The sequence below is a fragment of the Rattus norvegicus genome, chromosome 19, assembly GCF_036323735.1.
Source record: "Rattus norvegicus strain BN/NHsdMcwi chromosome 19, GRCr8, whole genome shotgun sequence".
NCBI classification, from domain to species: domain Eukaryota; kingdom Metazoa; phylum Chordata; class Mammalia; order Rodentia; family Muridae; genus Rattus; species Rattus norvegicus.
In genome coordinates, this window is record NC_086037.1 from 21,562,990 (window position 1) to 21,635,078 (window position 72,089).

Genomic DNA, 72,089 nt, shown 5'->3' on the forward strand with positions numbered 1-72,089 from the left:
AAGAGTCAAGAGTTACAAATCAATTTTTATTCATAAGGAATACAATTTACAAAAAACAGGCATAAAATGAACAACTAAAATGGTATAAAAAATGAAAAACAGTAACAAGAATATATAACTATGAAATAACAAAAAGAAAACTTCAATGAAAATCATAACCAAAAATATTTCTTAACAGCATTTTCTTAATGAACATTTAGAAACACAGTTGTAGTGCTGTTTCTCCTCTAGGGAGATGTCAAGGCAGTCCCCTCAGATGCCTCTCAAATGGTGTTGTCGGTATGAGAGAGGAGAAAGACCTCAATGAGACAGGCTGGCATACGGATACATAAATTTAGGGTCTCTATACAATGAGGAAATTACCTGAGAAGAAGAATATTCTCCCCAAAAAAGTCTTTGACTGTTGAGGATTGTCGTCAGCAGGGAACTCCTGACAGAGAAACTCACTCTTCAGGGGGCTGTCTTCTTGGGATCTGTCCTATTCCATGTCTCCTGCAGTTCCTGAGACCTGGGAGGAGAAGGCAGCTATTAAGACACTGATTTAGTGGGGACAGGCATACCAGGTGTCAAGTTGCTGCCTTCTGTCCCTTCAGCTGCATTGGACAGACAGCACTGATCTTTTCACTGAAATCATTGCTGATATCTCTGCAGCCTGGGGAAAGTCACCAACAACCCTCACAGTACTGTGGGAGAACAAGCTGCTCCTCAAACTTCTACCAGTGAAAACCAAGAACGGGGAAAGGAGAAGAGACCTAACTGGGTTGCAGGAAGAAAGTAGAAGGCCACATGATACTGAGATCAAAGCCAATGACCAGGACTCATTTGCCATTTGCACTTGGTTCTTATCCCTACAAGGTGCGTCCAACCATCACATGACCCCTGTATGACCTTTGTCACACGACCAAGAACTCGTTCAAAACTCTTCATAGCATCCAATCTATGACAGGGAGATGCAGTCATGTGATATGTTATTCCTCTGTCACCATTTCTGGACTGCAGTTTCAAAAAGGGCAGAGAAGTGTACTTGCCCATAATTCAGTTTCTGAAAAGTGGTTAACATCCCAGAATACTTGTGCATAGACAGAGCAATGAATAACTCTATCACATGAGGTGGGTGACTGATTGGGTGTGGGGAGATTAGAAAGATGATAGGGGAAGCAAAGATGTATCCAATAGGCAAATGGTATCAGACATTGTTAATCTGACTCAGCTGCTTGTTCCTACCAAATTTTGCTGGGTCTGGAGGTTGCTGGTCTTCTCCTGTTCGTCTTCAGCATTCGGGTTCAACTCAAACAAATATCGCTCTAACTCCTTGCTCTCCTGCTTCAATGTGACCAACTTCTTCTTCATACATGCCTGGTCCATCAGGAGCCGGCTGTGCAGGTTGCTGGAAACACACTCTGCATAGTAAGATCCTGAAGCCTCTTCCTCCCATTCCAACTGCCAAATCCCACAAACTCCACCAGGACCCAGATACCCATAAAGACTTCATAGAATACATCTCCATACATGTAAGGCTGCTCCACAAACAGCAAACGGCCAATCCAGGGAAGAATAAATTGTTTCTGTGACCCAAGCACCTAACAGTCCATGTCTCTCCAAAAGAACAAGGAATCTACAACTATCCATGAAAGCCCAATGCATCTGGGCAACATCAATTAGTAGGCAGTAAACAACCACAAGAGGACAGTAGAACCAAGGGAGGTCATGCTAACCATGTGGTCCCCACATTGAGCTTTGTTAAACCTGGTACGACCCCAGAGGCCCAGGTCGGCCTAATAACACTCTGATGCCTGAATCAGTATAGTTCTATCCAGAGCCTTCTAAAGATGCATAGACACTGTGCTGAGAAGTCACAGTCTCTTATGGAACTGAAACTGAGTCCAAAAGACCCACGGCACAGTGATATTTAAACAGCAGAAGACATGGACCCAGAGCTGCAGGCTCTCCAGTCCAGAACAAAGAGAGGCAGCAATGGATATTCCACAAGTGATGGGCCCTTCTGACAAGTACTTACCGATAGAAGTTAATCTCCTTCTTGAGCTCCTGAAATTTCTCACGATGTTCAATGTTCTTTGTGTCTAAGTTGTGCAGTAATGACATGACCTCTTTCTCCTTTATCTTCAAGTTTTCATAAAATGGATTTGGCCTGAAGTAGGGGCTGGCCCCAGGAAGATAGAACCCAATGAACATCAAGGTTTAGGATTATATGAACTCAGGCTATGTCTTGTATTACCCCAGCCCTGGAAGGACACTTTCTGAATTCTACATATTTGGATCTTCTTCAGCTTCAGAAACTTGGAATTGTGTGCCCAGGACAACAGAAGCTAAGCACCCAGATAAAGGGTTCCCTGGCTCACTTTTTTCAATCAGGAGGGCTGGATCTGCATTCAAACCTGTTATGCTGTCAAGAGCCTAGGCCACAGAGCTTACCCAACCACACACACACACACACACACACACACACACACACACACACACACACACACATCCAGAAACCTCTGATTTCATTTTTCCTGTTTTGACAAGTGGAATGCTACAAGCCGAATAACTAATATTCTAGAGGCAGACAGTACACATAATTCTGGAGATGAGACCAGATATTGCCACAAACTTATAATCTGCCCAAGGCATACAAATGTATAGACAAATGTGACTACACAGGCAAAGAACTGTGCTGTTGAAAGTGGGGCTTCCAAAATAAAGCACTTACACCTCCATGAAACTATTATAAAGGTAAATCCTGAGGTCAAAAAACAGACCCCTAAATTCCAAAGGTGGAGGGATAGAGAAACATATAAAGGTTGTGCACATGCATGCAGAGCTGTGCACACACAGACACACAAGCTGGGGCACACCCACAAGAAAAGAAAAGTAAGGTCTCCAGCTCCGAAAAAAAGAACCAAAAAAAAAAAAAAAAAAGAAAAAGAAAAGAAAAGTAAACAGACTCAGAGAATGAGAAAGAGAGACAAATATGGAAAGAGTACAATGAGAATCAGTAGAAATGCATGCACCATTACTGTCTCAGAGTGTAAGGCACAGAGACAAGAAGGAGCAGGCCAGAGCCTCAGGCCTTCTACTTAAGCATTGATATGAACACTGTGGGACCTGTCACCTAAGGCTGCTGCCAGGAGATGATAGCGTTCAGTCACCTTCCTAGCAAGCACAAACACTCTCCACAAACTCACAGCACCCAGAACCTTGCAAAACTACCACCTGTCAAGGGCTTTCCAATTGTACACTGGGAACTCATGCTCCAGTGACTTTATCCCTGAAATCTTCACTCAGATTGCAAGTTCAGATTTTCAACAGGCAGAATCAGAGAGTCCATTTTCAATCTCACTCCTCAGTAAGGGTCAGGTTCTGAATCTCCTATCTATGGGAGATGAGGTTTAGAACAAGGTCCTTTGTTTGGAGCAATGCATACCTCTTGCTCATGGATCCACCTGTCACATAAAGGAGGCGATCTGTCAGCTCATTTCTCTCCTTGGTAGTTAGCTCCAGTTCTCTATTCAGCCTCTCCTCTTCCTCGTTGGCCTGCACCTTGTTTAGGACATTTTCAGGGGATGACGTCTGTCTGCAGGCCGCTGTAGGTAGAAGAACACAAGTGAACCCGCATGGGGTGAATGCATAGAGCATACACAGACCACAGTGAGGTCCAAACAGGAGAACATGCTTGGAAGCCAGTGTCACTGCAAGGAGTTTGGTCTATGTGTAAGAGGCATCCTAAGTGGATCACAGTTCCCCCACTACTATATAGAGACCAAGAGATGTAAGCAGCCAGGTGTTCCCTATGCCCGCCCACACAGGCTTACAAGTACCAGAGAGATGCCTTCTCCAGGATTATTATCAGGTACGCAGGCTACAACCTGGTTTCAGGACCCTCACCCCTCTGGTTTCAGAAGTCAGATCATCAATTCAGCATCCACAATGAATTGATTGATCAGGGATACTCAGATATCCTACACTGTTACTATAGTCCAATAACTTTGCATTAAAAAGTCATGTAGGGGGAGGACATGGTCAACAGATTTATTAATTCCCCCTACTGAAATGACAAATGCCCCAGAAGTGCCAATAGGTTACAGGCTCTTTCTCTACCTGCTCCATATAGTTTGGCTACTGTAGAAAAATATCTGCCACACAGAACCTCTAATATATGAAGGTAAGATTGGCCCAGTCAGCCAGAGGTAGTCACAGGAGTTCTAAGAATATAAGGTCATGGCCAGGAGCACAATTCTCTCCCTCTTACTACTGTCAGATAGTCACTGAATTTAAAGAAGCAATGAAAGTGAAGTACACTGATGCCCTGTTTAATTCAGAAAAGTTATACCCTCCATGACTACTTATGGTGTTATTATATCAATTTAACATACCGAATGCACTGTAAAAGTAAAGACTAGAAGTTCACCCAATAATAGCATAGGCATTGCCATATCCTCCATGTGGTTATGGAGAAACTAATGATGTGAAAACCTTGACTTTCAAATTGTGATAATCATGGAATTCAATATCTGTGGAGATGTTCCAGTGGTTGTGGCCCATTGCTATAAAGGCCAGCTGAAGGCCCCCACACTCACCCCTGAGAGGAAGCTCAACATACACTGCCCAGAACTTACTCCACATTCCCCATGTCCTGTGTCCATCATTACCTTTAGGTTTCGTTTGCTTCACTCTAGACTCTTCTCTATCAACATCAACTCTCCCAAAGCGCCTACAAAGACGGGCAAACATGTCTGTGGATATATCCTTTGGACACTAAAAGAAAAAGTAGGGAATTGGTTGTCACAACGATACTGGTGACATCTAGGGATTCCAAGAAGTCTCTAGGAGACAATAGAATGTCCACGAAGGGACGGCTGATGTCACGGAGAACAGACTTTGCCTCCCTGCTAATGTTCTCCCTGTACTGAGCAAAAGCTGATGTGCCCTTTTCAGGAGACTTCCCTGTGGCATAGCCACTGAGCACCACATGCTTCCAAAGCCAAATTTGGCTCTAGGCTTGATTGGAAAAACCTAAGTCATTGCTATATATCTAAATGAGTGCTTCCTCCCCAATCCCTGCACAGAAATGTTTCATCCTACCTCAAATTCTCCTCAGTCAGCAATATTACCCATTAAAGATTACTGAGAAATCACACCAGTTCCTATAAGTAGCCAAAGAGGTCTCCTGTCTCATCATGTGCAGGTGCATGAAATCACACCCAGAAATAGCCTGTAGGGTAGGTTGCGATGTGGGTGTGTATTATAGGTACAACCTGAAGCTTTGTGCTTAACATTTAACAGTTGCCACCGGATTCCTTAGGAGAAAGAATTGCATTCATTATGGTCCTGGCAACAATGTGGTGATCTGTTAGCAGAGGAAACTGAAATATTGGATCCACCAGTGAATGCACCCTCAGGCTGAGTGTGGGGCTCTCCTCTCTGCACCTAAGTTACAAAAGCAGTATTGCTTACAGGCCTCTCTAAGCTATAACGTCTGATTTCATCTGAAAAATAAAATAGTCAGCAATGTGTGTGTGTGTGTGGGGGGGTACAGCCAAAGGAGTTGGACAAGCCTAGAGACATAACTCAGTGGACAGAGTAAAAAACAAGCATCTTCACTCCTGTTTCATGGATCACCCCACAAAACACAAACGCATCTATCCTACTAAAAAAAAAACAAGTTATTTTATTGAATGCATACACTAATACTGTTTACAGTATTGGTAGCAAAGCTCAGATTTTGGGGGCAGATCCATGACTTGAACTATCTTCCTGACAACATATAAAACAATAAATAAATAAATAAATAAATAAATAAATAAATAAGAAAAAACAGAAAAATAAAAAAACACAAAAAGCACAAGCCTTTCATGTGAAGTTACAGAAGAATGATCCAGTGGTCACTTCTGACCAGGCCATTTTAGCTATGACAGTGCATAGTGAACCTTAATTTGATGGGTCCTATATAAAGCTTTGTGCAATATTGTCATTTTAACCAACCTCATCTAGAACATACATAACAACACAGGATATGATCACAATGTCCTTGCTGTGTATCAAGTTATTTTTCTATGTCCTTGATTGTCAGGCATATTACAGCAACAATCTGAGATGGCTGGTAGACTTGGAAGAAAGTGGATATGAAAGATCCCCGTTTGATATCAGTACAGCCATTTCTTACGAATGAGAATCTTTTAAGCTGGCCCTCGCTTAGCCCCTACACATTAGACAATAGACCAGAAAGTACAGAAAGCACATTCCCACCCACTCTCTAGGAAGCTGCCGGACCATAAGAACAGAGGGTACAGAACATATTTACTGCAGGGCAATTAGAAGACAGGAAACATCTCTGGGAAGCTGACTGACCACTATAGAAGTGAGATATCCTTGGTACTGAATGCAGCTGTGCTATAGGCTGACATAGCTATAGCCTTGTCCTGGGAACTCCAGAAGAGAAACACCTGCCAAGACAGATATCCTTGGTCCTTGTCCTGGGAACCCCAGGATAAGAAAACATATATCAAGTCAGACGTCCTTCATACTGAAATAGCTGCATTGATGTGGTTACGGCCTTATCCCAGGAATTCCAGGACGAGAAACATCTGCCTAGTTATCCTTGGCACGAAATAGCTGAGCTAAGGAAACTGTGTAATCTTAACTGACATTTTAAGCTGTATATTTCTGTTGTTTGAGGTTCCTCACATCCCTCCTGCGTGAGGACCGTGTCGAGCCCCAGTGCATTGGTATCCCAAAGTAAACTTCTTGTTTTTACATCAAGACTGAGTCCTGTGTGTTCATGGGGTGGTGATTGTCCTCAGGACTGGAGCGAGAGTCTCCTCTGTCTGAGGGTCTTTCAGATAAAGCTATAGTTGTGGGTTACACACCTCAGCTCTCATTGGCTAATGCTGTCCTCACAGTCCTTGGAGGCCCCTTTGTAAGACTACCTGTTGGAAAGTGGAAGCAGCTTTATTTGAGCTCAAAGTGAACCTGACGAGCAACGTAGAGAACAAGATGGGGTAATTGAGAACCTGTCTAAAACCAGCACTGAAACCCACCCTCCATTCAAAGCATCATCTACCAATTCTTGAATTTTTACCATTCTCTGCCAACCAGTCTTTCATTCAGGAAAGGTAGAAAAGAACTGGAAATGATCTTTGTAATCTAAGGACCTCGATCTGTCTTTCCTTAGGTCCACGTTAAGAACAAATGAAATGGGTATCACCATCTGAATAACTTAATATTACCTACTCAGCATTTCTAGCCTAATACTGTGCCTATGGCAATCTCAAGCTTCCCTGAGTGTTGCTGCCCCAGCAAGAAGAATGAAGTTCTATGGTCAATCCCCAGTGAACCTTTCAAGGGGTTAGAAGAAAGCCATCAGAGATACTGCACTTCTTTGTCCTTCGATTAAATCAAGATGATACAACGTGAATCTAGTGTGCTATTCCACCACACATCTTCCTCACAACCCCACCTATCTGAGGTCATTGCTTGGCAGAATTCATGCCCCACCATCCGAGATATTTCTTGATTCATTGTTGCCAAGGGCCAGGTTTCCTGAGTTTTGTTTTTTATAGAATTGGGTGTAGTCAATCATAGTTGCCCTCTGCAAGAAATGACAAATATCTATAATAACTGAATATTCTGAAGGTTTTTATACTGGTTTTATTATACATATAACTGTGAAATGGAAAACATACATATTTCATCAATGAAATGAGTAAGATTGATTTAATGAACAGAAAAATGGATGGTACTTCAAAACTTCCATGATTACATATTATCTATTTAATTCCCTCCACAATAGCAAGAAACGGACATTATTATTTACTTAAACCGAGAAAATATTAATTGTTTGGCCTGCTTTTCTGAGCTTCCTTAAGGTATAGTTAATTGACAGAGCTGTGGTTTAAAATTAGGGTCCATATTCTTCTGTTTTAAATGTGTGCCTTTTCTTTCTATTTTTTTCGCCATCTTTATTAAATTGGGTATATCTTATTTACATTTCAATTGTTATTACCTTTCTGGGTTTCCAGGCAAACATCCCCCTAACACCTCCCCCTCCCCTTCTATATGGGTGTTCCCCTCCTCATCCTCCCACCATTACCACCCTCCCCCCCCAACAAGCCCTTCACTGGGGGTTCACTCTTGGCAGGACCAAGGGCTTCCCTTTTATTTCTAGTGGGTGCTGCTCTCCCTGCTCCGTGGGAAGTGGATGGGGGGAAGGCCCGGGCCTGAGGTGAGTTGGAACTGGGGTAGAAAGGCATAGGGCCTCCTAGGTGAGAATGCCAAACCACCACTGCTGCTGCAGCAACCATGGAGAAGCCTTTGTTCCTGCTGCAGGGAGGAGAGTCTGGTGCCCACAAGATGGCTGAAGGGGAGCTGAGAGTGGACAGCTTCATCACCCGCCTGCTGGAGGTATGAGGATATCGTCCGGGAAAAATTGTGCAGATGACTGGAGCAGAAGTCCGAGGGCTGTGTATCACGTCTCGTGAAATCTTTCTTAGCCAGCCAACAGCTGTGAACACAGGTTTCTTTTGGAGAGCAGGCCTGTGCAGGCCCAGAACCTAGGTGGGACAGTTCAAGCTACCCTTTTTCCATGGCCAATCTCAGATCATATTCAGAAAGTATTTCTTGGGCTAAAGAGATGGCTTAGTGGTTAAGAGCACTGACAGCTCTTCCAGAGGTCCTAAGTTCAAATCCCAGCAACCACATGGTGGCTCACAACCATCTGTAATGAGATCTGATGCCCTCTTCTGGTGTGTCTGAAGACAGTCACGGTGTACTTGTATATGATAAATAAATAAATAAATCTTTAAAAAAAAGAGTATTTCTTCCAGGTGATGGATTTTCAATTTATGGAATTGAACTAACTTACTGATGGTGGAAGTGACACAGAGAGTTAAAGTACAGAAGGAATAATCCAGAATGTCCACCAAAAGTTGCTGTCACACCAGGGCTTTTAAAAGCTCAGCTGCTAGAGAAGCAATGTAGTCTTTGGTTATTCTCAAGCTTAGGTCTTCTAGTCATTATAAGCTGACCATGACACAAAAAGAGTCATCTATATCAAAATAGAGAAGAGTAACTAGATTCACACCACACTATCACATTACTACTGTATTTGAGGTTCTCAGTTAATATCTAAGAACCTGGAAGAGGCCTGGGTCTTGCTACACAAACTCATGATTTATGTCCCCATTGTCAGCTGAGATTCTTCATGCAGCCTGGGGTCAAGGAGGTCATCCCACAAAGCACAAAACACCCATCTCAGATAAACATGTATGGTTTACTGAATCCAAAACATCCATGAATTTCAGGATACAATTAAATGTTGAAACCTAAGGATAATAGATAGAGAAGAGAATTAAGATTTCTAGTTCATAGATCCAGTAAACACCTTCAACAAATCATAGCAGCAAACTTTCATAAGGTAAAGAAAGAAAAGGCAATAAAGGTACAACAAGCCTACAGAACATCAAACTAATTGTACCAGAAAAATTCCTCCATTCACATAATAATTAAAACGCTAAATGCACAGATCAAGAAAGAACATTAAAAGGGGTAAGGTATAAATATCTAGTAACAAATAAATTCAGACGTATCTGAATTACACCAGACTTCTCAACAGAGATTCTAAAAGTCAGAAAATCTTGGGCAGATGTAATACAGACACAGGCTCCTATATCCAGCATAATCATCAATCACCATAAAAGGAGGAACCAGGATATTTCATGACAAAACCAAATTTAAAGAATTCTTTTCTATAAGAAAGCACAACAGAGGCTAATAGGAGGAAAACTCCAAGACAATGAACTAAACTATACCCAAGAAAAACCAAGAAATTAATCTTCTCTCAATAATTTAAAATAAGAGAAGCACACAAACATAATTTCACCTATAACCAGAAAAAGAAGAGAATGCAGCAAACATTGGCTTTAATATCTGAACAGATCTTCTTTCCCTAATCCCCAAGCTCCCAGGGGCCAAACTGCCAGCCAAACTGTATGCAAGGATGCTCTATGGTTCAAGGTGAGGCCTGTAGCCCCACCAAAGGCAGATCCTAGAGGTGTGAGGTGGGGATGGATATGTGTGGGTGCAGGAGCACTGTCACATAGGCAAAGCTGAGCAGAAACGGGATGTAAGGTTTGATGAGGGGAGTCTGGAAAGCAGGACAACAGTTGAAATGTAAATAAATAAAATAACCGATTAATAAAAAATAGCCAAAAATAAAATAACAAGTAAAAAGGTAAATGAAAATTAAACCAAACCAACCAAACAAACAAACAAAAATCCCTGTAGTGGATTGGCCTAATTCTGCTTGTATTTTAATGCTAATTTGTGGAACTCAGGACTGGTTAACCCCAAATAACTGACCCTGTTCCCAGTTAACTGTGATTATAAAGAAGCCAACAGCCAACAGCTGCACAGCAGAGAGATGGGGGAGGGGAGCTTTGAGGGCTTTGCTAGAGAGGATCATGAGGAGGGAAGAAGGAAGAAGAAGCTGCCAGAGAATAAAGGAAGAACATGTGTGATGGAGAGAAGAGAGGAAGAGGACAGCAGCCATGGTTAAGGGAGAGGAGAGCCTGGTCCTGAGGGCTGTCCAAGTGGAACAAAAACAGTCAAGATGCTACACAGCCTGTAAGAGTTGAGCGTTATTGTTTGGAAAGTAGATCTGATACCATGGAGGGCAGGCAGCTGCCCAGCTACTGTGCTGACGAATGCATACTAAAAATAAATTTAACAAAATATGAGTAACCAGTAAGACAGCTCTGTAGAGGATCCTAAAAGGAATACTTTAGTTTGAAGGGAAGGACAAAATACCAGAGAACACAGGGGATAAATTAATAAAACTAGGAAAGTTAATCAAAGAAGACTGGGAAAACCACAAAAATTAACAAAATGACAAAATTTAATACAAAGGTTTAAATAATAATTACATATCACAAAACTCAATATCTAGGGTGGTGGGGCATGAATTCTGCCATGGTCTGAACTCAGAAAGGTGGGGTTGGGAGAAACATGTCTGGTTAAATAGTCCACCCACATTGTGTCAATGTGATTTAATCTAAGGACAAAGAAGTGGAGCATCTCTCAGGGCTTTCTTCTAACCCCTTGAAAGGATCACTGGGGTGTGGCCTCAGTACTTCATACTTCTTGCTAGTTCAGCGAAACTCAAGGAAGCTTGAGATTGTCACAGCACAGTATTAGGCTAGATATACTGAGTAGATGATACTAAGTTGTTCAGATGGTGATATCCATTTGCATGTGTTCTTAATGTGGACCTAAGGAAAGAGAGATCAAGGTCCTTAGAATAGAAGGAACATTCCCAGTCCTTTTCTACCATTCCAGACTGAAAGGCTGGTAGGGAGAAAGTGGTAAATAATAAAGAATTAATAGATGATGCTTTGAATGAAGGGTTGGTTTTTGTGCTGGTTTTAGACAGGGTCTCAAGTATCCCATGTTGCCCTCTCCCTGGCTGGCCCGGTTCACTTTGAACTCAGATAAACCTGCTTCCAATTTCCAATAGATAGTCTTACAAGAGGGGCCTCCGAGGTCTCTGAGGACAGCATTAGCCTTTGACAGTTGAGGTGTGTAACCCACAACTATAGTTTTAGCCACTTTGTTCCATGTCTACCAGCTATTTCAGATTGTTGCTGTTCTATGCCTGACAATCAAGGACACATAAAAATAACCTGATAGAGAGCAAGGACATGGTGATCACATCCTTGCCTCTGCTGTATGTTCTGGATGAGGTTTGTTAAAATTCCAATATTGCAAAAAGCTTTATATAGGGCCCATCACATTAAGGGTCACTATGCAGTGTTTCATCTAAAATGGCCTAATCAGAACTGACCGCCAGACAACACTTCCTGCGAAGTTCCTATGAGAAGCTTAAGTTTTTTGTGTTTTTTCTTCTTCCTTCCTTCCTTTCTTTCTTTCTTTCTTTCTTTCTTTCTTTCTTTCTTTCTTTCTTTCTTTCTTTCTTTCGCTTCATAGGTTTAGAAGAATGTATTTTGGGCCACGGATCTGCCCCTAGTATCTTAGCTATGGATGTGATCAATCAGTGTTAGTGTGTGCATTCAATAAAATGTCCATTTTTGACTAAGGTAGATGCTTCTGTGTTTTGTGGGGTGACCCATTGTCAATGTGTAGTGAGTTGGGGCCCTGGGTATGGTCGCATACCCCCAGGACACAGGGGGTGCAGAGCAAAGGCATAAGAAACTGCACGCAGTTGTAAGCTTTATTAATCCTTATTAAGCTAAGAATATGCATTACTACAATTTTCATTGTGTCAAGAGAACATAAGATCATTATTCCCAGGATACCAGGAACAATGAGGGAAGATTAAACAAAGAAAGACGAATAAACGAAAGCTTCTTCTAAAAATATTCATATAACAAATAACCTCTCTTATTATAATCAAAATATACTCACCATTACCAAGAGAGCGTTAGAACCACTTCCACAAAACGGGACACAGCAGAACATAATTTAAGGCCAAGTGAGAAAAACATTTTCTTCTCCAGGGCGGCATTCCAGCCCCTACTTGAATCTGGCACCAGGCCTTTCTTGACCCTGCCTGGGAGCTGCATCTCTATGTCTTAACAATTCCTTCTTTTTTCTTTTGTTTTAAAGTAACACTTTACATAACATAGCTAAAGGTCCTTGTAGGGGTTTAGTCATGTAAAAATAATGCAACATAATACATAATGTACATAAGATTATGGCAAAACTAGCTCCTCCCATGCTATGGAAAATCCTTTGAAGCCAAGCCTTGGGATCTAATCCTGTCAATTGATCAGCCAATAATTTCGCTATTCCATATCTTCTAGCTGTTTACCAAAAGACATTCGAACATCATATTTCAAGGCATTAATTACTTTTGAAGCACTTTCATTACCCTCTAAATAGGCTTGAATTAACTTCCAATCATGTTCTGTGTCATTATCCATATATTTACTAACAGAAAAGTAGTAGGATTTCATCATGATAAGCAATATAAGCCCGATAACTGGCATTGTCCGCAGCAGAAGAAACCATGAGTAAAACACAAATTGCTAAGAATAAGTGCTCAGCCGTAAAGGACTTTCCTGAAGGAGACAAAATTATTCCTTTCAGTGCTTAATCGCTTCACCTGACCCCACATAGGTAATAGGGTTGTCACTACACGGATCCTTATCCATTGTTGTTTGTGGACACTAAGAGAAGCCAGGGCCTCAGTAATGGAGGACACCTCCTCGTCTCCTGAGAACATCCATCAGGAGAAAATGTAGCTGGTTTAACTGGATTCCTTTGAGGGTAGGGAGCAGTTCTTATTATTCTGTGCTTGGATCCATCTCCCGGGTAACCAGAATAGTCTCCCATCCTGTAATGAGACAAAACCCTCTCCCCTATATACAATGATGTCCTTTCCTGCCATTCAGCATCCCGGGCAATTTTTATCCATACTGTCTTTTCCATGCCTTCTTGGGGGAAGTTCAACAAAGTGTCTATTGGCTCTTGATATAACTTCACCTTGTGGTAAATTAAGAAAATTAATAACATATAATGCTTGTGCCAATATAGCCCTGGGACTGGTCTGCAAACTCCATTCAGGTTGCATAAGGCCATCTCTTTTCCCCCTTTTTAATTTTATAATTTGTCATTTCAGGGTATGGTGAATTCTTTCAACAAAAGCTTGTCCTTGTGTATTGTGTTCTGTACCAGTAATATGTACAATATGATATCGTTGACAAAATTGTTTATATTGATAAGAAATATATGTTGGTCCATTATCAATTTTAATTTTAGAAGGCAGTCCCATAACAGCAAAAGTTTCCAATAGATGCTGTATAACATGAGCAGTGCGTACTCCTGGCAATGGTGTAGCCCACACAAATTTTGAAAAATTATCTATGCTTACATCTATATGTGAAAGGCGACCAAACTCAGAAATATGGGTTATATCGATCTGACACGATGTATTAAGTTGCATCCTTCTGGGATTAATTTGAGATGGAATACATTTTATACGTGAAGACTGACACATAGGCAATTAGCAATAATTTGTTTGGCTTGAGAATAAGGAATCTTATATTTAATATGTAAATATCCTGTATTGGCATGATTATGACTGTGTTCTTCTGGGGTAGCAAATGCCACTAATTGATCTACCATATGATTGCCAAGTGTTAAAGATTCTGGAAATTTTGAATGTGATCTAGTATGTGTAATGAATATTCTAGAGTTTCATAATAACAATAGTCCTTTAATATGTGAGAATAACATTTAATATAGGCTTAGATGTAGAAACAACAGCAGTCGCAATATTCTGTACTACTCCTACAACATAAGCGGACTCAGCTATAATATTTTTACATCATGAGTAAAATCCTGGAATACATTAATTACCGCTAATAATTCATTTTGTTGTACTGACCCAAAAGAAGATTCTTGTCCCCAAAATTAATCTTTGGTCCAATAAGCCATCTTGGTCTTAGAGCCATCTGTAAACACAGTAAGGGCTGATGGTAATGGATCAACAGAAATTAGTGTATTTATCAAATTTTTTTTGTTTTTTAAAGCAATCCCACAATTTACTATGGAGAGGATGAAATTCAACATTTCCAGTGTAAGAAATCATGGCTAATTGAAAAACCTCAGACATCTGCATTAAATATTCCCCTTTATCTTTGCTTAATGGGAAAACAATAGCAGCACAATCATATCCCCACAGAGTAACAGGTCTTTGTATGCCTTGCTGAATAATTAAAGAAATTTGTTCCTCATTAATTGTTAATGTTTGGTTAAAGTTTTATTTAATATAAACCCATTCTAAAGGCAACTCATCCTGAGCGAAAGTGCCTGTAGGATATTCAAGAGTATTTAAACATATAATTTAATAACTCTATCTGGATCAATACGTGCCAAATATGCATCTTTCCATTTTCAGAAAAGATACCCTTGCATGCCTTCATATAAGCATTAATATCCCCAGCCTCCTTTATAGGTAATAATGCTCTCCTGTACTCTTCATTAGCATTTTCAAAAGCAAGCATTTGCAGCAGTTGTCCTCCAGCTCCCTCTCCTACCATTGTTCTTTCCAATGTTAATTTTAATATACATAAAAACTTAATATATGGTTCATAGAAAGCTACTACCTTTTTCAACCAACCAGTATCATCCTTTATAATAAGTCAGTTGGGCCACACCTTGAATCGATGCTGGCCTAATTATAGGAAAAGAAAAAGCAGGTGAATTCGTCATTATCATCTTGTGAATCTAATGGTCAACATGCCATCCTCGGGAAAAGACTTAGAAAAACCTGCTTCAGGCAGTGGTGCAGAGGGCAAAACTTTTACTTTCGTTTTGTCTTAATGAAGCTCTAGCTTCTTGTTCTGTATTCGTTATTACCCTGTCTGCATTCATGGCCTTGAACACAGTAAAAATTACAGCCCAAAGAGACCAGAAATTGGAATCTTTTTGCCCTGCCTGACAGCCTTTTTCTCCTTAACTTTCACTTTGACCCAGATATCAGAATCCCTGGAACCCTCGTAAGGGAACCATGGAGTGTACTCTTGCTGTCTCTAAACACTTTTCTAAACCAGACTGATAGACATGAATTCCCTGCACTCTTAAAGATGCTTAAGCATAGCGAGATGAAGAGAAGATTTATCTTGTCCCATTTCCTTGTAATAAATTGTACTTACCTTATCTGACTGTCCAGACTTACCTTCAGGGACCCTGTTCCAGTGCCATAGGTCGACGTCTAGGGTGTTGGGAGCCCTGCGTCCGGTCGCATTCCTTTCTGTGTTTCCGGATGCTCAGTGGCCATGCCACTCCAGCATGCTTTGAAATGAACCAGTCCGCCGACACCACCACCACCATCACCACCACCACCACCACCACCACCACCACTACCACCAATTTGGTTTTGTAAATAAAGTTTTATTGACATCGCCATACTCAGCATTTACATCCTGTTCAGTGCTGCTTCTGGCTGCAGCTGCAGGGCTTAGGAGCCACAGAGCCCTTTAGGCTCCCAGAGCTGAGAGCATTGACCTTTGCCTTGTTTGTGAAAGAGGTGACTGACCCCTGTGCTCAAGGTGGCCTTTCCGTGCCCTTTAACCCATAGCATAGGTCTCTGTGCCATCCTCTCCCTTTGCTGTGGTGTGCACTTCCTGGTACATTTCCGTTAGCTCTTGACATTTCCAGAGCATTGGGTCTTGCAAATTGAATTTGCATGGCACCAGGAATAGACCTGATGGCAGGGTGTAGGACACTCCCTATGGGGACCCTGCCCAGGGGCATAAGCTTACTTTTCCAGTCAACTCCCTGAACAGTGAGCCTTTGTGGGGCAAGGTACTTCACGACATGACTTGACCTCTCTGCAGTGCACCCAATCCCTGCTTGGCTCAGATGTCCCCCAGAGAGGTTGTGTGAGTGTCCCCAGTAGAGGCAGCACTCTGTGTGGTGGCATTGACATGGCATCCAGGAAAGTCAAAACCAGAGGGACATGTCGGGCAGTTGGAAGCAGATGTCTGCGTCCATGGAGAGAAGGATGGGCTAGACACTCCTACAGGGGGTGAGCTGAGAAGCACTTCCTTGGCTTTTTCACAGCCGTGTAGGCTGCATGCCATGCTGTGTACCCATGCTGTGCTGAAGCCCCAGACTTTGAGTCTCCCACAGCTGCTGTGTCCTGGGGCCAGGGTAGGATTAAGCAGACTTCAGCAGGAGAAAGGTGAAAACCCTGGTTGCGGGGTTGGGATGGCACAGTCATAAAACTCCTGCACATGAGGCCCCTGACTTAGAGCCGTATAGCAGCTGTGACAAGCCAGCTCTGGTGACACTCATCTGCAATGCCAGGCCATGGGGGGTAGAGGCAGTAGGATCAGTTGTTTAATTATCCTTGGCTACACGGCAAGTTCGACGCCAGCCTGGGCAACTTTGTCTATGAAAATAAGACAAAACTAGGTCTTGACTCTGAGCAACACTGCCTGTACCTGGCACGGTTGCCCCACCCCAGGTAAGAAACCCCTCTGTCCAGAGGCCATAACTGCAGGAGACCCCTGGCCAAGTGTCTATACCGCGCCTTGTTTGACTGGACTGTGCTGAGGACCAACCACACTCTCAACAGGAAGGACATGGGAGAGGCTGTTTCTGTGAGGTCCCAGGCCCTGAGACGGCCAAGAATAAACCCTGTCCTTGGGAAAGCCATGGAGACTAGGAACCCACGGGATCTCTGCAAACACCAGGGCTGGCAGAGGACTCTGATCCTCTACAGCAGCTGCTCTCAATCTGTGGGTTCTACATCAGCGCTCCTGCACACCAGACATTTACACTACAGTTCCTCACAGTAACAAAGTTACACTCATGAAGTAGCTCTCCAATAAGTTTATGTTGGGATGACAACGACATGAGGAACTGAAATAAAGAGTCACAATTTTAGGAAGGGTAAGAACCGCCATTATATAGGAACCCAGGCATCTGCACTCGGTGTCTGGAAGTGTGATAGGCTAGGCTTCACCCTCAGCGATGCCAGCATGTGGGCACCAAGCCCCAGGTTCCACCCCAATGCTTACTGGATATGTGCAGGCCTGGTTCCATCAAGAAGTAATAAAGGAACCCTTGGCAAAAAAACAGTGGGTACCAAACAGGTCAGCAAAAGACATCCCCTCTTCTGCAACTCCTCTCAGGACGGCTAGTCTTCCCAGGAGGCCCCGGCTATATCAAAACCTTGTCTCCCAGTGCTTGCCCATTGGTGTCTTGGCCATTTTCAGATTTGAGGACTTTGAACAGAATAGCTTCAAGCAGATTTGCATCAATGAATCCAACAAGTAGTTGCAGTCCTACTTCACCCAGCACATCTTCAAGCTGGAGCAGGTGAGAGTGGACACCTATTCCCCAGCCCAGCCCAGCCATCACCCTGAATGTCAGCTGTGTCCCTCAGTATCAGCAGGATGGGGCCTGGGCACCGTAGGTTCCCCAGGACCTAAAGCTATGTCCTTGAACTCAGTGCCATGCTCAGCCCTTCCAGCCTCTTTCAACCCTTCTGGAAGCTCAACTGCTCCTGCAGCAAGGCAGCAGTGTGCACATTCTGTCACGTCATTTGTGTGTGTCTACAGGAGGTCAGAGCCTGTCCCCTCTGGTCCTTTCTTTTGCTGTATTTGCCTTTCTGAGGAGGCAGCACCCACAGGTATGGGAGGCAGCCACATGCATATTCTGCAGCCATGTCTGATTCCTCTGAGGCTCAGTCCCACTTACACACCTACCCTCCAACCTCCCCCCTCCATGTCACCCCTGGGGCTCTGTAAACCTTCCTGCTTTCTGTCTTTATATAACTGGTGACACTGCAGCCCTCAGTGGTGTCATACAGTGTTAGTTTGTCTTTGCACTGCCTGGAGGTCTGACTTAGGAGAATGGCTACCATTCTCATTCCTGTTCAAGGATCAGAATCTGAATCCTATGTAAGGCTGAATAATATTCCAGCACATGGCTGGGCCATGTTGAATTCACACAGTCACCTATGGATTTTATGTTTTGGCTTGTAAACACACACATATAAGACTCAAGTGACACCCAAGTGGAGAATTGCTGGAGTCCTCCATGGCTTTCTGAACTGTCTGAGAGACCATCCTGTCCACAGTGTATAGGGCACCATCTACTCATAGCTCACACAGCATGAGAAGATTAGTGAGGGTTAACCTGGCTTCTCTGTCTCCTACTTTCTGCCACACTAGCCCTAGCATCTTTCTGTATTGCAGTGAATGTTTAGAACCCAGGAGGATGGCAGCTTCCTTGCTCAAATATAGCAAGTTCCTCCTTGCCTGCTTTGAGACTGAGTCTCATGCAGCCCAGGCTGGCTTTGATCTCACCATTAGTTACGATGGCCATGAACTCCTGGTTCTCATGCCTCAGACGTCTCTGAGCGCTGGGTGACAGGTATGCACCACTCTTAAGTCCTGCCACTGGGACAAGAGTGAGCAGAGCCAGCTCTGAAGCACACACTTTGCTGGTGTCACGGATGACTGACTTATGATCCTGTCTTCCTTGCCCATGGCCCTTCTCCTTGGTGCATGCCATCCTTCCTCCCTGTGACTCATGGGGGACACCAAGCCTGAGGATGTCAGGAAGAAGTTTACTTACTTCACTGGGTTGGAGGCTGTTAGGTTCCTGCGTCAGTAGGTGCGATTCAAGCTAGAAGGTTTGTGGCATGAGAAACTGGAACAGAACTGGAATGGCAGGAACAATCGTCGCCTGGCTCTGAGAAGACCAGGTGGGCAGAAACTCATCGTTGGGCAGGTAGTGAGCTCAAGACCAGGCTGGGCATTGCTCAGTGCACGTGAACAGGTGTGCTTACATGGACATGTGTTTCCCCCACATGGTCACCACTTATCCAGGCACGGTGAATACTCCAAGGAGCTTTTTATGTTTTAACATTGTGTGTGTTTGTGTGTCCATACATACATATACACACATACATTCGTACATAAACACGAATACACGTACCTGAAAACACATGCATATACATGACTATACACATTCATGCTCATGCACAGATATATACACACCTACATGCATACACACATACATACACACACATACACACATACACACATACATGCATACACACATACACATATACATACACACATACACACACATACAATACATATACACACATACAAATACACCTATACACACATATAGACAGACATATACACACATATACATATACACGTATACACATACATGCATACACACATTCATATCCACACGTACATACAGACATATACATATATACTCACATACATGTAAGCACATGAGTGGAAGCCAGAGGACAGCTTGTCCCTTGGTTCTCTCCTTTTTACCACGTGGGTCCTGGGGATTGAGTCAAGCTCATCAGACTTGACAGCAAGCCCCTTTAACTGTAGAGCCCTTTCATTGGCTGCCAGCTGCCTCTTTCCACAAATTCTATCCATGTTGGAATGTTTACAGTTGTTATTCTCATGATTCCTTCAGCAATAGCGCAGACATCATTTACACTGCATTAGGAGTTATAATTCATGTAGATGTCAGGAGAGCTGGAGGCGTGCATGAAGAAGAGAGCCCACTTTCAATGTCATTATGTGGTATTGCCTTAGGCCCTTTTATACACTCCCCTGGCTTTGTCTGAGTATATGTTTGAGGTCTCTCTATGACTGTGCAAAGAAGTAAGAGATAGGGCTGGGCCACAAAATAGGAAAGTACTTGTTCATCCAAAAACAAAAACAAAAAACAAACAAAGAAACAAACAAAAATAGCTCTAGGGTTAAATATTGGTGCTAGTACTGAACTACACAGCCAGAAGGTATTTTTCTAAGTAAATAACACAATATTGGGGATGACAATATGATCAAATATCCTACAACATAAGTTTGCAATGTTACCTACATTTTATAAATCAAGTCTGACCACCGTTTTGGTTGTTTCCAATCCTGTCTGAGTGCATCATCATGGGAATCCCAAGGAAAATCAGAAATGGGTTCTTGAAGCTGTTGCACAGGGCCAGTATAGACCTAAATACCACAGAGGAAACCTTGATTCTTATCACAAGGGATCATTCACCATCCCTCCTGTCACATAACTTATGACAAGAGGTCACCTTTCCTAAACTTAGCCTTTTTCCCGAGTGCTGCAGAAGGGAAGACCTGGTGTCAAGGGGTCTGGATTCAAACCACAGGACACTGAATTCATTTAAATAGGTGTAGTTTATTAATGCACACACCAATACAGTTCAACCAGAGCAACAGCTCACAACTGTGTACTGGACATTGCTAGGCCCCGCTCATTGCAAAATCCACATGGGCTGGTGCACAAGTGTTGGAAATGCTTCGGTCTGTGGGCCCTGACTCAGGCCATTTTACACATAATTGTTCCTATTTTCCTTGAATCTATTGGGTCCTATGTGAAGAATACACTTGGGGAACTTGTTAAGATTAACAAACCTCATAACATACAGAACATAACAGGGTATGTGACCAGCACCACACAGTTCAACGTCAGAGTTTTTTGTTCTTTGTTAGTGTTTTTCTTGGCATCCATGATGTGGAGGCGTATTACAGAGCAATAGGAAAGAGCTGGCTGCTGTGTAACAAATTCACTGCTATTAAGGTAGGTATGGGGGCAAGACCTCAGCAATAGCCCTTAAGATCGGAAGGAGATGATGTGTTTAATAACTGAAAGGAGCTGCCTCAGCTGTGTTTCTCTGCCTGCTCAGTGCCCATTCAACATCACTCTTTCCCTGAAGAGGAACTCAAGGTCTGCCCCCAGCTGCCTGTGAGCCAGGAAGAGGCACAGAAAGGCAAGGCCACAGCACTGGTTTCCAATCCCTCAGTAATGCTGGATTTCCAATAATGTACTTGTATACACAAATACACTGTGGTAAGTTGCAATAGATACTAATCATTTCTCACATAGGGCAGCAGTTGATTGCCTACAACTAATTCTATTAAAAAAAAGAAACCTGGCTCTTGTAGAAATATATAAAGAAATATTTAGGATGGTGGGGGATGAATTCTGCCATGGACTGAACTCGTGGAAGTGGGGTTGGGAGAAAGATGCATGGTTAAATAGCCCACCAGGTTCACATTGTGTCAACTTGATTTAATCTAAGGACAAAGAAGTGGAGTATCTCTGATGGCTTTCTTCTAGTCCCTTTAAAGCATCACTGGGGTTTGAACTCAGAACTTCACACTTCTTGATGGGGCAACTACACTCAAGGAAGCTTAAGACTGTCATAGGCACAGTATTATGCTATATATACAGAGTAGATAATACTAAGATGTTCAGATGGTGATGTCCATTTGTATGCACTCTTAATGTGGACCTAAAAAAAGAGAGATCAAGGTCCTTAAAATAGAAAGATCAGTTCCAGTTGTTTTCTACCATTCCAAACAGAACGACTGGTAGGGAGAGAATGGTAAATAATCGAGAATTCGTAGATGATGCTTTGAATGAAGTGTGGATTTCTGTGCTGGTTTAAAACAGGGTCTCAAGTATCACATGTTGCCCTCTACCTGGCTGGCCAGGATCACCTTGAGCTCAGATAAACCTCCTTTCAGTTTGAAATAATTAGGCTTAAAAGAGTGGCCTCCAAGGACTGTGCACACAGCATTAGCCTTTCACAGTTGAGGTGTGTAACCCACAACTATAGTTTTAGCCATGTTTTTCCATGTCTACCAGCTATTTCAGATTGTTGCTGTTCTATGCCTGACAATCAAGGATGCAGAAAAATAACCTGATACAGAGTAAGGACATGGTGATCACATCTTTGCCTCTTCCGTACATACTGGATGAGGTTTGTTAAAATTCCAATATTGCAAAAAGCTTTATATAGGGCCCATCACATTAAGGGTCACTATGCACTGTTCTATCTAAAATGGCCTAATCAGAACTGACTCCCATATAACACTTCCTGCAATCCTCATATGAGAAGCTTGAGCTTTTAGTTTTGACTTTGTCTTTTCTCGTTCTTTCTTATTTTTTGCTATATAAGTTGAGACAAAGGTAGTTAAGGCCATGAATTTGCCCCCAAAATTTGAACTACGGATGTGATCAATCAGTGTTAGTGGGTGCATTCTATAAAGTATTCATTTTTTACTATTATAAATGTGTTTTACTATGATAAATGTGTTACTACTTTTGTGTTTGGTGTGGTGGCCATTTCCCAGTGTACAGGTGCTGGGACCTTGCTCTATCCACTTAATGATGTTTATAGCCTCATTTTAGACATTTCTGTGCACCCTCTATATCTCTTGTTTATTTTATTTTTCTGATAGAAGCTCATGGTACATCTTACTCAGGCCTGTGATCAGTGCTCCTTTAGCGACATTGGTGCAGAGAGCAGAACCCCACAAGCAGCATGAGGTTCCCTTCACTGGTGTCTCCAATATTGCATTTTCCTCTGCCAACTGGTCTCCACACTTTTCCTAGCACCTTAAAGACTTCAACTCTTTCTCCTAAGGAATTTTCTGGCAATTGTCGATTGCTAAGCACATGACTTCATGAGTGTTCCCCTAATACACACGCATGTTGTAACCTACCATGCAGACTATTTCTTGATGTGATATAAAGCACCCGTAATAATGAGACAGGAGAAATTTTGACTACATATTCAAGCTGGTGTGAAATCTCAGGAAGTTTTAATGGCTAACATTGTTGAATGAGGACAATTTGAGTTAGGATGAGACATTTTTTGGGAAAGATTTGAAAGGAAACATTCATTTAGATGCATAGGAATTACTAAGGTTTTTATAATCAAGCCTTGAGGAAAATTTGGCTTTGGAAGCAGGAGATGCTCAGTGGCTCTGCCCCAGGAAAGTCTCCTGGAAAGGGCACCTCTGCTTATGCTCAGTACAGGGAGAACATTAGCAGGGAGGCAAAGTCTGCTCCCCATGACATCAGCTGTCCCTTCTTGGACATTCTATTGTCTCCTAGAGAGTTCTGGCATCCTCTGTGATGTCACCAGTGTTGTAGTGACAACCAGTGCCCTAGTTTCTCTCAGAGTCTGGCGGTTACAAGCTAAGACATGTTTTCCCGTCTTCCCAAGCGTTTTGGGAGGGGGAACGTCGATTCTGGAGAGACTAGAGTGAAGGAGTCTGGCTTTTTGTCTCAAAGTAATGATGGACAAAGACAGCACTTCTGGGGAATGTGGAGTAAGTTCTGGGCAGTGTATTTTGAGCTTCCTGCCAGGGTGGCTGCAGGCTTACGCTGACCTTTCTAGCAATGGGCCACAACAACTGGAGCATCTGAAAAGGAATTGAATTTCCATGAATATCACAATTCCTGAAAGTCAGGATTTCAGAACTTTAGTTTCCCCATCCCCACTGGGAGGATATGGTAAGGCCAATGCTATTATACTGTGGACTTCTGGTCTTTACTTTTCAGTTCATTTGTTATGTTACATTGATATAATAACCTCATCAGTAGTCATGGAGGGTCCACCTTTTCTGAGTTTAGACAGGGCAGCAATGTATTTCACTATCATTGCTTCTTTAAATACAGTGGGTATCTGACAGTAGTAACAGGGAGAGATTGTGCTCCAGGCAATAACCTTATGTTCTTAGACCTTCTCTGATTTCTTCTAACTGGCAGGGTCATCGTTAGCTTTATATATTAGAGTGTGTGTTACAAACATGTTTCTAAAATACCAAAACTATTTGGATCGTGTAGACCAAGATTCAGCCTGTAACCTATTCGCACTTCTGGGGCATTTGGTATTTCACATAGGGACACTGATAAGTCTGTTGAACATATCCTCCCCGGAAATGCGTTTTAAATCCAAAGTTGTTGGCTTAGAGTATCAGGGTAGGGCATCTGAGTGTCTCCAATCACTCAAGTTTTCTGGATGGTGAATTTATCATCTGAGTTCTGAAGCCACAGGAGTGAGGGTCCTGAAACCAAGCTGTACCCTGTTCAGCTGATGATAATCCTGGAGAAGCCATCTCCGTGGTACATGTAAGCACGTGATGTCCGGCATAGGGAACACCTGGCTGCTTATGTCTCTTGGTATCTATAGAGTAGTGGGAGAACTGAGATCCACTGAGGAGGCCTCTTAAGCATAGACCAATCGCCTAGCAGTGACACTGGGTTCCTGGCTTGTTCTCCTGTTTAGGCCTCACTGAGGTCTATGAACACTCTATGCATTCTCCCCATGCAGGTTCACTTGTGTTCTTCTACCTACAGACGCTGGGAGAGAAACATCATCCCCTGGCACTGAACTAAGCGAGAATCAGGCCAAGAAGGAAAAGGAGAGGCTGATTAAAGAGCTGCAGCTCATTACCGAGGAGAGAAATGACCTGAGAGATCGCCTGAGGTTTCTGACAGAGAGATCCATGAAGAACAGGTATGAATCGCTCCAAATGCTCTTGTTTCATTCCTGGGTCTGCAAGGTCACCTTCTTATCCTATTAAGGTTTTGGGTTCTAGAAAGCTGTGCCTCCCTAACCACCCTGTGCTAAACCTCACCTCCCATATAATGGAGATTCAGAACCTGACCCTTCCTGAGGAGTGAGATTGAAAATGGACTCATCTGCTTCCATTTATTTTAAAGCAGAACTTGTGGTCTGAATGAAGAATTCAGGGATAAAGTCAGGGAGAGTGAGTTCCCAGTGTGCATTTGCAAAGCCCTTGACAGCTGGTGGCTTTGCAAGATTGTAATTGCAGTGAGTTTATGGTGAGTCTCTGTACATGCTAGGCAGGTGACTGAGTGCTGGAAGATCCAGGCAGCAGCCTGGGGTAATTTAGGACCCACCCTGAGTTCATATATTCCTAAATGCCGATGTTCATTGTATTCTATCATTTGGGGCCAGGCCACACTTCAGGCCAAATCCATATTATGAAGACCTGGAGAGAATGGAGGAGGCGGTCATGTCAATTCTGCACAACTTAGAGATGGAGAACACTGAGGTCCATGAGAACAACCATAAGCTGAAGAAGGAGATTACCTTCTCTAGGTAAGTCCTGGTCAGAAAGGCTATCACTTGTGGAATGGCCATTTCTGACTTTCTTTGTTCTGGATTGGACGGTCTTCAGCTCTGGTTCTATCTCTTGTGCTATTTACCCATCAGTGTTCCAGGGTCATTAGGACTCAGTTTTCAGTTCCATAAAAGACTGTTCCTCATCCCAGGATTGTCGAGGCATCTTCAAAAGGCTCTAGAGAGAACAGCACTGATTGAAGTCAGCAGAAGTTTATTAGGCTGACCTGGACCTATGGTGTCACACCAGGTTTTACAACACTCAGTGCGTGGACCACATGGTTAGCATGACCTTCTCTTGGTTCTACTGACCTCTTTTGAGGGTGTTGGCCCAGTACTAATTCATGTTGCCCCCATGCATTGGGCTTTCATGGATAGTTGTGGATCCATGTTCTTTCTCAGAGGTGTGGACACTAATTGGTGCCAGGCCAAGCAAACAATTTATTCTTCCCCGAATTAACTCTTTATGTTCTGTGCAGCAGCCTTATATGTATCAAGATGCATTTTATTAAGTCTTCATGGGTATCTGGGACCTGGTAGAGTTAGTGGGACTTGGGAGTAGGAATGGGAGAAAGGGCCAGCATGATCTTACTATGCAGACTGTATTTCCAGAAACCTGCTCAGCCAGCTCCTGATGGAGAACACATGTAGGAAGAAGTTGGTCCCACTGAAGCAGGAGAGCAAGGAGGGACATCTTGATTGTGCACTGAACCAGAAATATTTGGTTGACTTTAACAAGAAAGATAAAGACCATCAACGGACAGAACCAGCATTATCAGGTAGGGACCTGTTAGCTTAACAATATCTGATAAAATTTGCCAATTTGATACATCTTTGCTTCTCTTACCACCTTTCTAATTTACACTCACAACCAGCCAACCACCTCATGTAATGGAATTGTTCATTGCTCTGCCTATGCACAAGTATTCTGGGAAGTTAAACACTTTTCAGAAACTGAATTATTGTGCAAGCATATTTTGCTGCTCGTTTTGAAGCTGCAGTCTAGAAATGGTGACAGATGAATAACATATCATATTATTGCATATCCATGTGATACATTGGATCCTATGTAGAGTTTTGAACAAGTTCTTGGTTCTTTGACAAATGACACTCTGTGGTCATGTGATCTCTTGTGTAGGAAGCACCTTTGGGATAAGAACCAAGTGCAAATGTCAAATTAGTACTTGTCATTGGCTTTATCCTTGGTGACATATGGACATCTCCTTTCTTCCTGCAACCTGATGAGGTCTCTTGCCATTGCCCTGTTCTTGTTTTGCACTGGTATAAGTCTGGGTCCCATATTGTCAGCCCACATTACTGTGAGGCTCTCTCGAGATTTTGCCCTGCCCACAGAGTTAGCAACAATGATATCACTTAAAATGTCCATGTCGACTGTCCAATAGAACTGAGGTGGTAGAAGGCAGCATTCTGACAGCTGGCTTGCTTTTCCCCACCAAATCAGTGTCTGAAAAACTGCCTTCCTCTCCCAGGTCTCAGAAAGTGCAAGAGAGCTGGAATTGGACACACAGCAGTAAGAGAGCTTCCTGAAGAATAAGTTGCTTTCTCAGGAGTCCCTGATGACCAACATCCTGAATGGTAACAACATTTTTTGGATGAGTATTCATCCTCTGAGTTAATTTGTCATTTCTTAGAGACGCTAAATTTATATACCACTAAGCCAGCCTGACTGATTGAAGTCTTACTTTCTTCTCAGAAAACAGCACTTGAGAGACAACTTGGGGGACCGCCTTTCATTATGTGGGCTAGAGGAGAAACAGCAATACATCTGTGCTTCTAAATGTTCCTTAAGAATATGCTTTTAGAAATATTTTTGTTATGATTTTAATTGAAGTTTTCTTTTTGTTGTTTCATATTTATATGTTCTTGTTACTATTTTTACTTTCAAATATTTTTAAATATTTTTATTCATTTTAATCCTGTTTTGTTGTAAAAATGTATTTGTTATGAATAAAAATTGAATTCTATCTCTTGACTCTTAAGACCATCATTCTTACTCAAGGGTTCTGTCCCCTCCTGTGGACTTAGAACTGACAGCTACACATGGATCTCTGCATGTTCCATGGATCCTGGGCTAATAAGTGAATTCAAAGTCACCAAGGGGTACTCAGTGTGACAGTGTCTTTTGTGTGGAGAATGTGGCTGTTCCTCGGACACACACTTTATGATGTAATCACTGACACACTTTACCCAATTGTTAGGGTCCATGTGGTTCTTCTGAGAGAGCAGCAGGTGCTCTACCCTGTGAGTCATCACCACATCTCCTGCAGGTGGCTTTTGTTATTCCACATGAGGTGCTGTATTAGGTGGACAGGATCACCTATGATTAAATAGAGAGATCTCAGGAGATGTGTGTTCACAGGGAACTTACTGAGCTGTGCGTGCTCAACGTGTTAGGTTGCCAGGCATCCCTACAGGGCTCTGGTGTCCCCACTGCTCATTGTGGGTCAGGATCGTCCTCCAGCATCACTTAGTGTCCATATTAGAGCAGATCATTCACCTGTTATCAATGATGACCATATGTATTCTGCACATCTGATAAAATACAGAATAGAAACTAGCTTCTTGTAGGCCAGCTTGGCATAATCAGTTTTTTGATTGTTAGCAAGAAAATTATTGTAATCTAAGCAGTTTAGGAAGGAACCTCAAGAGCATCCATAGTGAATGTAGCCTGCAGCTGTGAACACAGGTTTCTTTTGGAGAGCAGGCCTGTGCAAGCCCAACCGAGGTGGGACAGTTCAAGCTACCCTTTTTCCATGACCAATCTGGGATCGTATTGAGAATGTATTTTTTCCAGGTGACTGATTTCCAATTTGTGGAATTCATCTAACTTGCTGAGAGTGCAGGTGACTCAGAGAGTTAAAGTACAGAAGAACCAATCCAGTATGTCCACAAAAGCTTGCTGTCACCCCAGGGCTTTTAGAAGCTCAGCAGCTAGAGAAGCAATGTAGTATTTGGTTATTCTCATGCTTAGGTCTAGTCATTCACTATAAGCTGACCATGACACAAAAAGTGTCATCTGTGTCAAAACTAGTTGTAACTAGATTTACACCACACTATCACATCACTACCGTATTTGAGGTTCTCAGTTACTATCTAAGAACCTGGAAGAGGCCTGGGTCTTGCTACACAAACTCATAATTTATGTCTTCATGACACTGTGTGCTTTGTTCTGTTGATGCTACCATTGGCATACAATACCTTGGATACTTTGTGCTGACATCTGTGACATGAGACAATAGTTCATGTCATCCTATCCTGAATAAAATGTCCTTAGAGTACAGTGTAGTGGGAGGGGCCTTCTTTTCCTGTGAGATAGCAAAACATTTCCAGTCTTCAGTCAAGTCTGACAGCCATTGTCCAGTACCTGTCTTGAGTTGTCCACATTTTCAGCTAAGAGTCTTCATCCAGGCTGCTCTATAATTCTGTAGAAGATTAATAGGGTTCCAGCCCTAGGATTTAATTCAGTGTGACTGCACTTGCCGAACATGCTCAAAGCCCTGAGATCCACCCTAGCCCTCTGTGCTTTAGAGAAAGAAAATAAAGAACCACATTGCAGTTGAAGTTTCTCATCCAACAAAAGGAGATCCTGCATAGGGCCTTTAAGTAACTCTAAACCCCAGCTTCTGCCCACAACTCCCTCCATCAATTCCATGATTGGTGTGTTGTCACTACTACTCACTTTCTTCTGTGTGCAAAGAATGTGCACCATGTCAGTAAGTGTGTGTGTATGTGTGTGTTTGTGTGTGTGTGTGTGTGTGTGTGTGTGTGTGTGTGTAGTCCCTAGTGAAAACTGTCGAGATACATGCAGACTCATGCTACTACTGTCCCATGGCACCTTGCAGGGAACCCTGAAATGGTGGCTACTTTAATACAGTCTAAACCGGGTGTGCATGGTTTCTGTAAGGTCACCACTACAGAGAGCAGGAAAAGCTTCAGTAGTCACATGGATGTGATCAATCAGTGTTAGTCATGCCCTTCCAGCATGGTAGACTGCAGGTTGTCTGTCCCCAGCACTTTGCTCTCTTGTGCCCAAACAATGCCAAGGTCAGGGCCGTTGAGCCGTGAGGCAGAGGCTCACCACCCTCAGTGCTGCCTAAGACCCCTAAGACTGTCTCTTTCGGGTGTGTGCGTGCTGGACACTCATGGATCCTGAGATCTCCGCAGCTGAGGTGAAACAGTACCGGGGCCATTGCAATGTGGGCACACATTTGGTTTTGGAGCTGGGCCACTCTTTGACTTTTATTGAGTGGAGAGACAACTGTTGGCTGAGCCTTTGGTGAACCGGATGGCCCCTGGCCACGTCAGCAGTCAGCAGTATCAAAGCTGAGCAACCAGTGTTTTATGTTTCATTTTGTCATCGCTGGTCAGTGTTCTGATGCCACAGCACATGGCTGGTCTCAATCTCCCCATGTGGCCACAATCCCTAATTGATATTGCCTCCACTTCCCAAGTGCCACTGGGATTTCTATAGAACCCCTAAGGCAGCAGCAAGCAGGAGCTCCTGACTATTCCCTCCCTGCTCTCTGGATCTGCAAGTCGTTCTGTGTACATATGGCTATTCCCTCATATACTCTTGATGCCATGATACCTTAATAAACACTTGAATCATGCCCTGATGGCCAGTTTTCAACTGCTACCTGACACCATCTATAATCGCCTGGGAAATGAGGGACAGTCTGGATCAGACTGGCCTTTGAGCATGACTATGCGTGACTGTCTTCGTTGCTGTGGGAGATGCCAGGCAACCTCTTTTCTGATCCTAGAGTCCCTATACCCAGCCACTTGTCCCCTCTACAGCCAGACCCTACTTCTGCTCCTAGGCACTGTCTTGGACTTCCTTCCCTCAGGTGGCTTCTCTCCTTTGGTTGCTACAGAAACCTGTTATGAGGAAAGGAACAGGGAGTTAAGAGTTCAAAGCCATCTTCCCACTGATGTTCTTTCTCAGAGGTCAGTGGGACACTTAAAGAGTTTTGTGTATACATTTTATTAAGCAAGGGACAATCATGCATCAGACACAGGAAACTAACAGCACATCTACTGGACCTCCTTCAACACCTGGGCATCTCTTATGGCCTGTGCTTCTGTGTGCTGAAACCTGGGGACCAACTTCCTGTGGGGTTTCCCAGGGTGACTATGCACATTACTACACTGGCGTAAATCCTCAAAACTCACAAACATCAACAGGACTGCCACAGGAACGGTTCTACATCAACAGATACCACAGATCAGCAAGCAGAAGCATGGGAGGGTGGTGCTGTGGCTCACACACTTCTCTTTCCTCACTAGGGCAGGTGACCCGCTGAAGAAAACAAGGGGGCAGCAGGATAGAACAGGAAAACTACAACCCAGTCCTTGCATTAAACACCCAAGCACATTTAGACTAGAAGAGAGAAGTTTGCCAAGAATGAGGGCCACTTTGGACATCCATCATCAATAGCCCTGGCTGTCTAGGCCAGCATCAGATCCAGCAGTCTCCAGGCAGATTTCCGCCAGGCCCTCAAGGGTGCTAAGAGCATTAACCATGAAAAATAGAACAAGATCTCTGCCTCTTGCCTGACTGACAGCCAAGCATGTGTATGCCCTGGCTATGCTCATGCTGGGACCCCTTCTAGATAGTAAGATATAGAGACCTGATAGTTGATTAGGACCCTGTTCGAAAAGGAAGATACAGGATATTTCCCTCTGGCATCCATATGTGCATGCATGGTTGTACAAGCTGGTAGAATCTCTCTCTCTCTCTCTCTCTCTCTCTCTCTCTCTCTCTCTCTCTCTCTCAAAGTTTTGAAGCACAGCAGAAGAATCTCTGGGACTCTAAGCCTGAGCAACCTCATCTGTGAGCCACAGCTTCTGTGTGAGAGCTCCTTTGTGTGAGAGGCATAGGGTGACTGAGGAAGTTTGCTGGTGTCCATCCCTGGCCTGCATGTGCATGCATACAGAGACATGGAAACATGCACATGCTGAGTACCCCTCATCCAATCCTGAAATCTGAAAACATTGAATTTCAAATCCAGGCATTCTCCTAACCTACACCTTCCCTCAGGAATTGGAGATGAGGCCTTGCAAGAATCCTCAACCAGTGAGACTGGCCCAGACCTTCTGAGATCCATTCTGCCCCAGGAGAACACAGCAGGTGGTATCAGGACAACACAGAAACTCAAAACTCCAGCCTGATGCAGGGACCGCCTGCTGGGTTAGAAGACTCAGCATCAGGTTCCTGAAGGAAAACATCACCTCTGAACACACAGGGTCGCTGTGGCTATGCCTTCAAGGCATCTTCAGCAGCAGCTTAAATGGACTAGAAATGACTATGGGAATCTGCCTGCAGGGTGATGTGAGAATCCTTTTGCTCAGGCTTGATCGCTAGATGTTGCCACAGAAAACCTTGAACTCTTCTTGGAGTACAGTCCAGGCAGAGGCTGAACACAAAACATTCTGATTATGAACTGAGTTTAACAGATAATCCGGATCCTGAAGGCCACAGGCCCAAAGGTCTGCACTGTAGGGGTGAGGCATCACTGCAGGGATGACCACACAGTGCAGGGGTGAGGAGTCACTGCAGGGATGACCACACACTGCAGGGGTGAGGAGTCACTGCAGGGATGACCACACAGTGCAGGGGTGAGGTGTCACTGCGGGGATGACCACACACTGCAGGGGTGAGGTGTCACTGCAGGGATGACCACACACTGCAGGGGTGAGGTATCACTGCAGGGATGACCACACACTGCAGGGGTGAGATGTCACTGTGGGGATGACCACACACTACAGGGGTGAGATGTCACTGCAGGGATGACCACACACTGCAGGGGTGAGGTGTCACTGCGAGGATGACCACACAGTGCAGGGGTGAGGTGTCACTGCAGGGATGACCACACACTGCAGGGGTGAGGTGTCACTGCGGGGATGACCACACACTGCAGTGGTGAGGTGTCACTGCAGGGATGACCACACACTGCAGGGGTGAGGTGTCACTGCGGGGATGACCACACACTGCAGGGGTGAGGTGTCACTGCAGGGATGACTACACAATGCAGGGGTGAGGTGTCACTGCGGGGATGACCAGCAGTATCCCAGCCTTGGCCTAGGAATAGCCATTGACACCCACACTTTCTGGGGCAACATTGTCTCCTGAGGATAGAGTCAGGCCAGGAGCAGCAACTGATGTTCACGAGGGACAAACTTTCTTCACCTCCTGCCCATGCTGGCCCTAGGATCTGGGCTTTTTTGGTGACATGAGTGCTGAGCCTCCCAGGTAGATGGGTTTTCAGGGGTCAGGTGGTGATTGTCACCAAAGATATCCATAAGGATAAGTCATACTGTACTAATTCCCATATTAGATCCCTTCTCACAGGTCACAGAGGCCATAGTGGGTCCTAAATGTGGAGTCAGGTTCCTGTGCACTTTTGAGGAGACTGGTCAGACATTTAGGCTTCGTGATATTTTGTTGGCATTATTTTGGGGGGGATTTTATTTTTACTGTTGGGGCCAAACCTGGGGCTGCCATGTGGAGGGAAAAGCTTTGCCAAAGCTGTAGATCATCCCTAATAATAAACTCCTGAATTCTCCCAATCCTGGAACTATCTAGGTCCCTCACATGATGCAACCTTTGGGGCATTCCTCACATAGAATCATGGGGTGGACTGCATCCCAAAGCGAGACAGTGGGAAAAATTCCCCAGTGTCTCCCTGTGGCTGTGACGATGGGAGTGCTGACCAGTGGAATGCAGGCCCCATGTGAAAGCCTTTTGGTTTCTACTTGAGTGGAATCTTCACCATGCCTTTTTTTTTTTTCTAGAAACACAGGTTGCCCTGGAACTTACAGTCTTCCATCACCCTGACTCAGTTTCCCATGACTGGGATCATAGGCTTAAATTACTATGCCCATTTTTCTTTTTTGTATTTATAAATCTGCTAAAAAGCCAGAAGGATCCAGAATGTAAAATGGTGCGGTCCAAGGCATTTCCAACAGGGGATTCTTGACCTAGGAGTATCCAGACCAGTGTTTATTGTGTGGCTACTTCATTCCCATAACAGCTTATATTTGACAAAGAATTCCAAGTTGTGATATCACTGGGCAGCAGGTGATATCCCATACAGCAGGACTGACTCAGGTTGTAATTAAGGCTGGAGAAACTTACTAGGACCCTGGTAATCCTACCACCCTGGGGCCTTTAGATAGCCTTAATCTGATCTTCCCCCCTGTGCTATTAATCAATTGCTCTTGAAGGTAGATTTGAATTTACAGTCACTGTGAGGCAGGAGAATTAGGACCCTACAGTCACTCTGGGCTCCATAGGAAGAGCCTGTTTCAATAGTAAAAGAGGTCACCTGTGAGTTCTTACTGTCTTCCCTGAGGCCTTACTGCTGGAGTTAGACTAGCTGTCTCACCAATTGAAGTAGAGGGCAGAATGCTGGTGCCTTCTATAGTGAGGACTAGTGACAGATGGTCTATGGAAATTCTAGAAAGGTCTACAAGTATTTATGTCCTGTGCATGGGAACTGCTGGCTTCCCTGTGTCCTTTGCCTTTATTTTGCAGTCCATGGGGCACCTGGAAATGTCCCCAAACCAGGCTGTACACAGGGCCTGTCCCGTGACTCTCACTTGCACTCAGAGCCTGCCTGATAGTCATAGGTCTGACAGAGTCCTGACACCTGCAGAGACCACTATAAGGGACCCTGCAATCCCCACACTGCCCATCAGTGTCTATAATGTCCCTATACGACACTGAGACGGTCTAAGCTCCTTCCAATCTTTATGCTGCATCAGAATCTGACCATTGCTACTTTTGCTCCTCTCATACCCACACTAGAAGCCCTGTACCCACACTAGTCCCAGCTGGCCTGTTGCCTACTAACATCTCATGGACTCTGCCCCAATATTCCCTCTTTGCCTGGGTCCCTGCAACTGTGTCCAGTTCTGGCTGCTTCCCTGCCTCCCCTCTTCCATTTTCCAAATGGCCACATTGACACATGGGTTTCTGGGTCTCCCACTCCTCGGATGCTGGGAACAGGTTCATTCTTTGCTGTTTGAATGGTTGTCCTAACACTGGAGGACCTTGCTTCAAGTAGTGGCAGTCAAACCTGGTGCTGATCGTGTCAGATCTGTCCAGGCTGTCTGTGTGACTGTGGAATGCGCCTCTGTTTTGGCTGAGTGTTATTTACCTCCCTCATGGCCATGTGATAACCAGACCATGAGCATGTTCATTGTTTGGAAAGAAGGGTGTGGAGGACATATGCTCCTCACCCTAGCATTAGTGGAAAAAAGACATAGGTAGATGATGCATTCTAGACCATCCTGGGCTATAGAAACTCTGCCTCGAAGAATGCAGGTGGAGCAGGGCTGGGGTTCAGTTGGTTGCCTAGCAGCCTACCACATTGAGCAGGCACTGCTCAACCACCTGTACATACACATATCCTGAGATCTCTCTCCTAAATGGGAGGTGATCGTGTCCACCTAGTACAGCACATGCCCTGGAAGGACAAAAGCTACCTACAGGAGCTGTGGTGATGACTCCCAGGTTAGAGCATCTGCTGCTCTCTCAGAAGAGCCACATGGTCCCTAACAATCATCTACAATGGGGAATGCTATTCCCTCATTTGGATCATAAGGGAAATGCACTCAGGAGTGGCCCAGACATACATTTGAAAAAAAAAGATCCATTGAGTTACATGATAAAAATAAATATAATCAGCAACAATAAAAAACACAGCATATGAATGATCAAGTGAAACAGCACCTATAAAAACCTATTTCCCAAAATGACGTTGATGGTCATTATCTTTGTGGTTTAATACTAATGCTGTATTGTAAGAAAAACTGAGGCACATGGTTCTCGATTAGGATTATTCTATAATCCTTTGTGAAAGTTGTCATTTTTTCTGCAGCTCTACAGGCATGAGTGTGTGTTACTCAATATCTGGTGCACACAGTCAATAAGGAATGTGTGTTGTAGACTGATATAGACTAGGATGAGCAGAAGACAATACAGCATGGATACAGTATGTCAGTGATTACATCATACAGTGTGTGTCCATAAAAAAAGTCACATTATCCACACAAAAGACACTATCACCCTGTGTACACCTTGGTAGCTTTGAATTCCCTATTTACCCATGCTGCCTGGACCATGCAAAGATCCATATCTAGCTGTCAGTTCTAAGTCTACAGGAGGGGAAAGGACCCTTGAATAAGATGGTCTTAAGAGTCAAGAGTTACAAATCAATTTTTATTCATAAGGAATACAATTTACAAAAAACAGGCATAAAATGAACAACTAAAATGGTATAAAAAATGAAAAACAGTAACAAGAATATATAAGTATGAAATAACAAAAAGAAAACTTCAATGAAAATCATAACCAAAAACATTTCTTAACAGCATTTTCTTAATGAACATTTAGAAACACAGTTGTAGTGCTGTTTCTCCTCTAGGACAAGACGTCAAGGCAGTCCCCTCAGATGTCTCTCAAATGGTGTTGTCCGTATGAGAAAGGAGAAGGACCTCAACCAGACAGTCTGGCATACGGATACATAAATTTAGGGTCTCTATACATTGAGGAAATTATCTGAGAAGAAGAATATTCCCCCAAAAAGTCTTTGACTGTGAGGATTGTCGTCACAGGGAACTCCTGAGGAAGAACCTCACTCTTCAGGGGGCTGTCTTCCTGGGATCCGTCCTATGCCATGTCTCCTGCAGTTTCTGAGACCTGGGAGGAGAAGGCAGCTATTAAGACACTGATTTGGTGGGGACATGCATACCAGCTGTCAAGTTGCTGCCTTCTGTCCCCTCAGCTGCATTGGACAGACAGCACTGATCTTTTCACTGAAATCATTGCTGATATCTCTGCAGGCTGGGAACATCACCAGCAACCCTCACAGTACTGTGGGAGAACAAGCTGCTCCTCAGACTCTACCAGTGCAAACCAAGAATGGGGAAATGGGGAGAGACCTAATTGGGGTGCAGGAAGAAAGGAGAAGGCCACATGATACCCAGATCAAAGCCAATGACCAGGACTCATTTGCCATTTGCACTTGGTTCTTATCCCTACAAGGTGCTTCCAACCATAACATGACCCCTGTATGACCTTTGTCACACGACCAAGAACTCGTTCAAAACTCTTCATAGCATCCAATCTGTGATAGGGAGATGCAGTCATATGATATGTTATTCCTCTGTCACCATTTCTGGACTGCAGTTTCAAAAAGGGCAGAGAAGTATAATTGCCAATAACTCAGTTTCTGAAGAGTGGTTAACATCCCAGAATACTTGTGCATACACAGAGCAATGAATAACTCTATCACATAAGGTGGGTGACTGACTGGGTGTGGGGAGATTAGAAAGGTGATAGGGGAAGCAAAGATGTATCCAATAGGCAAATGGTATCAGACATTGTTAATCTGACTCAGCTGCTTGTTCCTACCACATTTTGCTGGGTCTGGAGGTTGCTGGCCTTCTCCTGTTCATCTTCATCATTCGGGTTCAACTCAAACAAATATCGCTGTAACTCCTTGCTCTCCTGCTTCAATGTGACCAACTTCTTCTTCATACATGCCTGGTCCATCAGGAGCCGGCTGTGCAGGTTGCTGGAAACACACTCTGCATAGTAAGATCCTGAAGCCTCTTCCTCCCATTCCAACTGCCAAATCCCACAAACTCCACCAGGACCCAGATACCCATAAAGACTTCATAGAATACATCTCCATACATGTAAGGCTGCTGCACAAACAGCAAATGGCCAATCCAGGGAAGAATAAATTGTTTCTGTGACCCAAGCACCAATAAGAGTCCATGTCTGTCCAAAAGAACAAGGGATCTACAACTACCCATGAGAGCCCAATGCATCGAGACAGCATCAATTAGTAGGCAGCAAATAACCACAAGAGGACAGTATGACCAAGGGAGGTCATGCAAACCATGTGGTCCACACATTGAGCTTTGTTAAACCTGGTAAGACCCCAGAGCCGCAGGTTGGCCTAATAACACTCTGATGCCTGAATCAGTGTAGTTCTATCCAGAGCCTTGTAAAGATGCATAGACACTGTGGTGAGAAGTCACAGTCTCTTAAAGAACTGAAACTGAGTCCAAAAGACCCACAGCACAGTGATATTTAAACAGCAGAAGACATGGACCCAGAGCTGCAGGCTCTCCAGTCCAGAACAAAGATAGGCAGCAATGGCCATTCCACAAGTGATGGGCCCTTCTGACCAGTACTTACCGATAGAAGTTAATCTCCTTCTTGAGCTCCTGAAATTTCTCACGATGTTCAATGTTCTTTGTGTCTAAGTTGTGCAGTAATGACATGACCTCTTTCTCCTTTATCTTCAAGTTTTCATAAAATGGATTTGGGCTGAAGTAGGGGCTGGCCCCAGGAAGATAGAACCCAATGAACATAGAGGTTTAGGATTATATGAACTCAGGCTGTGTCCTGTACTACCCCAGTCCTGGAAGGACACTTTCTGAATTCTACATATTTGAATTCTTCAGCTTCAGAAACTTGGAATTGTGTGCCCAGGACAACAGAAGCTAAGCACCCAGATAAAGGGTTCCCTGGCTCACTTTTTTCAATCAGGAGGGCTGGATCTGCATTCAAACCTGTTATGCTGTCAAGAGCCTAGGCCACAGAGCTTACCAAACCACACACACACACACAAACACACACACACACACACACACACACACACACACACACACACACACATCCAGAAACCTCTCATTTCATTTTTCCTGTTTTGACAAGTGGAATGCTACAAGCCGAATAACTAATATTCTAGAGGCAGACAGTACACATAATTCTGGAGATGAGACCAGATATTGCCACAAACTTATAATCTGCTCAAGGCATACAAATGTATAGACAAATGTGACCACACAGGCAAAGAACTGTACTGTTGAAAGTGGGGCTTCCAAAATAAAGTACTTACACCTCCATGAAACTATTATACAGGTATATCCTGAGGTCAAAAAACAGACCCCTAAATTCCAAGGGTGGAGGGACACAGAAACATATAAAAGTTGTGCATATGCATGCAGACCTGTGCACACACAGACACACAAACTGGGACACACCCACAAGAAAAGAAAATTAAACAGACTCAGAGAATGAGAAAGAGAGACAAATATGGAAAGAGCACAATGAGAATCATTAGAAATGTATGCACCATTACTGTCTCAGTGTTTAAGGCACACAGACAAGAAGGAACAGGCCAGAGCCTCAGGCCTTCTAGTTAAGCATGGAGATGAACAATGTGGGACCTGTTACCTAAGGGTGCTGCCATGAGATGATAGCGTTCAGTCACATTCCTAGCAAGTACAAACACTGTCCACAAACTCACAGCACCTAGAACCTTGCAAAGCTGCCACTTGTCAAGGGCTTTCCAATTGTACACTGGGAACTCATGCTCCAGTGACTTTATCCCTGAATTCTTCACTCAGATCACAAGTTCAGATTTTCAACAGGCAGAATCAGAGAGTCCATGTCCAAACTCACTCCTCAGTAAGGGTCAGGTTCTGAATCTCCTCTCTATGGGAGATGAGGTTTAGAACAAGGTCCTTTGTTTGGAGCAATGCATACCTCTTGTTCATGGATCCACCTGTCACATAAAGGAGGCGATCTGTCAGCTCATTTCTCTCCTTGGTAGTTAGCTCCAGTTCTCTATTCAGCCTCTCCTCTTCCTCGTTGTCCTGCACCTTGTTTAGGATATTTTCAGGGGATGACGTCTGTCTGCAGGCCTCTGTAGGTAGAAGAACACAAGTGAACCCGCATGGGGTGAATGCATAGAGCATACACAGACCACAGTGAGGTCTAAACAGGAGAACATGCTTGGAAGCCAGTGTCACTGCAAGAAGTTTGGTCTGTGTAAGAGGCATCCTAAGTGGATCACAGTCCCCCCACTACTATATAGAGACCAAGAGATGTAAGCAGCCAGGTGTTCCCCATGCCCACCCACACAGGCTTACAAGTACCAGAGAGATGCCTTCTCCAGGATTATTATCAGGTACGCAGGCTACAACCTGGTTTCAAGACCCTCACCCCTCTGGTTTCAGAAGTCAGATCATCAACTCAGCATCCACAATGACTTGATTGATCAGGGAAACTCAGATATCCTACACTGTTACTCTAGTCCAATAACTTTGCATTAAAAAGTCATGTAGGGGGAGGACATGGTCAACAGACTTATTAATTCCCCCTACTGAAATGACAAATGCCCCAGAAGTGCCAATAGGTTACAGGCTCTTTCTCTACCTGCTCCATATAGTTTGGCTACTGTAGAAAAATATCTGCCACACAGAACCTCTAATATATGAAGGTAAGATTGGCCCCGTCAGCCAGAGGTAGTCAGAGGAGTTCTAAGAATATAAGGTCATGGCCAGGAGCACAGTTCTCTCCCTCTTACTACTGTCAGATAGTCACTGAATTGAAAGAAGCAATGAAAGTGAAGTACATTGATGCCCTGTTTAATTCAGAAAAGTTATACCCTCCATGACTCCTGGTGGTGTTATAATATCAATTTAACATACCGAATGCACTGTAAAAGTAAAGACTAGAAGTTCACCCAATAATAGCATAGGCATTGCCATATCCTCCATGTGGTTATGGAGAAACTAATGATGTGAAAACCTTGACTTTCAGGAATTGTGATAATCATGGAATTCAATATCTGTGGAGATGTTCCAGTGGTTGTGGCCCATTGCTATAAAGGCCAGCTGAAGGCCGCCACACTCACCCCTGAGAGGAAGATCAACATACACTGCCCAGAACTTACTCCACATTCCCCATGTGTCCATCATTACCTTTAGGTTTCGTTTGCTTCACTCTAGACTCTTCTCTATCAACATCAACTCTCCCAAAGCACCTACAAAGACGGGAAAACATGTCTGTGGATATATCCTTTGGACACTAAGAGAAAAAGTAGGGAATTGGTTGTCACAACGATACTGGTGACATCACAGGGATTCCAAGGTCTCTCTAGGAGACAATAGAATGTCCACGAAGGGACGGCTGATGTCACGGAGAACAGACTTTGCCTCCTTGCTAATGTTCTCCCTGTACTGAGCAAAAGCTGATGGACCCTTTTCAGGGGACTTCCCTGTGGCATAGCCACTGAGCACCACATGCTTCCAAAGCCAAATTTGGCTCTAGGCTTGATTGGAAAAACCTAAGTCATTGCTATGTATCTAAATGAGTGCTTCCTCCCCAATCCCTGCACAGAAATGTTTCATCCTACCTCAAATTCTCCTCAGTCAGCAATATTACCCATTAAAGATTACTGAGAAATCACACCAGTTCCTATAAGTAGCCAAAGAGGTCTCCTGTCTCATCATGTGCAGGTGCATGAAATCACACCCAGAAATAGCCTATAGGATAGGTGGCAATGTGGGTGTGTGTTATAGGTACAACCTGAAGCTTTGTGCTTAACATTTGACAGTTGCCACCAGATTCTTTAGGAGAAAGAATTGCATTCATTATGGTCTTGGCAACAATGTGGTGATCTGTTAGGAGAGGAAACTGAAATATTGGATCCACCAGTGAATGCACCCTCAGACTGAGTGTGGGGCTCTCCTCTTTGCACTTAAGTTACCAAAGCAGGATTGCTTACAGGCCTCTCTAAGCTATAACGTGTGATTTCATCTGAAAAATAAAATAGTCAGCAGATGTGGGGGGGGGATGCAGCCAAAGGAGTAGGAGAAGCCTAGAGACATAACTCAGTGGACAGAGTAAGAAACAAGCATCTTCACTCCTGTTTCATGGATCACCCCACAAAACACAAAAGCATGTATCGTACTAAAAAAAAAAGCCAGTTATTTTATTGAATGCATACACTAATACTGTTTACAGTATTAGTAGCAAAGCTCAGATTTTTGGGGCAGATCCATGACTTGAACTATCTTCCTGACAACATATAAATCAATCAATCAATCAATCAATCAATCAATAAATAAATAAATAAATAAATAAATAAGAAAAAAACCACAAAAATAAAAAACACAAAAAGCACAAGCCTCTCATGTGAAGTTACAGAAGAGTGATCCAGTGGTCACTTCTGACCAGGCCATTTTAGCTATGACAGTGCATAGTGACCCTTAATTTGATGGGTCCTATATAAAGCTTTGTGCAATATTGTCATTTTAACAAACCTCATCCAGAACATACATAACGACACAGGATATGATTGCCATGTCCTTGCTGTGTATCAAGTTATTTTTCTGTGTCCTGATTGTCAGGCATATTACACCACCAATCTGAGATGGCTGGTAGACTTGGAAGAAAGTGGATATGAAAGATCCCCGTTTGATATCAGTACAGCCATTTCTTAAGCATGAGAATCTTTTAAGCTGGCCCTCGCTTAGCCCCTAGACGTTAGACAATAGACCAGAAAGTACAGAAAGCACATTCCCACCCACTCTCTAGGAAGCTGCCCGACCATAAGAACAGAGGGTATAGAACATATTTACTGCAGGGCAATTAGAAGACAGGAAACATCTCTGGGAAGCTGACTGATCACTATAGAAGTGAGATGTCCTTGGTACTGAATGCAGCTGTGCTATAGGCTGACATCGCTATAGCCTTGTCCTGGGAACCCCAGAACAGAAACACCTGCCAAGACAGATATCCTTGGTCCTTGTCCTGGGAACCCCAGGATAAGAAAACATATATCACGTCAGACGTCCTTCCTACTGAAATAGCTACATTGATGTGGTTACGGCCTTATCCCAGGACGAGAAACATCTGCCTAGTTATCCTTGGCACTGAAATAGCTGAGCTAATGAAACTGTGTGATCATAAATGACTGTTTAAGCTGTACATTTCTGTTGTTTGAGGCTCCTCACATCCCTCCTCGTGAGGACCGTGTCGAGCCCCAGTGCATTGGTATCCCAAAGTAAACCTCTTGTTTTTACATCAAGACTGAGTCCTGTGTGTTCATGGGGTGGTGATTGTCCTCAGGACTGGAGCGAGAGTCTCCTCTGTCTGAGGGTCTTTCAGATAAAGCTATAGTTGTGGGTTACACACCTCAATTCTCATTGGCTAATGCTGTCCTCACAGTCCTTGGAGGCCCCTTTGTAAGACTACCTGTTGGAAAGTAGAAGCAGCTTTATTTGAGCTCAAAGTGAACAGGACGAGCAACGTAGAGAACAAGATGGGGTAATTGAGAACCTGTCTAAAACCAGCACAGAAACCCACCCTTCATTCAAAGCATCATCTACCAATTCTTGAATTTTTACCATTCTCTGCCAACCAGTCTTTCATTCAGGAAAGGTAGAAAAAAACTGGAAATGATCTTTTTATTCTAAGGACCTTGATCTGTCTTTCCTTAGGTCCACGTTAAGAACAAATGAAATGGGTATCACCATCTGAACAACTTAGTATCACCTACTCAGCATTTCTAGCCTAATACTGTGCCTATGGCAATCTCAAGCTTCCCTGAGTGTTGCTGCCCCAGCAAGAAGAATGAAGAACTGAGGTCAAACCCCACTTAACCTTTCAAGGGGTTAGAAGAAAGCCATCAGAGATACTGCACTTCTTTGTCCTTAGATTAAATCAAGATGATACAACGTGAATCTATTGGGATATTCAACCATACATCTTCCTCACAACCCCACCTATCTGAGTTCATTGCTTGGCAGAATTCATGCCCCACCATCCTAGATATTTCTTGATTCATTGCTGCCAAGGGCCAGGTTTCCTGAGTTTTGTTTTTTGTAGAATTGGGTGTAGTCAATCATAGTTGCCCTCTGTAAGAAATGACAAATATCTATAATAACTGACCACACTGGACTTGTGTATACAAGTACAGTGGTGGAAAATTCAGCATAACTGAGGAGTGGGAAATCACCACTGTGTCCTGGCCTTTCTCTGCCCATATCACAGCTCACAGGCGGCTGGGGCAAACCTTGAGTTCCTCTGTAGAAACAGAGTGATGTTGAATGGACACTGAGCAGGCAGAGCAACACAGCTGAGGCAACTCAATTCCAGCAACAAATGCATTATGTGTTTCCCATCTTAACAGCTCCTTTTGAGGACTTGTCCCCACACCTAGCTTAAACACAGCAATTTTCATACATGCCTGCCTGCTATTTCATATTGTTGCTGTAATACGCCTCCACATCATAGATTTCAAAAAAGAAAGAAAATAAACCTGACAGTGAGAAGGGTGATGCTTGTCAACATCTAGTGTGTTGGGGGCCCAGGTATGGTCACAAATAACCAGGACACAGGGGATGCAAAGCAAAGGCAGATGCAACTGCATGCAGCTGCAAGTTTATTAACCCTTATACAGGCATGAATATGGATTACCTCACTTTCCCTTTTGGCAAGATATAATAAGATCGTTATTCCCATGATATCAGGAACGACTGAGGCAAGACTAGGCAAAGAAGTGAGACTAAGCAAAGGCTTCTCCTTAAAATATCTGTATAGCAAGTCACCCCTCTTGCTAGTATCACAATCTACTTGTCATACCCCAGAGACCATGAGAGCTGCTTCCACAAAAAACGGACACAGTACAGCATAGTGTAAGGTAAAGTGAGAAAAACATTTTCTTCTCAAGGGCAGCGTTCCAGCCCCTGCTTGCATCTCTCAGCCGTCTTTCCTTGATCCTGTCTGGGAAGTGTATCTCAATGATTCCTCAATTTCTCTCTTTGTCCTTTTGTTTTAAAAGTAACACTTTCTATAACATAGCTAATTGTCCTTGAAGGGGTTTAATCACGCAAAAAGAAAGCAATATAATATATAATGTATGCAACCTTTAATGAGTGTATCTATTTTCTTAGGGGTATTATTCAGATACCTTCCCAGATCTGGATTTAACTTTGATAATTGTTATCTGTCTACAAAATCAACAATATCGAATGAATATTCCAGTTTTCTGGCGTAAAGTCCTCGGGAGTAAGAACTAATGATTTTGGAATTTGCTCGGTGTCTATTGTTATGTCCCTCATTTCATTTCTGATTTTTAATTCATGTATTGTCTCTCTTGTGCATTGTTAGTTTGAGGAAGGGGTTGTCTCTCTTGTGGATCTTCTCAAAAAAAAAAAAAGAGGAAGAAAAGAAAAAGACAGCTCTTGCTTTCCTTGACTTTGTATTTTTCTCTTTGTTTCTAAAGGCTTGATTTCAACCCTGAGTTTACTCCTTTCATCAGATCCTACCAGACTCTCTATGGGATGAGGCTTTGCCTCACTTGGTAACAGCAGCATGGAAAAAATGAAGCTTCTGCTGATCTCTGTTGTGGTGTTGCACATCACAATCTCACCGAAAACCATGCATAGCCTGGTTTTAGGCTCTATTAAAGCAGCCCAGTATTTCAGTGTTACCTGCAAGGTGCCATGGAACAGTAGTAACATAATTCTGCGTGCACATCGACAGGTTTCTCCACGGTCTTCTGGATCATTTGATAATAATTTATAGTGAGTTCATGGATGAACACACACACACACACACACACACACACACACACACACTTTACTGACATGGTGCATATTCTTTGCACACCAAAAATAAAGTGAGCGTTACTGAAAATGCACCAATAATGGAATCGAAGGAGGGAGCTGTGGGGAAGCTGGGGCTTAGAGTTACTTAAAAGACCCGATGCAGATTCTCCTTCTATTGGAGGAGAAACTTGATAGACAATGTGGTTCTTTATTTTCTTTCTGTAGAGCACACAGGACTAGGGTGGCAGCTAGGGCTTTGAGCGTGTTTGGCAAGTACTGTAGCACTGAATTAAATCCTAGGGCTGGAACCCTATTAATCATCGACAACAATTACAGGGCAGGCTGGATGACGACACTCAGCTGACAATGTGGACATCTCAAGACAGTCACTGGACAATGGCTGACACACTTGTCTGAAGACTGGAAATGTTTCTCGATCTTGGAGAGGAAAGAAGGACCCTCCAACTACACTGTCCTCTAAGGAAGTTTATTCAGGTGAGGGATGACAGGGACTGTTTTGTCTCACGTCACACATGTCAGTAGAAAATATCCTAGGTATTGGATGGCGCTGTTAGCATTAACAGAACAAAGCCCATAGTGTTGGGAAGATTAATAAATTATGAGTAGGATTAGAAAACCCCAAGCCTCTTCCAGGTTCTAGGAGAGCAAAAAAAAAAAAAAAATACCACGAAATACGGCATTAATGGGATAATTTGGTTAAATCTAGTTACTAGTTTCTATTGTGATACCTATTGTCAGTGCCTGCGCTGACAGTGTGTGAATATCGGGTGTAGGTTTGTGGGGTTGAAAGAAAACACGTACACGGGTCACCCCTTTTTAGCCAGTGCCACCAAGGCTTTCCTGAGATCTCTTATGTACCAGAGGCAAAAGGCGTGGATAAACAACAAGGCAGGTGAAAATCCCCAACCAGGAAAATAGGACAAGTCTGTGTGGTGAAAGTTCCAGCCCACTCAGGGGCATAAACATCTTCTTATAAACAAGAAGCAGGAAAGCTCAGTGGGGAGGAAGGGTGCCATGGAAAATCCCAGCCCCAAATCTGGGGCTAAGAGCAGCTGTCAAAGGTGTAAACAATTTCTTGCTATAGCAGGCTGAAAGGCTCAGCAAGGGGGGAGGGAAACACCAAGGTAGGGCCCAACAGGAGCCTTCACTGGTGGCTCTAATGTTTCACTTTCCTCTGACAACTGGCCTGCACACTGTTTCTAGCACCATAATGATTTCAAGTCTTCCTCCTAAGGAATTTTGTGGCAACCTTTGAATGCTAAGCACAAGGCTTCATGAGTGTTCCCCTAACACACACCCATGTTGCAACCTTCCATGCAGGATATTTCTTGATGTGATTTCAAGCACCTGTACATAATAAGACAGGAGAACATTTTGAGTGCATATTCAAACTGGTATTATTTCTCAGGAATTTTTAATGGCTAATATTGGTGAAGAAGGATAATTTGAGTTAGGATGAGACATTTTTGGGCAGGATTTGGAAGGAAACATTCATTTAGATGCATAGGAATTACTAAGGTTTTTATAATCAAGCCTAGAGGAAAATTTGGCTTTGGAAGCAGGAGGTGTTCAGTGGCTCTGCCCCGGGAAAGTCTCCTGGAAAGGGCACCTCAGCTTATGCTCAGTACAGGGAGAACATTAGCAGGGAGGCAAAGTCTGCTCCCCATGACATCTGCTGTCCCTTCTTGGACATTCTATTGTCTCCTAGAGAGTTCTGGCATCCTCTGCTATGTCACCAATGTTGTAGTGACAACCAGTGCCCTAGTTTCTCTCAGTCCGAGTCTGGCAGATACATCCTAAGACATGTTTTCCAGTCTTAGAAGTGTTTTGGGAGGGAGGATGTCGATTGTGGAGAGACTAGGGTGAAGGAGTCTGACCTTTCGTCTCAAGGAAATGATGGACAAAGAAAGTGGTTCTGGGAATGTGGAGTAAGTTCTGGGCAGTGTCTTTTGAGCTTTCTGTGGAGGTGGGGTGGGGGGAGGGATGGTGGGCGTCCTGCAAGCTTAAGCTGACCTTTCTAGCAATTGGCCACAACAACTGGAGCATCTGCAAAGGAATTGAATTTCAATGAATATCACAATTCCTGAAAGTCATGGATTTCAGAACATTAATTTTCCTATCCCCAAAGAAAGGATATGGTAAGGCCAATGCTACTATTCTGTGAACTTCTGGCCTTTACTTTTAAAGTTGATTTGTGGCTTGTTTTTTGTTTGTTTATTTATTTATTTAGTGGGTAATATTATTTATTGCCAAAGTCAAACATCTGTGTTACATCCTGGGACCCACATGACAGAAGGAGAGAAATGGCTCCTGAAAGTTGTTTGGTCATGTACTGCACACACACACACACACACACACACACACACACACACTCACACACACACACAGACACTCACACTCATACACACACAAACTTTTACGCAATAGTAATTTTTCTTAGAGTCTGATATAATTGGTTCTAATACAAAGACAGCCTGAGTGTAGTTACTATATGATTAAATAGTACTCATGCTCTCAGGAACAGAGTTTAAAGTTTATAGGTACCTAATAAACTTGCATTGGGACATATAAAGAACATTTAAATGTTCAGCAGAAATACAAAGAATAGCTCATTTAATTTGTTAAAAGTGAAAGCTTATACAATTCTGAAGGTCTTTATGCTGGTTTTATTATACATGTAACTATGAAAAGAAAACATACATACTTGATCAATGAAATGAGGAAGAGTGATTTAATGAACAGAAAAATGGATGGTACTTCAAAATTTCCATGATTACATATTATCTATTTAATTCCCTCCACAACAGCAAGAAACGGACATTATTATTTATGCGACATTACAGATACATAAACCGAGAAAATATTGTTTGGCCTGATTTTCTGAGCTTCCTTAAAGGTTTAGTTAATTGACAGAACTGTCCTTTAAAATTAGGGTCCATATTCTTCTGTTTTAAATGTGTGACACTTTTATCTTTTTTTCTCCATCTTTATTAAATTGGGTATTTCTTATTTATATTTCAATTGTTATTACCTTTCTGGGTTTCCAGGCAAACATCCCCCTTACCCCTCCCCCTCCCCTTCTCTATTGGTGTCCCCTCCCCATCCTCCTCCCATTACCACCCTCCCCCCAACAATCCCTTTCACTGGGGGTTCAGTCTTGGCAGGACCAAGGGCTTCCCTTTTATTTCTAGTGGGTGCTGCTCTCCCTGCTCCGTGGGAAGTGGATGGGGGAAGGCCCGGGCCTGAGCTGAGTTGGAACTGGGGTAGAAAGGCATAGGGCCTCCTAGGTGAGAATGCCAAACCACCACTGCTGCTGCAGCCACCATGGAGAAGCCCTTGTTCCTGCTGCACGGAGGAGAGTCTGGTGCCCACAAGATGGCTGAAGGGGAGCTGAGAGTGGACAGCTTCATCACCCGCCTGCTGGAGGTATGAGGATATCGTCCGGGAAAAATTGTGCAGATGACTGAAGCAGAAGTCCAAGGGCTGTGTATCACGTCTTGTGAAATCTTTCTTAGCCAGCCAACAGCTGTGAACACAGGTTTCTTTTGGAGAGCAGGCCTGTGCAGGCCCAGAACCCAGGTGGGACAGTTCAAGCTACCCTTTTTCCATGGCCAATCTCAGATCATATTCAGAAAGTATTTCTTGGGCTAAAGAGATGGCTTAGTGGTTAAGAGCACTGACTGCTCTTCCAGAGGTCCTGAGTTCAAATCCCAGCAACCACATGATGGCTCACAACCATCTGTAATGAGATATGATGCCCTCTTCTGGTGTGTCTAAAGACAGTCACGGTGTACTTGTATATAATAAATAAATAAATAAATAAATAAATAAATAAATCTTAAAAAAAAGAGTATTTCTTCCAGGTGATGGATTTCCAATTTATGGAATTGAACTAACTTACTCATGGTGGAAGTGACACAGAGAGTTAAAGTACAGAAGGAATAATCCAGAATGTCCACCAACAGTTGCTGTCACACCAGGACTTTTAAAAGCACAGCTGCTAGAGAAGCAATGTAGTCTTTGGTTATTCTCAAGCTTAGGTCTTCTAGTCATTATAAGCTGACCATGACACAAAAAGAGTCATCTATATCAAAATAGAGAATAGTAACTAGATTCACACCACACTATCACATCACTACTGTATTTGAGGTTCTCAGTTAATATCTAAGAACCTGGAAGAGGCCTGGGTCTTGCTACACATACTCATAATTTATGTCCCCATTGTCAACTGAGATTCTTCATGCAGCCTGGGGTCAAGGAGGTCATCCCACAAAGCACAAAACACCCATCTCAGATAAACATGTATGGTTTATTGAATCCAAAACATCCATGATTTCAGGACACAATTAAATGTTGAAACCTAAGGATAATAGATAGAGAAGAGAATTAAGATTTCTAGTTCATAGATCCAGTAAACACCTTCAACAAATCATAGCAGCAAACTTCCATAAGGTAAAGAAAGAAAAGGCCATAAAGGTACAACAAGCCTACAGAACATCAAACTAATTGTACCAGAAAAATTCCTCCATTCACATAATAATTAAAACGCTAAATGCACAGATCAAGAAAGAACATTAAAAGGGGTAAGGTATAAATATCTAGTAACAAATAAATTCAGATGTATCTGAATTACACCAGACTTCTCAACAGAGATTCTAAAAGTCAGAAAATCTTGGGCAGATGTACTGCAGACACAGGGTCCTATATCCAGCATAATCCTCAATCACCATAAAAGGAGGAACCAGGATATTTCATGACAAAACCAAATTTAAACAATTCTTTTCTGTAAGAAAGCACAACAGAGGCTAACAGGACGAAAACTCCAAGACAATAAACTGAACTATACCCAAGAAAAACCAAGAAATTAATCTTCTCTCAATAATTTAAAAAAAGAGAAGCACACAAACATAATTTCACCTATAACCAGAAAAAGAAGAGAATGCAGCAATCATTGGCTTTAATATCTGAACAGATCTTCTTTCCCTAATCCCCAAGCTCCCAGGGGCCAAACTGCCAGCCAAAGTGTATGCAAGGATGCTCTATGGTTCAAGGTGAGGCCTTTAGCCCCACCAAATGCAGATCCTAGAGGTGTGAGGTGGGGATGGATATGTGTGGGTGGGGGAGCACTGTCACATAGGCAAAGCTGAGCAGAAATGGGATGTAAATTTGATGAGGGGAGTGTGGAAAGCAGGACAATAGTTGAAATGTAAATAAATAAAATAACCGATTAATAAAAAATAGCCAAAAATAAAATAACAAGTAAAAAGGTAAATGAAAATTAAACCAAACCAACCAACCAAACAAACAAAAATCCCTGAAGTGGATTGGCCTAATTCTGCTTGTATTTTAATGCTAATTTGTGGAACTCAGGACTGGTTAACCCCAAATAACTGACCCTGTTCCCAGTTAACTGTGATTATAAAGAAGCCAACAGCCAACAGCTGCACAGCAGAGAGATGGGGGAGGGGAGTTTCTGAGGGCTTTGCTAGAGAGGATCATGAGGAGGGAAGAAGGAAGAAGAAGCTGCCAAAGAATAAAGGAAGAACGTGTGTGATGGAGAGGAGAGAGGAAGAGGACAGCAGCCATGGTTAAGGGAGAGGAGAGCCTGGTCCTGAGGGCTGTCCAAGTGCAACAAAGAGCAGCCAAGGTGCTACACAGTCAGTAAGAGTTGAGCGTTATTGTTTGGAAAGTAGATCTCGTACCATGGAGGGCAGGCAGCTGCACAGCTACTGTGCTTACTAATGCACACTAAAATAAATTTAACAAAATATGTATAACCAGTAAGACAGCTCTGTAGAGGATCCTAAAAGGAATACTTTAGTTTGAAGGGAAGGACAAAATACCAGAGAACACAGGGGATAAATTAATAAAACTAGGAAAGTTAATCAAAGAAGACTGTGAAAACCACAAAAATTAACAAAATGACAAAATTTAATGCATAGGTTTAAATAATAATTACATATCACTAAACTCAATATCTAGGGTGGTGGGGCATGAATTCTGCCATGGTCTGAACTCAGAAAGGTGGGGTTGGGAGAAACATGTCTGGTTAAATAGTCCACCCACATTGTGTCAATGTGATTTAATCTAAGGACAAAGAAGTGGAGCATCTCTCATGGCATTCTTCTAACCCCTTGAAAGGATCACTGGGGTGTGGCCTCAGTACTTCATACTTCTTGCTAGGTCAGCGAAACTCAGGGAAGCTTGAGATTGTCATAGCACAGTGTTAGGCTAGATATACTGAGTAGATGATACTAAGTTGTTCAGATGGTGATACCCATTTGCATGTGTTCTTAATGTGGACCTAAGGAAAGAGAGATCAAGGTCCTTAGAATAGAAGGAACATTCCCAGTCCTTTTCTACCATTCCAGACTGAAAGGCTGGTAGGGAGAAAGTGGTAAATAATAAAGAATTAATAGATGATGCTTTGAATGAAGGGTTGGTTTTTGTGCTGGTTTTAGACAGGGTCTCACGTATCCCATGGTGCCCTCTCCCTGGCTGGCCCGGTTCACTTTGAAGTCAGTGCTTCCATTTCCAATAGATAGTCTTACAAGAGGGGCCTCCGAGGTCTCTGAGGACAGCATTAGCCATTGACAGTTGAGGTGTGCAACCCACAACTATAGTTTTTGCCACTTTGTTCCATGTCTACCAGCTATTTCAGATTGTTGCTGTTCTATGCCTGACAATCAAGGACACAGAAAAATAACCTGATAGAGAGCAAGGACATGGTGATCACATCCTTGCCTCTGCTGTATGTTCTGGATGAGGTTTGTTAAAATTCCAATATTGCAAAAAGCTTTATATAGGGCCCATCACATTAAGGGTCACTATGCACTGTTTCATCTAAAATGGCCTAATCAGAACTGACCGCCATACAACACTTCCTGCGAAGTTCCTATGAGAAGCTTAAGTTTTTTGTGTTTTTTCTTCTTCCTTCCTTCCTTCCTTCCTTCCTTCCTTCCTTCCTTCCTTTCTTTCTTGCCTTCTTTCTTTCTTTCTTTCCTTCTTTCTTTCTTTCTCTCTCTCTCTCTCTCTTTCTTTCTTTCTTTCTTTCTTTCTTTCTTTCTTTCTTTCTTTCTTTCTCTCTTTCTTTCTTTGCTTTATAGGTTTAGAGGAATGTATTTTGGGCCACGGACCTGCCCCTAGTATCTTAGCTATGGATGTGATCAATCAGTGTTAGTGTATGCATTCAATAAAATGTCCATTTTTGACTAAGGTAGATGCTTCTCTGTTTTGTGGGGTGACCCATTGTCAATGTGTAGTGAGTTGGGGCCCTGGGTATGGTCACATACCCCCAGGACACAGGGGGTGCAGAGCAAAGGCATAAGAAACTGCATGCAGTTGCGAGCTTTATTAATCCTTATTAAGCTAAGAATATGCATTACTACAATTTTCATTGTGTCAAGATACCATAAGATCATTATTCCCAGGATACCAGGAACAATGAGGGAAGATTAAACAAAGAAAGACGAATAAATGAAAGCTTCTTCTAAAAATATTCATATAACAAATAACCTCTCTTATTATAATCAAAATATACTCACCATTACCAAGAGAGCTTTAGAACCACTTCCACAGAAACGGGACACAGCAGAACATAATTTAAGGCCAAGTGAGAAAAACATTTTCTTCTCCAGGGCGGCATTCCAGCCCCTACTTGAATCTGTCACCAGGCCTTTCTTGACCCTGCCTGGGAGCTGCATCTCTATGTCTTAACAATTCCTTCTTTTTTCTTTTGTTTTAAAGTAACACTTTACATAACATAGCTAAAGGTCCTTGTAGTGGTTTAGTCAGGTAAAAATAAAGCAACATAATACATAATGTACATAAGATTATGGCAAAACTAGCTCCTCCCATGCTATGGAAAATCCTTTGAAGCCAAGCCTTGGGATCTAATCCTGTCAATTGATCAGCCAATAATTTCGCTATTTCCATAGGAGTAGTATCTTCTAGCTGTTTACCAAAAGACATTCGAACATCATATTTCAAGGCATTAATTACTTTTGAAGCACTTTCATTACCCTCTAAATAGGCTTGAATTAACTTCCAATCATGTTCTGTGTCATTATCCATATATTTACTAACAGAAAAGTAGTAGGATTTCATCATGATAAGCAATATAAGCCCGATAACTGGCATTGGCCGCAGCAGAAGAAACCATGAGTAAAACACACATTGCTAAGAATAAGTGCTCAGCAGTAAAGGACTTTCCTGAAGGGGACAAAATTATTCCTTTCAGTGCTTAATCGCTTCACCTGACCCCACATAGGTAATAGGGTTGTCACTGCACGGATCCTTATCCATTGTTGTTTGTGGACACTAAGAGAAGCCAGGGCCTCAGTAATGGAGGACACCTCCTCGTCTCCTGAGAACATCCATCAGGAGAAAATGTAGCTGGTTTAACTGGATTCCTTTGAGGGTAGGGAGCAGTTCTTATTATTCTGTGCTTGGATCCATCTCCCGGGGAACCAGAATAGTCTCCCATCCTGTAATGAGACAAAACCCTCTCCCCTACATACAATGATGTCCCTTCCTGCCATTCAGCATCCCGGGCAATTTTTATCCATACTGTCTGTTCCATGCCTTCTGGGGGGAAGTTCAACAAAGTGTCTATCGGCTCTTGATATAACTTCACCTTGTGGTAAATTAAGAAAATTAATAACGTATAATGCTTGTGCCAATATAGCTCTGGGACTAGTCTGCAAACTCCATTCAGGTTGCATAAGGCCATCTCTTTTCCCCCTTTTTAATTTTATAATTTGTCATTATATGGTGTGGTGAATTCTTTCAACAAAAGCTTGTCCTTGTGTATTGTGTTCTGTACCAGTAATATGTACAATATGATATCGTTGACAAAATTGTTTATATTGATAAGAAATATATGTTGGTCCATTATCAATTTTAATTTTAGAAGGCAGTCCCATAACAGCAAAAGTTTCCAATAGATGCTGTATAACATGAGCAGTGCGTACTCCTGGCAATGGTGTAGCCCACACAAATTTTGAAAAATTATCTATGCTTACATCTATATGTGAAAGGTGACCAAACTCAGAAATATGGGTTATATCGATCTGACACGATGTATTAAGTTGCATCCTTCTGGGATTAATTTGAGATGGAACACATTTTATACATGAAGACTAACACGTAGGACAATTAGCAATAATTTGTTTGGCTTGAGAATAGGGAAGCTTATATTTAATATGTAAATATCCTGTATTGGCATGATTATGACTGTGTTCTTCTGGGGTAGCAAAGGCCACTAATTGATCTACCATATGATTGCCAAGTGTTAAAGATTCTGGAAATTTTGAATGTGATCTAGTGTGTGTAATGAATATTCTAGAGTTTCATAATAACAATAGTCCTTTAATATGTGAGAATAACATTTAATATCGGCTTAGATGTAGAAACAACAGCAGTCGCAATATTCTGTACTACTCCTACAACATAAGCGGACTCAGCTATAATATTTTTACATCATGAGTAAAATCCTGGAATACATTAATTACCGCTAATAATTCATTTTGTTGTACTGACCCAAAAGAAGATTCTTGTTCCCAAAATTAATCTTTGGTCCAATAAGCCATCTTGGTGTTAGAGCCATCTGTAAACACAGTAAAGGCTGATGGTAATGGATCAACAAAATTAGTGTATTTATCAAATTTTTTTTTGTTTTTTAAAGCAATCCCACAATTTACTATAGGGAGGATGAAATTCAATATTTCCAGTGTAAGAAATCATGGCTAATTGAAAAACCTCAGACATCTGCATTAAATATTCCACTTTATCTTTGCTAAATGGGAAAACAATAGCAGCACAATCATATCCCCACAGAGTAACAGATCTTTGTATGCCTTGCTGAATACTTAAAGAAATTTGTTCCTCATAATTTGTTAATGTATGGTTAAAGTTTTATTTAATATAAACCCATTCTAAAGGCAACTCATCCTGACTGAAAGTGCCGGTAGGATATTCAAGAGTATTTAAACATATAATTTAATAACTCTATCTGGATCAATACATGCCAAATATGCATCTTTCCATTTTCAGAAAAGATACCCTTGCATGCCTTCATATAAGCATTAATATCCCCAGCCTCCTTTATAGGTAATAATGCTCTCCTGTACTCTTCATTAGCATTTTCAAAAGCAAGCATTTGCAGCAGTTGTCCTCCAGCTTCCTCTCCTACCATTGTTCTTTCCAATGTTAATTTTAATATACATAAAAACTTAATACATGGTTCATAGAAAGCTACTACCTTTTTCAACCAACCAGTATCATCCTTTATAATAAGTCGGTTGGGCCACACCTTGAATCGATGCTGGCCTAATTATAGGAAAAGAAAAAGCAGGTGAATTTGTCATCATCATCCTGTGAATCTAAAGGTCAACATGCTATCCTCGGGAAACGACTTAGAAAAACCTGCTTCAGGCAGTGGTGCAGAGTGCAAAACTTTTACTTTCGTTTTGTCTTAATGAAGCTCTAGCTTCTTGTTCTGTATTCGTTATTACCCTGTCTGCATTCATGGCCTTGAACACAGTAAAAATTACAGCCCAAAGAGACCAGAAATTGGAATCTTTTTGCCCTGCCTAACAGCCTTTTTCACCTTAACTTTCATTTTGACCCAGATATCAGAATCCCTGGAACCCTCGTCAGGGAACCATGGAGTTTACTCTTGCTGTCTCTAAACACTTTTCTAAACCAGACTGATAGACATGAATTCCCTGCACTCTTAAAGATGCTTAAGCATAGCGAGATGAAGAGAAGATTTATCTTGTCCCATTTCCTTGTAATAAAATGTACTTACCTTATCTGACTGTCCAGACTTACCTTCAGGGACCCTGTTCCAGTGCCATAGGTCGACGTCTAGGGTGTTGGGAGCCCTGTGTCCGGTCGCATTCCTTTCTGTGTTTCCCGATGCTCAGTGGCCATGCCACTCCAGCATGCTTTGAAATGAACCAGTCCGCCGACACCACCACCACCACCACCACCACCACCACCACTACCACCACCACCACCAGCAGCAGCACCACCACCAATTTGGTTTTGTAAATAAAGTTTTATTGACATCGCCATACTCAGCATTTACATCCTGTTCAGTGCTGCTTCTGGCTGCAGCTGCAGGGCTTAGGAGCCACAGAGCCCTTTAGGCTCCCAGAGCTGAGAGCATTGACCTTTTGCCTTGTTTGTGAAAGAGGTGACTGACCCCTGTGCTCGAGGTGGCCTTTCCGTGCCCCTTAACCCATAGCATACGTCTCTGTGCCATCCTCTCCCTTTGCTGTGGTATGCACTTTCTGGTACATTTCCGTTAGCTCTTGACATTTCCAGAGCATTGGGTCTTGCAAATTGAATTTGCATGGCACCAGGAATAGACCTGATAGTAGGGTGTGGGACACTCCCTATGGGGACCCTGCCCAGGGGCATAAGCTTACTTTTCCAGTCAACTCCCTGAACAGTGAGCCTTTGTGGGACAAGGTACTTCACGACATGACTTGACCTCTCTGCAGTGCACCCAATCCCTGCTTGGCTCAGATGTCCCCCAGAGAGGTTGTGTGAGTGTCCCCAGTAGAGGCAGCACTCTGTGTGGTGGCATTGACATGGCATCCAGGAAAGTCAAAACCAGAGAGGCATGTCGGGCAGTTGGAAGCAGATGTCTGCGTCCTTGGGGAGAAGGATGGACTAGACACTCCTGCAGGGGGTGAGCTGAGAAGCACTTCCTTGGCTTTTTCACAACCATACATCCTGCATGCCATGCTGTGTACCCATGCTGAGCTGAAGCCCCAGGCTTTGAGTCTCCCACAGCTGCTGTGTCCTGGGGCCAGAGTAGGATTAAGCAGACTTCAGCAGGAGAAAGGTGAAAACCCTGGTTGCGGGGTGGGGATGGCACAGTCATAACACACCTGCGCATGAGGCCCCTGACTTAGAGCCGTATAGCAGCTGTGACAAGCCAGCTCTGGTGACACTCATCTGCAATCTCACCCCATGGGGGGTAGAGGCAGTAGGATCAGTTGTTTAATTATCCTTGGCTACACGGCAGGTTCGAGGCCAGCCTGGGCAACTTTGTCTATGAAAATAAGACAAAATGAGGTCTTGACTCTGAGCATCACAGTCTGTACCTGGCACAGTTGCCCCACCCAGGTAAGAAACCCCTCTGTCCAGAGGCCATAACTGCAGGAGACCCCTGGCCAAGTGTCTATACAGCGCCCTGTTTGACTGGACTGTGCTGAGGACCAACCACGCTCTCCTCAACAGGAAGGACATGGGAGAGGCTGTTTCTGTGAGATTCCGGGCCCTGAGACGGCCAAGAATAAACCCTGTCCTTGGGAAAAGCCATGGAGACTGGGAACCCACGGGATCTCTGCAAACACCAGGGCTGGCAGAGGACTCTGATCCTCTACAGCAGCTGCTCTCAATCTGTGGGTTCTACATCAGCGCTCCTGCACACCAGACATTTACATTACAGTTCCTCACAGTAACAAAGTTACACTCATGAAGTAGCTCTCCAATAAGTTTATGTTGGGATGACAACGACATGAGGAACTGAAATAAAGAGTCACAGTGTTAGGAAGGGTAAGAACCGCCATTATATAGGAACCCAGGCATCTGCACTCGTTGCTGGAAGTGTGATAGGCTAGACTTCACCCTCAACGATGCCAGCATGTGGGCACCAAGCCTAGGTTCCACCCCAATGCTTACTGGATATGTGCAGGCCTGGTTCCATCAAGAAGTAATAAAGGAACCCTTGGCAAAAAAACACTGGGTACCAAACTGGTCAGGAAAACACACCCCCTCTGCTGCAACTCCTCTCAGGAGGGCTAGTCTTTCCAGGAGACCCCGGCTATAACCACACCTTGTCTCCCAGTGCTTGCCCATTGGTGTCTTGGCCATATTCAGATTTGAGGACTTTGAACAGAATAGCTTCCAGCAGATTTGCATCAATGAATCCAACAAGTAGTTGCAGTTCTACTTCATCCAGAGCACCTTCAAGCTGAGGCAGGTGAGAGTGGACACCTATTCCCCAGCCCAGCCCAGCCATCACCCTGAATGTCAGCGATGTCCCTCAGTATCAGCAGGATGGGGCTTGGGCACCGTACGTTCCCCAGGACCTAAAGCTATGTCCTTGAACTCAGTGCCATGCTCAGCCCTTCCAGCCTCTTTCAACCCTTCTGGATGCTCAAGTGCTCCTGCAGCAAGGCAGCAGTGTGCACATTCTGTCACGTCATTTGTGTGTGTGTCTACAGGACGTCAGAGTCTGTTGCCTCTGTTCATTTCTTTTGCTGTATTTGCCTTTCTGAGGAGGCAGGACTCACAGGTATGGGAGGAGCCACATGCATATTCTGCAGCCATGTCTGACTCCTCTGAGGCTCAGTCCCACTTACACACCTACCATCCAACCTCCCCACTCCATGTCACCCCTGGGGCTCTGTAAACCTTCCTGCTTTCTGTCTTTATATAACTGGTGACACTCCAGCCCTCAGTCAGTGGTGTCATACAGTGTTAGTTTGTCTTTGCCCTGCCTGGAGGTCTGACTTAGGAGAATGGCTACCATTCTCATTCCTGTTCAAGGGTCAGAATCTGAATCCTATGTAAGGCTGAATAATATTCCAGCACATGGCTGTGCCATGTTGAATTTACACAGTCACCTATGGATCTTATATTTTGGCTTGTAAACACACACATATAAGACTCAAGTGACACCCAAGTGGAGAATTGCTGGAGTCCTCCATGGCTTTCTGAACCGTCTGAGAGACCATCCTGTCCACAGTGTATAGGGCACCATCTACTCATAGCTCACACAGCATGAGAAGATTAGGGAGGGTTAACCTGGCTTCTCTGTCTCCTACTTTCTGCCACACTAGCCCTAGCATCTTTCTGTATTGCAGTGAATGTTTAGAACCCAGGAGGATGGCAGCTTCCTTGCTCAAATATAGCAAGTTCCTCCTTGCCTGCTTTGAGACTGAGTCTCATGCAGCCCAGGCTGGCTTTGAACTCACCATTAGTTAAGATGGCCATGAACTCCTGGTTCTTGGGCGTCAGACGTCTCTGAGTGCTGGGTGACAGATATGCACCACTCTTAAGTCCTGCCACTGGGACAAGAGTGAGCAGAGCCAGCTCGGAAGCACACACTTTGCTGGTGTCAGTGATGACTGACTTATGATCCTGTCTTCCTTGCCCATGGCCCTTCTCCTTGGTGCATGCCATCCTTCCTCCCTGTGACTCATGGGGACACCAAGCCCGAGGATGTCAGGAAGAAGTTTACTTACTTCACTGGGTTGGAGGCTGTTAGGTTCCTGCGTCAGTAGGTGAGATTCAAGCTAGAAGGTTTGTGGCATGAGAAACTGGAACAGAACTGGAATGGCAGGAACAATCGTCGCCTGGCTCTGAGAAGACCAGGTGGGCAGAAACTCATTGTTGGGCAGGTAGTGAGCTCAAGTCCAGGCTGGGCATTGCTCAGCGCATGTGAACAGGTGTGCTTACATGGACATGTGTTTCCCCCACATGGTCACCACTTATCCAGGCACGGTGAATACTCCAAGGAGCTTTTTATGTTTTAACATTGTGTGTGTTTGTGTGTCCATACATACATATACACACATACATTCGTACATATACACGAATACACATACCTGAAAACACATGCATATACATGACTATACACATTCATGCTCACACACACATATATAGACACCTACATGCATACACACACACATACACACATATACACACATACACACATACATGCATACACTCATACACATATACATACACACATACACACATACAATACATATACACACATACAAATACACCTATACACACATATAGACAGACATATACACACATATACATATACACGTATACACATACATGCATACACACATTCATATCCACACGTACATACAGACATATACATATATACTCACATACATGTAAGCACATGAGTGGAAGCCAGACGACAGCTTGGCCCTTGGTTCTCTCCTTTTTACCACGTGGGTCCTGGGGATTGAGTCAAGCTCATCAGACTTGACAGCAAGCCCCTTTAACTGTAGAGCCCTCTTGTTGGCTTCCAGTCACCTCTTTCCACAAATTCTATCCATGGTGGGATGTTTAGAGTTGTTATTCTCATGATTCCTTCAGCAATAGCGCAGACATCATTTACACTGCATTAGGAGTTATAATTCATGTAGATGTCAGGAGAGCTGGAGGCGTGGATCAAGAAGAGAGCCCACTTTCAATGTCATTATGTGGTATTGCCTTAGGCCCTTTTATACACTCCCCTGGCTTTGTCTGAGTATATGTTTGAGGGCTCTCTATGACTGTGCAAAGAAGTAAGAGCTAGGGCTGGGCCACAAAATAGGAAAGTACTTGTTCATCCAAAAACAAAAACAAAAAACAAACAAACAAACAAACAAACAAACAAAAATAGCTTAGGGGTGAAATATTGGTGCTAGTGCTGAACTACACAGCCAGAAGGTATTTTTCTAAGTAAATAACACAATATTAGGGATGACAATATGATCAAATATCCTACAACTTAAGTTTGCAATGTTACCTACATTTTATAAATCAAGTCTGACCACCGTTTTGGTTGTTTCCAATCATGTCTGAGTGCATCATCACGGGAATCCCAAGGAAAATCAGAAATGGGTTCTTGAAGCTGTTGCACAGGGCCAGTATAGACCTAAATACCACAGAGGAAACCTTGATTCTTATCACAAGGGATCATTCACCATCCCTCTTGTCACACAACTTATGACAAGACGTCACCTTTCCTAAACTTAGCCTTTTTCCCACGTGCTGCAGAAGGGAAGATCTGGTGTCAAGGGGTCTGGACTCAAACCACAGGAACACTGAATTCATTTAAATAGGTGTAGTTTATTAATGCAGGGAACCCTGAAATGGTGGCTACTTTAATACAGTCTAAACCGGGTGTGCATGGTTTCTGTAAGGTCACCACTACAGAGAGCAGGAAAAGCTTCAGTAGTCACATGGATGTGATCAATCAGTGTTAGTCATGCCCTTCCAGCATGGTAGACTGCAGGTTGTCTGTCCCCATCACTTTGCTCTCTTGTGCCCAAACAATGCCAAGGTCAGGGCCGTTGAGCCGTGAGGCAGAGGCTCACCACCGTCAGTGCTGCCTACGACCCCTAAGACTGTCTCTTTCGGGTGTGTGCGTGCTGGACACTCATGGATCCTGAGATCTCCGCAGCTGAGGTGAAACAGTACCGGAGTCATTGCAATGTGGGCACACATTTGGTTGTGGAGCTGGGCCACTCTTTGACTTTTGGTGAGTGGAGAGACAACTGTTGGCTGAGCCTTTGGTGAACCGGATGGCCCCTGGCCACGTCAGGAGTCAGCAGTATCAAAGCTGGCCAACCAGTGTTTTATGTTCCATTTTGTCATCGCTGTACAGTGTTCTGATGCCACAGCACATGGCTGGTCTCACTCTCCCCATGTGGCCACAATCCCGAATTGATATTGCCTCCACTTCCCAAGTGCCACTGGGATTTCTGTAGAACCCCTAAGGCAGCAGCAAGCAGGAGCTCCTGACTATTCCCTCCCTGCTCTCTGCATCTGCATGTCGTTCTGTGTACATATGGCTATGTCCTCATATACCCTTGATGCCATGATACCTTAATAAACACTTGAATCATGCCCTGATGGCATGATGGCAGTTTTCAACTGCTACCTGACACCATCTATAATCGCCTGGGAAATGAGGGACTGTGTGGATCAGACTGGCCTTTGAGCATGACTATGCGTGACTGTCTTCGTTGCTGTGGGAGATGCCAGGCAACCTCTTTTCTGATCCTAGAGTCCCTATACCCAGCCACTTGTCCCCTCTACAGCCAGACCCTACTTCTGCTCCTAGGCACTGTCTTGGACTTCCTTCCCTCAGGTGGCTTCTCTCCTTTGGTTGCTACAGAAACCTGTTATGAGGAAAGGAACAGGGAGTTAAGAGTTCAAAGCCATCTTCCCACTGATGTTCTTTCTCAGAGGTCAGTGGGACACTTAAAGAGTTTTGTGTATACATTTTATTAAGCAAGGGACAATCATGCATCAGACACAGGAAACTAACAGCACATCTACCGGACCTCCTTCAACACCTGGGCATCTCTTCTGGCCTGTGCTTCTGTGTGCTGAAACCTGGGGACCAACTTCCTGTGGTGTTTCCCAGGATGACTATGCACATTACTACACTGGCGTAAATCCTCAAAACTCACAAACAGCAACAGGACCGCCACAGGAACGGTTCTACATCAACAGATACCACAGACCAGCAAGCAGAAGCATGGGAGGGTGGTGCTGTGGTTCACACACTTCTCTTTCATCACTAGGGCAGGTGACCCGCTGAAGAAACAAGGAGGGAGCAGGATGGAAGAGGAACACTAAAACCCAGTCCTTGCATTAAACACCCACGCACATTTAGACTAGAAGAGAGAAGTTTGCCAAGAATGAGGGCCACTTTGGACATCCATCATCAATAGCCCTGGCTGTCTAGGCCAGCATCAGATCCAGCAGTCTCCAGGCAGGTGTCAGCCAGGCCCTCAAGGGCACTAAGAGCATTAACCATGAAAAATAGAATAAGATCTCTGCCTCTTGCCTGCCTGACAGCCAAGCATGTGTATGCCCTGGCTATGCTCACGCTGGGACCCCTGCTACATATTAAGATATAGAGACCTGATAGTTGATTAGGACCCTGTTCCAAAAGGAAGTCACCGGATATTTCCCTCTGGCATCCATATGTGCATGCATGGTTGTACAAGCTGGTAGAATCTCTCTCTCTCTCTCTCTCTCTCTCTCTCTCTCTCTCTCTCTCTCTCTCACACACACACACACACACACACACACACACACACACACATTCAAGTTTTGAAGCACAGCAGAAGAATCTCTGGGACTCTAAGCCTGACCAGCCTCATCTGTGAGCCACAGCTTCTGTGTGAGTGCTCCTTTGTGTGAGAGGCATAGGGTGACTGAGGAAGGTTGCTGGTGTCCATCCCTGGCCTGCATGTGCATGCATACAGAGACATGGACACATGCACATGCTGAGTTCCCCTCATCCAATCCTGAAATCTGAAAACACTGAATTTCAAATCCAGGCATTCTCCTAACCTACACCTTCCCTCAGGAATTGGAGATGAGGCCTTGCAAGAATCCTCAACCAGTGAGACTGGCCCAGACCTTCTGAGATCCATTCTGCCCCAGGAGAACACAGCAGGTGGTATCAGGACAACACAGAAACTCAAGACTCCAGCCTGATGCAGGGACCGCCTGCTGGGTTAGGAGAAGACTCAGCATCAGGTTCCTGAACGAAAACATCACCTCTGAACACACGGGGTCGCTGTGGTTATGCCTTCAAGGCATCTTCAGCAGAAGCTTAAATGGAGTAGGGATGACTATGGGAATCTGCCTGCAGGGTGATGTGGGAATCCTTTTGCTAAGGCTTGATCGCTAGATGTTGCCACAGAAACCCTTGAACTCTTCTTGGAGTACAGTCCAGGCAGAGGCTGATCACAAAACATTCTGATTATGAACGGAGTTTAACAGATAATCTGGAACCTGAAGGCCACAGGCCCAAAGGTCTGCACTGCAGGGGTGAGGCATCACTGCAGGGATGACCACACAGTGCAGGGGTGAGGTGTCACTGCAGGAATGACCACACACTGCAGGAGTGAGGTGTCACTGCAGGAATGACCACACAGTGCAGGGGTGAGGTGTCACCGCAGGGATGACCACACACTGCAGGGGTGAGGCGTCACTCAGGGGATGACCACCCACTGTAGGGGTGAGGTGTCACTGCAGAGGTGACCACACACTGCAGGGGTGAGGTGTCACTGCGGGGATGACCACACACTGCAGTGGTGAGGTGTCACTGCGGGGATGACCACACTGCAGGGGTGAGGTGTCCCTGCAGGGATGACCAGGAAGCTGACTGAGCTCCTCAGGGCTCTCCCTGTCCTGAATGTGCTTCCCTTCTAGGTGAGCACTGCAGCTTTCAGGGAGCTGGAGGCCTGTGTGGGCAGCAGTAGAAACTGCTAGCCTTGTTATTCACAGCTGAAACTATCACACAGGACATTCCAGAAGTAAACGCCACCAAAGTGGGGCCTTTCACAGCATTCTGGGTAGGATGGCAAAAGCCCCATGACAATTTCGCCTGTGATCCATACCAAATGTCTGCTGTCAGTGCCTGTCTCTTGGGAGCCACTGGATGATTCAGGGGATGGTCCTGAAGAAAAGGCTTGGCAAAATAGAGGTCTCCAAAGCAAGAGGAGCAGTGAAGAGGTGCAGGGGCCGTAGACCATGGAGACTGACATAGGCTGATGCTAGATACCCAGACTCATCCCTGTGTCCAAGCCTGGATGTCACAGAGGCACCTGGTAAAGGCCCCAACAGTGTCCTCCAGGATTCCACTGTCTCCCTACTTGCCCTTCACCTCACCCACTTCCTGTGGTTCTGGGAGTCAAGGACTTCATCACCTTTTTCGTTTTCTTGTCATATTGCAGGTACTGTGACTCGACCACTCTTCCTCCTGCAGGAGACACATCGTGTGTCATAGGATACGACTGCTGCACCAGGAAGACCCATAGCATAACCAGGACCCTGCAGTGAAAAGCAGGACTGGCCCTTCATGCTGAATGACAGGAAAAGCACCCGGCCTTCTCTTTGTTGCAGACTGGATTCCTCAGCCTTCCTGTTATGAACAGGGCACTAGTACCCTTCACAGGATACTTAGTGTTTATAAGACATTTATAGAATTCATCTTGTATATAGGCCATTGGGCTAGGAGCCAGCATCAAGGCATCAAGTAGGAGGAAATACAGAAACATTCTAGGAAGGGAAAGCCAGGGGCCAGTGGAATGGCTCAGTGATTGAGGACCAGAGTTCAGATCCCAGCACATGGATGTTCACAGTCATCTGCAGAATCAGATCTAGGGGGTCCCATGACCTCCCCAGCTCCCAAGCAGCTACATGTGTGCGTCTTAGACACTTCTCACTCACCGTGAAACAACCTAAGCCACAAAACATCCCACACCTTCTTGGATGGGCCCATCCCTGGGGGAGTCTTGTGTGTTCTGGGCTTCAACTCTAGGAAGGCTTGGCCTTGTTTTATAGGATGTCTTATTCCTTATATCAGCAGAGAAAGAAAAAAAAAAGATCCAGTCCTGGAACCCTAGAGGACACTGCCATGATGTCACTGCTGTGCTGGCATAGGCTTAGAGATCTCTCCATGATCCATCCGAGTCACCTAGAGCTCAGGGAATGATGGAAAAGTCCATGTGAGTTCGCCCAGAGCTTGCAACCATGAGAAAGCTTGGAAAACACAGGGCACATGTGGTGTTTGATCCTGGGTCAGTTCAACCCTCTTGAGCCTGCAGCTAAGACAAACAGTTACATGGGCATGAGTGCACAGGCCAGATCTCAGAACCTGTTTGCCAACCATGGAACACTCTGGATCCCTCCTCTCAGCTGGACCTTCTTCCTCTACACCTCATCCACCCAAGCTTCTCAAGAAATGAAGCTACCAAGTTAATACAACAACTAACTGAAGGCAACAAGAGACTTCAGCCGCCCTGTGGCAATGAGGTCAGTCCATAGGTCTCCTGTCCCTGCACCATCAGTACCTGTGAGACCCATGGCTACCTATTCCCTTCCGAGGTGAGAACAATTATACCCACAACCTTGCTTTCAACAAATCCTGCCTTGGCCATTGGTGGGACCCTCATGAGACTCAATCTGATGCAGGCCTCCTCAGACACTTTGGCTTCCTTTCTGGCTGCTGGAGCTTCGGCCCTCTGGCCTGGCCTAATGTAGGATCAGCAACATCCAACTCTGTCGGGCCTCAGCCATCCCACATTGGGGGCCCTGCTTCACTCCTAGGTGCATTCTTTTCCCACATCTCTCCAGTCTCTCCCTCATCCCTAATTCCCCTCTCAGGCCCAGCCCTTCAGTCTCTGATGGAGACTGTCCTGGAGGGACAGGAGCCCCTCCCCGGAGATATTCCCCTACCCCATGCTGCTGGTCTCTGACAACTCCTCCCTTGGGCTGACTCATCTCTACAGGCACAGCCTGCTACTCCCCTGCCCCTGCAACCCATTTCCTAGCTCTGCTTCACACAAACACTCTGAGATCTCTACACTGGCTTCCCATTCTATTTTGCTCCCTCTCTGTCCTCCAGAAGTTCTGCTGCTCTCTCTCACCACAGCAGGACCCACCAAGACACTGCTCCTGACCCCAGCAGCCACCAGCAGCCCAGGTCATGGGGCTACTAACAGCTTTGGCCCAGGACTCAGGGCTCCTTCCTTCTTCAGTATCGAGTCCAGGCTGAGACCATCTGGCCTGCTGCTGGGTCCTTGAAACCCTCAGTCTCACAGCCTCTGGGCACTCTGAGCCCTAGTCCTTATGGCTAACAAGTAGCTGCCCAGTCAAGCAACATGGGCCTCACTGGCTTCCTGGTGTGCCATGATGCTTTCCCTGCATGGCCGGGGATGACTGCATGCTAGGATTATGTCTGGAACTAGACCTGCAGGTAACACCTGATGGGTTGGCCAGGCTGTCCTCCTACTCCTGTTCTCAGGAGATTCTCCTGACTAAGCCTCCCAAGTGTTGGGATGAGAAGTATGTGCCACCATGCCAGCTAGGGGTCTTCAGGTGTGATGAAAGACTGGGATCTGTGGTCCTGGTTACTTCCAACAGTGGGGACACCAGTGTTCTGAGCATTCTGTCATCTAGGACTTATATTCCATGTACTTCACACGAACACTGTGAGACTTCTGCACTGGTTACCTGTTCTCTTTGAAACCTGTCTTCAGGTATCTGACAGTGGGAGTCTCCATGAAGTTTTTGTCACCCTGAGGATGTGGCTATATTAATAAGCTCAGGCAGCATGCAAACACAGCAGAGGTTACAAACAAGACTACCAGGCTGGGGCCACTAAGTCATAGAGTGCTCCTTTGGCATGGTGAGGGCCCAAGTTCTCTTGCAACCAACATCTGCTGGGGATGTAGCTCAGTGATTAGGCACTTGCCTAGCATATGTGAGGTCCTGGGCTCCATCCCTAGGACTAAACCCTCATCCCCTACCCTGAACGCACCAGGTCCAGGCATCACTGTCAATCCTGAGAGCTTGAGTTTGATCCTCAGGCCCTCTCTGATACAAAAAGAGAAAAAACTCCCTTGATTTGTGTTTGACCCCCACATGTGTCATGCCCGCCCCACTTCGAGTGTACAATTAAGGAAAGCATGAGTAAGTGGTTGAGAGGCACTCACTGCCCTTGCAGGAGACCCCAGTTTGCTTCTCAGCACAACCTGCATGTGACTCAGCAGGTCTCAGGGTGGAACTGGATATGTGACCCTGTGCTATAGCACTGTCCAGAGTGGGGACTGCAGCTTCTGAAGAGGAATGCAGGCCTGGCCTCCAGACCTCCACCTTCAAGTCCTGTCTGGAGAACCTGATGCCCTGGCCAAAGAGACTCCATCTCTCCAGAGGAGTACTGCACTCAAATGACACCTCAGTGATGAAAACTATCTGTCCCCAAAGGCATGCCACTGAGCAGAGATAGCCTCAGTCATGCACCTCTGCCCATCCCCAGTTCCTCATGTCAATAACTCAACCTTTCATGAAGTAGATGGCAATGCTTGAGGTAGGATGATCAGTAGTTTACTGGCCAGTCTGGGCTCTATGAGATGCTCTCCCTGAAATCAGAGCCAGCAAGAAATTCAGCATGAAAGCTCTTTGTAAAGAAGCTCAATGACCCAGTTCAGAGCCTGGGACCCCGCATGGTATGACTCCCATGCTTTTTCCTCTACCTTCAACACTCATGCTTTGGAATGCACACCCCTACAATGAGATCAATACACATGGAATAAAAAATTAAACAGAAACATTAATGAAGACAATACATACAATGTTTTAAAGGATCCCGGGAACCCTCACTTAGCACTTTCCTTTCCTTTGTCTTGGGAACAGCACCTGCACCAGAGACTGGAGACTTCCTGCAAGAGAGAGAGGAGAGATGCACTGTTCATTCAGCTAGAGAGCTGTGCAAAGACCAGAGCCACCCTCCTTTTTCTGACAGTGGGAGCTGGGCCCAAGTGTGGGCTGCTCCTACTAGAGGCACCACAAGAAGAGGACCACCTTCCTCAAACCTTCCTGGAAGTCAGAGCACTGGCTATGGACATCCCTCAATCCTCAGAGGACTCTCTTTCAGCGATGGCTCAGAGACTGTTAGGACAGAGAGGGACCAGAGCTTCCCCCCAAAGCAAGATCCCTGTCTCATCTGACAGGTATGAGAGCTTAGGGATGGGACAGAGGATGTGACAAGGTTACATGTAGCACAGGGCTAGGTTAGTAAGGCAATCAAAGAGGAAAGAATCCTGGAACATTCCTCATCTGTTCTTTTTGCTCTGTTCGTAGGGATGAGGGGCAGTGTGGGGTAGAGGACTAGGACACAGCACAGCCTTCTCTGCACATGGTGAGCTTTCTAGGCTGCCTGATCACTGTGACCAGCAACTTTTCAACTGTGCCATTCTACAACCAGGCTGACACAACTGGTGGACCATGTAGCAATAGGACTTTACTGACTTAGCGACATTTGGAATCACACAATGATCATGTGTCACAGAAGAGTTTTTTTTTTTTTAAGAAAAGGATTTTAAAAAACTATTTATTTTGTCCATCTGAGTACGCTGTCCCTGTTTTCAGACACAACAGTAGAGGGTAGTATATGAGAGTAGAAATGGTTAAGAGACACAATGCGTGGTTGCTGGGGATTGAACTCAGATCCCCTGGAAGAGCAGTCAGTGGTCTTAACCACTGAGCCATCCCTCCAGCCCCAGTATATTGTATTTTCAATGTTGTTTGTTTTTATTTCCTTTTTCACGTATGTCTGTATGGCGTTTCTGTGAGTACAGGTACTCATGTGCCAGTGTAAAGGTCAGGGACAACCTGAGCACAGGTCCTCACCTTCTACCTCTCCTCCATGGCTGTGTATGCTAGGCTAGCCCTTCCCCCTAATCCTAGAGACTGTCCACTTTAGGCTCCTATCTCCCTGTGGGAAGGGCTGGATGACAGACACTACTGCATCCAGGTTTATGTGGCTTCTAGGGACCTAAACTGTTGTTGGGCTTGTTCAGCATGAAAATAAACACCATTTCACAGCCCTGGCTGGGCCAGGCAGCGCACAGGTCTTTGCTGCTCTTGCAGAAGACTTGAGTTCAGTCTCCAGCACCAGGGTCAGGTGGCTCACAACCACCTGAGACTCCAGGTCCAGGGACTTCCAAGCTCTTTCTGGATAAACCTACATGGCAAAAGCAGGGCTGGGAGCTGGAGGCTTCTGGTGTTGGCTTCTCCCTGCAGTAGGGGGCAAATCATGGGCATGTGAAACATGGATCCCTGTAATTCTACAAAGTGCAGAAGCTCCTGATGTCCCTCATGGTGCCCTAGAGTCTGTCCACCACACATGGAGGCTTCAGGAACATGGCCTTTTCCTGACCTGTGTGCACTGTGCATCCTCACTCTCTACCCCCTGCTTTTTGGGGTTGGAAGTCTCAGGTGTAGGAGGCGCCTACCATAGGCCTCTTCTCTCAGCATTTCAGCATTTTACCCACTTGACCTTCACCAGGCATCCTCTGCTCTACACAGTTACCTCAGCCTGTGACCCTCATCCTCCAGACTCTTGTGAAGCAAACACCCATGGGTGTGCAGCTCTCATAGTTAGCCAGGCTAAAGGGGAAGGCAGCAAATCCTTCATGAACTCTACAGCTCCTGAGGCCTAGGAAAATGTCTATACCGGTGCTAAACTCATGCTGCCCTGTAAGACTATATTTTTCCTTTAAACAGAAGGATGTGTGGTGGTGGTGGCACAGGCCTTTGATCCTAACACTTGGGAGGCAGAGGCAGACAGATTTCTGAATTCTAGGCCAGCTTCCTCTACAGAGCTAATTCCAGGTCAGCTACACAAAAAACAACACTGTCTCCAAGAATAAAACAAAAAGAGAAAGAAAGAAAGAAAGAAAGAAAGAAAGAAAGAAAGAAAGAAAGAAAGAAAAGGAAAGGAAAGAAAGAAAGAAAGAAAGAAAGGAGTGAAAGAAAGAAAGGAAGGAAGGAAGGATTCATATTTTGTATACAATGAGATGCCTGCCTGTCTATACCTGAACCACCATGTTAACTATAACTCTTGTCACATCTGTATTAATTCAAATACTGAAGGCCAAATGGTTAAATCTTAATGACCATACAATTGGGGGGTGGTGCTGAAGAGATGGTTGGTTTAGTGGCTAAGAGCAGAAGACCAAGGTTCAGTTCCCAGTGTCCACATGGTGGCTCCTATTAACCTGTAATTGCAATTCTAGGGAATCACTCTGGACTTCACGGGCACCAGACATACCACATGGTGCACAAGCATTTATTAGGTGAAACACTCAGGCCCATAAAAATAAGTAAATAAAATATATGGTTAACAGACACTGTGATTCAGGAAGTTCTTAGTGACTTTGGTTATCATTTCTCTCTCCCAGAGACCTGTCTTCCTCATGCTCAGCCTCCCTGGCTTCTAGGACATTTCCTAGCTCTGTGGAGCATGAAGTACTCAACACCATAAACCAAGCGTTGCAAAGCCATCTGCACCTTCACTGCTACACCTTCTCCATGGCTGTGTCTAAAGGGAGACACTTGGAATCTCACAGATGCAAGGCCAAACCTGTTGGGCTATGTGAGCCCAGCCACCCAATAGTCAGATCTATTCCTGTCCTTGGCTATGGCATGAGGCTCTTAAGACAAATTAATCTGAAGGATCTCAACAGCTATGCTGTTAGACCTCTCATTGCTCTGCCCAACCTACAAGCTCCTTTACTGGCTCAAATTCACACCTGAACTCCTCTCCTGCCTCAGCCACCATCAGCTCTTCTACTCCTCTCCAGCTGTGCTCTGAATAATCCACACTAAGGTGGATGTTAACCTCTTGTGGACCTCCAGACATATGCTTGTGATTACTCTTCATTGGCTGTTTTGTATAGGTAGGCAGGTTCTTCTAGTCTCATGCAGAACACTGCTCACACATTTTGGATCTTACAACACCCTCTTGATTGAGAATCCTGACTAATGACTGACTGAGCCTTCCATGCCTGAAGTCACCCTCTGTCTCCCAGTCCAAGATGAGAATCCCCACCCTAACCCCATGGTGTCCAGTTTCATCTCAGAAGCTAGACTCTGCACTGCCCATTACCTTTTGGTTCTCTGCCTCTAATTCTGTTAAATAGTTCCTCTCTTCTTTAAAACAAATTCATTTTGTTGTTTATTTTTTGAGACAGGGTTTCTCTGTTTGGCCCTGGCTATTCTGACATGCTCTCTGTAGATCAGACTTGTCAGGAAGCCAGATATCTGCCTGCCTCGGCCTCTTAAGCACTGGGATTACTGGATTGTGCCAGCATGTTTAATTAAAAATTAATTAGTGGCAGTGCATGTTGGCACATGCCTTTAATTCCATCCGTTGGGATGGTAGAGGCATTGTGAGTTCCAGGACAGCCAGGGCTATAAATTAACACCTTGTCTCAAAGAAAACAAGCCAAAAGTGAAACAAAAGTATTGCAATATTGTCTTAGGTATGTAACTGAGTCTGTTCTTGAACTCTGAATCCTCCCACTTTCACTCAGGTGCTAATCAGCAGGCTTCTGTCTTGACTTTCACTGAGCACTCAGGGCTGCCAGGACTGTTACCTCTCCCAGTGTAACTCCTGACTCTCTCATCAGCATCATCACAAAACTCCTGCTAAGAATTAAGGAAACCTGAATTCTAAGGAACAGTCGGAGCTCCAGTATTTCCAAAGCTCACTCTAATACAGATGGATCCTATGCTGCAGTAAAATGGTCACAGCTGGAGGTCTTACTTCCAGGACTTGGGACTGAGGGGTTGGAGGATCCTGAATTCAAGGTTATTTTTATGTTACATTGTTGCTCAAAGCGAGTTGGGCTGCTACAAGATACCCTGTCTCAAAACTATACCAAACACACCTAAAATGAAACAGAGGAGTTTGAGTGGGCACAGATGGGAAAGCTCTGCACTTTATGGCTAAGCCACCTGCTGCCAGCACCAAAGTCCATGCACAGCCCCAATTCTGAGCTGTGTCTGGGACCCCACT

General features: G+C 44.2%; 2 protein-coding genes across 2 annotated transcripts; one reads left to right on the forward strand and one right to left on the reverse strand.

The window, feature by feature from the left end:
* Positions 1-1,068: 1,068 nt before the first annotated feature.
* Positions 1,069-3,598, reverse strand: LOC134483238 (disks large homolog 5-like). The gene is made up of 3 exons (XM_063278527.1): positions 3,428-3,598; positions 2,018-2,161; positions 1,069-1,387 (listed from the first exon to the last, which is right to left on the reverse strand). The coding sequence occupies exons 1-3, from the start codon at positions 3,436-3,438 to the stop codon at positions 1,207-1,209; spliced, it is 336 nt and encodes a 111-aa protein (XP_063134597.1). The 5' UTR covers positions 3,439-3,598; the 3' UTR covers positions 1,069-1,206.
* A 19,892-nt stretch (positions 3,599-23,490) lies between these two features.
* On the forward strand, positions 23,491-27,465 carry LOC134483239 (uncharacterized). Its single transcript, XM_063278528.1, has 6 exons — positions 23,491-23,660; positions 24,691-24,850; positions 25,316-25,459; positions 26,093-26,259; positions 26,971-27,076; positions 27,195-27,465. The coding sequence occupies exons 1-5, from the start codon at positions 23,534-23,536 to the stop codon at positions 27,033-27,035; spliced, it is 663 nt and encodes a 220-aa protein (XP_063134598.1). The 5' UTR covers positions 23,491-23,533; the 3' UTR covers positions 27,036-27,076; positions 27,195-27,465.
* Positions 27,466-72,089: the final 44,624 nt, after the last annotated feature.

Excerpts from the sequence above, each read along its gene's own strand:
- LOC134483238 (XM_063278527.1), bottom strand. Across the intron at positions 1,388-2,017 it reads AAGGAGATTAACTTCTATCG|CAACCTGCACAGCCGGCTCC; the intron begins GTAAGTACTTGT and ends GTGTGTTTCCAG.
- LOC134483239 (XM_063278528.1), top strand. The coding sequence starts at position 23,534 with ATGTTTTCCCGTCTTCCCAAGCGTTTTGGGAGGGGGAACGTCGATTCT. Across the intron at positions 23,661-24,690 it reads GCACTTCTGGGGAATGTGGA|ACGCTGGGAGAGAAACATCA; the intron begins GTAAGTTCTGGG and ends TTCTACCTACAG. Across the intron at positions 25,460-26,092 it reads AAGGAGATTACCTTCTCTAG|AAACCTGCTCAGCCAGCTCC; the intron begins GTAAGTCCTGGT and ends CTGTATTTCCAG.